Raw genomic sequence first — 71,379 nt, 5'->3', positions numbered from 1 at the left:
AAATACAATATCACGTCTTTCACCTAACATATCCACATAAAATTTACTTCTACACTACTATCATGCATTACCATTCATGCAACAACTTTCTAACATGTACTATATGTTTTCATTACAAATATATTTAACATGTTTCAGCTGTATACTAGATATGCAAACAATTGGCGACAAACATAAAATTACTTTGACAACACAACTTTTGTATAACATATGTCAGCCATTTCATAAATACAGTATCACACATTTCACCTAACATATACACATCAAATTTACTTCTACACTACTATAATGCATTACCATTCATGCATCCATTTTTTAACATGTGTCATAACAAATACATGTAACATACTACAATTGTACACTACTACTATAATGACCTGGATTTTTCGAATAAATTTTTTCCGTTGTCTTTTCCTTTCTGAGTTTGGTTTCTTGTCGATTAGTGTCATCTCAAGTACTCTGGAGTGATTTCCGAGACTATTTTTTTTGGATTGACAACTTCCTTTGAGGACCGAATTATTTCCACATTTTTTGTTTTTCGACACTATTCACTTTTCGTCCTTTTCCCTATTCCGTCTTTTTCCCTATTTCGTCTTTTCCTCGTTTGGCACTTTGTTTACGTAACCACACTTCTTGTGTTCGGAGTTGGTTTCTGACTTCACGTATCTTCATTCCCAATGATTTCTATGAGATACGTATCTTTACTTTCGTGAGAAAGTACTCTGGTTGCTCCCGGTGAACATAGGGGCATAAATGCAAAGTTCTTTTTAGAGGGGTCATTGTGCAATTAATGAAAGTTATTGTTCAATGCCTTGTTTTGAGCCTGGATCCTCGTAGGGAATTCATTTTCACATTTCGTCGAGTCGTGGACTTTTAGAATTTCCTCCTGGACGATGTTTTCCAGTTTCAGGGTTTCTAGCCCCGGTTTGCGCCAAACTTGTTTTGGGCAAAACTCTCTGCTCGGGACTCAATTTTTGACCTTATTTCTTTCGTTGTTCACATTTTCTAATTTGGAATCTTTTTCATTCACAGAGTTTTTCCATTTGAGCGCGTCTGCGTGAATTTCACTTTTCCAAACCCGGCGTGGCCCGTTCGGGGCACTTTTTGAGTTTTTTTATAAATAGGAGGTCTTAGAAAGAAAAATCAGATTTTTCTCTCTCTCTCCTCTCTCATGGCCGATCCAAGCTCCATCCAGATTTTTCTCTCTCTCTCCTCTCTCATGGCCGGTCTAAGCTCCATCCATGGTTGCCATCTTCTCTCTCCTCTTTTGGACTTCTTCCCTTCATTAAAAAGTGGTGATGCCTTTGTGTTTATTGTTCCCCTCGGCGAGGCCTTCGATTCCAACTGATTGGAATCTCATTTTGGCCATTTCTTGAGTTCGGGTTTGAAGTCAAGTTGTGTGTTTGATGGGGCTTCCTTGGGATTCATGTTCGTGGTGTTGTCCCCGACAAAACCTAGGAGTTTCCTCGGATTCAAAGCCAATTTATTTTGGTGGGGATTTGAGATTTCATCTCAAATGGAGGTAGGGAATGTTTTAGGATTTTATATGTGTTGTATTGTGTGTTTTCCATGTTTACATGGAGTGAGTCTCTTCTCTTCATTGCGTTGTGTACAGTTTTGGGGTTGACTGATCCGTAAGGGTCACCATCATTGTCTTGAGTCATTGGTGAGGATTTGTTGGATTTTGGTCGACTTACTTCCATGTAGGGGGTGAAGTCTTTGGCCTTATTGTCTTTCGTTACAAAGATGGAGTCGTGGAGTTATCCTTTTTAGGACTGGTGGTTCCCTTTCTTTCGTGTCTTCCCATGGGGAGTTTTTGCCATGGTTGTTGACGGCTATGGTACTCAGAGTGAGTTGATTGGTGTGAGATCATTTTGTGGGGACTTGTGTCCATACCATTGAGGATTCGTATGATTCGAGAGGTGAGCTCGATGCTCTTTTGAGAACGTCTTTTGGAGACTTGTTTCAGTTTTGGAAATCTTGATGTTGTTGACTCTTAGGAGGGGTTTTGAAGGATCGCTGTTCGATATGACTGTTTGTGGAGTTTTCTCGTCCTAGCTATGGCTAGGCGTAGTTTTGAGGAATCGTAGTTCCAGTGGTTGTTTATGGATCGATAGAAATTGAAGAATTTTGATTTAGCTTGGTGTTGCCAAGCAGGGTTTTGAGAGATTCATTTTGTGACCTTGGTTGTAGGCATTTTGATGTATGTGCCACTTGGTAGATTTGTATTTTGAGGATTTAGTTATCCATGATAGGGATGAGGATCTGATGTTTGATTTCGGTGTAGTTTTGTAGTTGATCTGTTTCAGGGAGATACGAAGGACTTTCGATGAAATGTCTTATTGTGAGGTTAGTTTTGATTTCTGTAGGCGTTAATTTGCTTGTCAGGTTTTGGATTCCTGATTAATGTTGTTAATAGGGGTATTTTGAGACATTGGAGATGTTAGTTTTGCTATATTGAGGATTTGTGGCCTTAAGCATAGCTGTACCTATAGCATTATTGTCAGAGTTTTGGGATTGGCTAGGATGGTCTGCCAGACATCTTTGGACCATATCTCAACTCTCACAAAATGTTAGTCCCCGTAGTGCTTTTGGCAATGATCATTTTTTTTACATTGATGTCATTTGTATCGAAAGGTTTCTTGGGTAGACCTAGTGGGGGGCAGGTTATGAATTAGGGCCTTATACAGTCATGCTACCGTACAAGTTGTGTGTTGTAGGCGAGTACTAGTTGCCGTCGATGCTACCTTACTAACGAGTAAGTGTGGGCAGGCACTAGATACTGTCATTGCTACCACACATTCGAGTACGTCATGGGCGAGTTCTGATCGCTATTCGTACTGCCACGTTGTGTTTGTTCTGTACCCTAATTTGTTATGTGGTTATCTTGGAGTTCTTTTGGTGGTTGTTTTTGGTTCCTTATGATGGTTTGTCAGGAAGGACGCTTACGGTTGTTGTTTTCCGTTCTTTTGTCTGACCTTGGGTTCTCTGTGTGAGTTCAGACTTGTCGTGTGGCCATGTGGTCACTTTTCCCTTGAGGGGTTGTCTTGTCATGAGCACGCGGGTGCAATTGATAGTGGTTTGTGTGTTCCTTTCAGCTTCGAGGTCGCTGGTGTAGCGCGTTGTGAGGGATACTCGGAGATGTACTCTGTAGTTATCCTGGTTTCGCTTTCAGTTTCGTTGGGCTGGATTTTGGGGACGAAAGCCCTTTAAGGTGGGAAGGTTGTAATGACCCGGATTTTTCGGATAAATTTTTTCCGTTGTCTTTTCCCTTCTGAGTTTGGTTTCTTGTCGATTAGTGTCGTCTCGAGTGCTCTGGAGTGATTTCCGAGACTCTTTTCTTTAGATTGACAACTTCTTTTGAGGGCCGAGTCATTTCCACAAGTTTCATTTTTCGACACTATTCACTTTTCGTCCTTTTCCCTATTCCGTCTTTTTCCCTATTTCGTCTTTTCCTCGTTTGGCACTTTGTTTGCGTAACCACACTTCTTGTGTTCGGAGTTGATTTCTGACTTCACGTATCTTCATTCCCAATGATTTCTATGAGATACGTATCTTTACTTTCGTGATAAAGTACTCTGGTTGCTCCCAGTGTCCATAGGGGTATAAATGCAAAGTTCTTTGGAAACTTTTTCTTTTCTTGGGATGTTTTTCATAAATATCTTTTGAAGATATTTTATTTCAGGGGTATCTAAGAAAATATCTTTTGGAAGATACTTTCATTCTGGGGCAGTTTCGCAGTTTTTACTTTTTGGAAGGGTCATTGTGCAATTAATGAAAGTTATTGCTCAATACCTTGTTTTGAGTCTGGATCCTCGTACGGGATTCATTTTCACATTTCATCGAGTCATGGACTCTTAGAATTTCCTCCTGGACGATGTTTTCCAGTTTCAGGGTTTCTAGCCCCAGTTTGCGCTAAACTTGTTTTAGGCATAACTCTCTGCTCGGGACTCAGTTTTCGACGCCGTTTCTTCCGTTATTCATATTTTCTCATTTGGAATCTTTTTTGTTCACGGAGTTTTGCCATTTGAACGCGTCTGCGTGAATTCCACTTTTTCGGACCCGGCGGGGCCCGTTCGGGACACTTTTTGAGTTTTTCTATAAATAGGAGGTCTTAGAAAGAAAAATCAGATTTTTCTCTCTCTCCTCTCTCATGGCCGGTCCAAGCTCCATCCATGGCTACCATCTTCTCTCTCCTCTTTTGGACTTCTTCCCTTCATTAAAAAGTGGTGATGCCTTTGTGTTTATTGTTCCCCTCGGCGAGGCCTTCGATTCCAACCGATTGAAATCTCGTTTTGGCCATTTCTTGAGTTCGAGTTTGAAGTCAAGTTGTGTTTTTGATGGGGCTTCCTTGGGATTCATGTTCGTGGTGTCGTCCCCGACAAAACTTAGGAGTTTCGTCGGATTCGGAGCCGATTTATTTTGATGGGTCTTTCATCTCAAATGGAGGTAGGGAATGTTTTAGGATTTTATATGTGTTGTACTGTGTGTTTTCCATGTTTATACAACCTATATGCATGCCTTGTATCAAATCTAGGAAATTTGAAATATTTAATTCTTTGTATAAGATTTAATTTTCATGATGATGAGAAACTTGGTTTTGAATTGTGGCATGGTAGAAACTCTTGTTTTACTATGTTGGTTAACATATATTAAATTAGAATTAATTAAATAATAATTGCTCTTTTAATTAATATTTATCTTTTATGAAAGATTAAAGTTCATGGCCGTACCTTGCATGAAATTGAATTGTATTATGCTTCTAAATTGAGTTTTGGCATGTTTGTTAACATACTTTAATTTGAGAGCATTTGGTTGAGTATGAAAATCTAGAAACTTTAATTAAGGGAATTAATTAAAATATATTTTTTTGAGGTTTCATGGGCTTAATTAAGCTTCTGTGTGAATATATGTAATGACCATGATATGTCTATTAACATATATTAAATTGGGGCCAATTGGAAATGATTTGAAATCTAGAGAGTTTAATTATTTTGATGTAATTAAATTCTATCTTGTTTATCCATGGATCTAATCATGTTTTAGAAATTGTTTCTATTTTAAGAGCATGGATTTAGACTTGTGATGTATTCACTAGATTGTGTTATATGCATTGAAGAGTATTGTTGTTAAATTTATATTCATGAGAGTATGTTTCTAATATGAATATATTGTTGGCTTGTGATTTCGTATCATTATGGATATGAAATGCTTATTATACACAATTGAGAGTTATATTGCTAACTTGTTACTATGTAGTAGTAGTATGTATAAGTTATGAACTTATTTGGCTTATTTTGGAATCTTGGAACATTGTTGAGTTGAGATGGCTAGGGTTTGGCTCTATTACGGGGACGTGAGTCCTCTAAGTCATTGAGATAGTGCGCACTTAGGGTGGTCTTCCCTGCGGATTAGTGCCCGGAATAACCATTGAGGTCTCGGCAGAATTCCGAGCGTGATGTCCAAGTTTTCCACTGTTTGTTTTCGCATTCAATTCCAAGTTGACAATCATGTTTACCTTGTTAACTTGTGGTTTTGGCTATTGGCAATTTTGATGTTGTTAAGTACATCCATACTATATTGCTATATTTAGTTGATTTCACACTTTTAGATTTCTAGTTGATAACCTAGAGAATCTATGTCTCGAGGTGTGGTATTAGATATTTTAATTATGCTAAATTGTTATATTTAGTTGATATTGCATTTTAGATTTCAAGTTGATAACCTTAAGAATCTATATGTTGTTGCTTATGTAAGCATGCTCCTATGTTGTTGCTTTGTGTAAGCATGCTCCTATGTTGTTACTTTGTGTAAGCATGAACCTATGTTGGTAAAATTGCATAAATGAGGTGATTGATGCTAGAAATGATCTTAGGTAGCTGGGATGCTCCTTGAATCTCACATTTGACATAGACGTTAGGTGGAATGAACCACAATGATTAAATCATACAAACTTGGAAAACGTAGGTGGATGCATGCTCATTTCCTACGAGTAGCTTTATATTACTCACCCCTACGATACTGGGGCATATTTTAGGTACAAAAAATCAAAGTTGAGGTCTTTATTATGCTTGGATGGTTTGTGGACTTGGAGACTTCCATTTTTGGTGAAGATTGGCTTGGAATACCAATTGTAGTCTTATATGTCAACATGTGTACATTTGATTCCTTATATGTAATGTGTACATAAGTACACTCTTTACGATATATTTGACATGTATGAGATGAGGCCGGAGGCTAATGACATGTAAATTGTATCCTATGTAATTTTTGACTTCATGGAATATTATGAATGTATTGAAAAATATTGAGTTTTTGTTTCACCATGTTTGCATTGGGTGTGGGAATTCCATTTTGATTCTTCCATTAGCATTCATTCACCATGTATGAAGTATGGCCAAGGGCCAAACGGCATTTTGAAACCATCTCATGATTTTAAATTCCAAGTTTTCGTTTCAAACTTCGTTTTTGGCATTTTGGCCGTTGGGGGGTCATATTTTGTATCGGCCATATTTTTGAGCCATGGACTATTGTAGCACATCTTACTAGGTAAGTTACGTTTACGTGCATGGTTGTTTCCGGGCAAAGCTCCTTCGTTGGTGAAATGAGCCTCCTACGGACTCATTTTTTACTTTTGTTGCATGATCTGACGTAAGGGTATTTTGGGAATTTTCTTTGGGAAATAAATTCCATTCTTTACATGGTCACTTAGAAAATGTGATTTTAGGGGGGGTTTCTTCTTCGTGTTTTTCCAGAAAATGCCATCTTGGCATCGGAAATCACATCCGAAGTTCAGCTCTCAGTTCTTAAATTTAGCAGCTTTTTTGACCCTCTGGACCAGTTTTCTTGGGAGGGCAGTTTGGGCATTTTACAATGAGTTTTTCTCAATTTTTCTAAAAATTCATGTAGAAAACTCGATTTTGAGGGGGGTTTCTTCTTTGAGTTTTTCCAGAAAATGTCATATTGGCCCTCAAATTTCCATTTTTCCCGGAAAAACCCCTGCTGCCAAGTTTTTGGGTTGCACTTTACTGCCCTCTTCACATGTAAACGGTTACGAGGGGTTTCGTAACCGGTTACATGTGCATGGGCAGTGTTTTGGTCAAATTTTTTGGCCTCCTAACCGGTTAGGAAGGTTAGGAAGGTCTCCTAACCGGTTAGATGTTCTTGGTTGTCACCTTTTTGACCGTTTTGCCTCTTCTTCTTCCGTTAGCCATATCTTCTTCATCCAGACTCCGAATCAAGTGATTCTTGAGTCTAAATTCATTAATTTTTCGTTGTCTTTCCAATGGTATTTTCGGTGGCACCCACTTTTAAGCTGGAAATGATGATTTTGCCCTTAGGTTCATTCTTGTTTGTTTTTGAAACGTTGCTTCCCCATTTGATTCCTTTGGGTTCCGTGACCTCGTTGAGAGTCATAATGGTGTCTTAGAGCCATGTTGTATCTCTAGAGACCGTTGTTTTGTCTTTTGCTTCCGCATTTCGGATCTGTTATCGGGTCATCTTTCTTTTCATCAATGACGTACTGGGTTAAAAAACTTGGGCCGTCACAACTGTAAAATACATAAATACAATATCACATCTTTCACCTAACATATCCACTGAAAATTTAATTCTACACTACTATAATACATTAACATTGAAACAAGAACTTTGTAACATGTGACATATGTTTCCATAACAAATAAATCTAACACAATTCAAGTGTACACTAGATATGCAAACAATTGGTGACAAATATAATTTTACATTCATAGCACAACCTTTCTATAACATATATCACCAGTTTCATAAGTACAACATCACATATTTAACATAACATATCCACAAAAAATTTAGTTATACACTACTATAATGCATTAACATTCAGCCAAGAACTTTGTAACATATGGTATATGTTGCCATAACAAATAAATCTAACACAATTCAAGTGTACACAATATATGAAAACAATTGGTGGCAAATACAATTTTACATTCACAGCACAACCTTTCTATAACATATGTCACCAGTTTCATAAATACAGCATCACATATTTCACCTAACATATCCACATCAAATCTACTACTACGTTACTAGAATGCATTACCATTCATGCATCCATTTTCTGACAAGTTGCATATGTTGCTAGATCAAATACATATAACAAACTTTAACTGTACATTAGATATCCAAACAATTGGTGTCAAACATAATTTAAGTTTCTTACCACAACTTTTTTACAACATATGTCAACAAGTTCATAAATACAACATCACATATTTAACCTAACATATCCATTAAAAATTTAGTTGCAAACATAATTTGACCTTCACATCACAACTTTTTTATAATATATGCCAACAGTTTCATAAATACAACATCACATCTTTCACCTAATAAATTCACATAAAATTTACTTTTACACTACTATAATGCTTTACCATTCATGCAACCATTTTCTAACATGTGCCATATGTTAACAGATCAAACTCATATAACAAACTTCAACTGTACATTAGATATCAAAACAATTGGTGTCAAACATAATCTGACTTTTTTACCACAACTTTTATATAACATATGTCAATAAGTTCATAAATACAACATCACATATTTCACCTAACATATTCATTAAAAATTTACTTCTACACTATTATAATGAATTACAATTAATGGAACTTTTTTCTAACATGTGACATATGTTACCATAACAAATACATCTAATATAATTCAAGTTTAAATTAGATATGCAAACAATTGGTGGCAAACATAATTTGACCTTCACAACACAACTTTTTTATAACATATGCCAACAGTTTCATAAATACAACATCACATCTTTCACCTAACATATTCACATAAAATTTACTTCTACACTACTATAACACTTTACCATTCATGCAACTATTTTCTAACATGTGCCATATGTTAACAGATTAAATTCATACAACAAACTTCAACTATACATTAGATATCAAAACAATTGGTGTCAAACATAATTTAACTTTCTCACCACAACTTTTATATAACATAGGTCAGCAAGTTTATAAATACAACATCACATATTTCACCTAACATATCCATTAACAATTTACTTCTACACAACTATAATGAATTACAATTAATACAACTTTTTTCTAACATGTGGCATATGTTGCCATAACAAATACATCTAACATAATTCTAGTTTAAATTAGACATGCAAACAATTGGTGGCAAACATAATTTGACCTTCACATCACAACTTTTTTATAACATATGCCAATAGTTTCATAAATATAACATCACATCTTTCACCTAACATATTTACATAAAATTTACTTTTATACTACTATAATGTTTTACCATTCATGCAACCATTTCCTAACATGTGCCATATGTTAACAGATCAAATTCATATAACAAACTTCAACTGTACATTAGATATCAAAACAATTGGTGTCAAACATAATTTGACTTTTTTACCACAACTTTTATATAACATATGTCAACAAGTTCATAAATACAACATCACATATGTGACCTAATATATCCATTAAAAATTTACTTAGACACTACTCTAATGTATTACCATTAATGCAACTTTTTTTTAACATGTGACATATGTTGCTATAACAAATACATCTAACATAATTCAAGTTTAAATTAGATATGCAAATAATTGCTGGCAAACATAATTTTACCTTCACAGCACAACTTTTTTATAACATATGTCAACAGTTTTATAAATACAATATCACATCTTTCACCTAACATATCCACATAAAATTTACTTCTACACTACTATAATGTTTTACCATTCATGCAACCATTTCCTAACATGTGCCATATGTTAACAGATGAAATACATCTCAAATACGGCAACTGTACACTAGATATTAACACAATTGGTGGCAAACCTAACATATGCACATATAATTGAATTCTACACTACTATATGCATTACTATTAATGCAACCATTTTATAACATATAGCATATGTTGGTAGATCAAATACATCTAACATACTTCAACTGTACACTTCATATGAAAACAATTGGTACAATACATATTTTGACCTTCACAGCACAACTTTTCTATAACATATGTAAACAATTTTATAAATACAACATCACATCTTTCGATATTCGGGATATACAAAAACTATTCTACAATTATATTCAAATTGCAAAAGAAATAAAGTTTAGGATTGAATAAGGCTAAAATAGATAAATATGGATATAACATTGGCACAAGAACAAGCTTAAAAATGGTATATGCATATACAATCCTAAACTTTTATTATAACTGATGACTAATAGAGTTCATTCACAAATAAAGTTATTTCACGAACGCTAAAACAGATAAATATGGACATATCATAGGCACAAGAACAAGATTCAAAATCTGGTATATGCATATACAATCGTAAAAATTTTTTGTTCACTGATGACTAATAGGGTTCATTCAGAAATAGAGAACAAGGTTAAAACAGATAAATAACGTACAAGAACAAGCTTTCCAATTCTCGGGTGTAATACCCCTAATTTTAAAAGAATAGTTTCGACATTTTAATTATTATTTTATTGCATTTTTGTTTGATTATTTGCTTAATTGTTTAATTATTTTAGTATTTATTTGATTTAATTGTTTAGTTGTGTATTTAATTGCATTATTTGGTTAATTGGTTATTTAATTGAATTAATTGGTAAATTATTTTATTTAATTGATTATTTAATTTATTTGATTTATTTACATTTATGCTTAGGTGGATTTTAAACATGAATTTAACGTAATGAATAGATTAGGGTTTTATTCTTTTATGAAATCACGTTGTGGCCGACTAGGATTTAATTAGGTTTTTCGTCTTTAATTATAAATGGACTTAGGCTTTATATTTGCCTATAAATATACTGTTATAAGTCTGCAAAGGGGTTGTAGAACCCTATTCACGTACAGAGATATAGAGAGAAACATAGAGAGAATTGTGAGAAAAATAGAGAGATTTCAGTTAGGGTTTCGGCTGTGGATTAAAGGACAGACCTAGGAGGAGGGAAGGTTGAACAATAGGAGGTTGACAGTGAACGGACGTCGTCAGAAAACTTAGGAAGACGGCGACGAGGTTCTGATTCAAAATCTCACAGGCAAGTTTTATTCTTTCTCTCTCCCCTTGACCTGTGTTTTGTGCATACCTAGATGATCTCTAGGAGTTTAATCGGACAGTAAATGAATCTTGCATGCTTAGTATATGTTAAATTAATCACCTGTATGTGTTTAATGTGATCTGGAATAGTTGTTGCAGATTTGGGTTTCATTGTTTGATCTTAAAGCATAGTAAATCGGTAATTGTTTTAATTGTTCTTTTTAATGCAAACTGCTTGGAATGAATAACTGGGATGATACTGGATATAATTTAGACTCTTAAGTTCAATATTAATGAAGAACAGAAGAGTTGGAAGTGACCAGAGACGAAGCAGAAGGTCATAAACGGTTCAGGGCTCTCAGAGAGGGAGAGAGCCGGCTCCATAGAAGAGGGAGCCGGCTCCCCCAAGTGAAAAGCCAGCTCTGGGGGATTGAGAGCCGGCTCCCACCCCTCTAGAGCCGGCTCCAAGGTGCATGGAGCTGGCTCCATGCTTGATAGAGCCTGCTCTCAAGTTTTGAGAGCAGGCTCTCTTATATCAATGCAATCTAGACTTTTTCTAGGCACGGTTTGGACGAGTTTAGGATTCTGAACTGTTTTGGGAATGTACTGAGGGTTCTAAATACTAGTTTCATGTAGTATTAAAACCTCTTATAGTATAATTTATACTGGTAGGCTAATGGATTGAACAGTATGAAAGTAAACAACTTTGCATGCTGTTAACGGATGGAAGAGATTTAATTGCTTAATTTTAGTTTAGCAATTTAACGGAATATAACATAATTATAAACCTTGTTTTGGATGCACAATAGGATCATTTATTTATCAGACTTGATCTATGCTTACTCTGGATTCTAATTGCTGAGATATTAAACTCTGTTCTGCAATTACATGGATTAATGTTTTGGATTCTAATTGCTGAACTATTAAACTTTGTTCTATCAATTACATGGATTACTGTTTTTGATTTTAATTTCTGAACTATTATATTATGTTCTGTAATTATATGGATGTTATGGATTGTATGCACCGGTATGGGACGGTGGCATACTAGGGATGGATTAGTTCAAAACTCTAAGTCCTACTTTCTTTGGAATAAGGGAATGGATTGTAAAATTGAATCCTACTTATATTTAAGTCAAATCAACTGAGTAAGTTGAGTGACTACCTGGATTAACTATTATTTGTGGTTGAGTCAGATCAACTGAATAAGTTGAGTGACTAACTGGATTAGGAATCTTATGTCAGATCAATGAACAATTGAATGACATACTCTGGCTTTGGACGGACTTTAAATATATGGCTATGGTACCACGGTATGAGCTTAAGTCTCGGGATCGTTGGTTAGGGAGCGTATATGCATTGGGATGCATAGCTGGCTATGACGGTTGAGGTGTACCCTGTTAGGTTTAGGAATTCATGCCCACCTCTAGTGCGTTTTGCATGTTGCCTTCTATTCTGGTTGAGACCCCTTTGTAGTCCAGTGAAAGCCCCTTAGTGTGGATATATATATATATACTTATGGACTAGATAGATATTATTGAGATATTTAGGATGTATCTGCGTATCGGGTCTCTGTTTGGATTGTAATTAGAATAGAACTTGTTCGTGAGCCTGACCCGCTCTTATTTTTCAAGTGTTCGACAATTCCAGCCTTAGAGTTTGATCGTGTTGAGTAGAGACAGTCACTCATTCTTCCGATTACGTAGGATTTCTCTTTATGTTTTAGTTTGGATTTTATTTTCAGTTATTTAGTTCCAGTTAGGATTTTGTTTAGGGGTCCACTAATTGGATTCCCGAGTTGTACTCTTGGAGGTTTTGGAAAGTTTGGATTATATTAATTTTTAACGTTTGAGGATTTTATATTAATAATTCTTTCAGCTTTATTATTTATTTCTTAAAGCTTTTTGTATTCCTGCTTGTTTATATATTAATTGTTTGGTATTCCCTCGGGTTTAGGCTTGGGCCTGATCAACCCATGTTTCGGAGTCGAGAGGTATCATATCAGGTTGCCTGAAAATTAAATGAATTCATGCTCATTAGGACTAATAACCCAGCCTTCAGATTTTTGGATTACCAATAATCACTACTGGATTTGATATATCATTATGAATAAAGTTACAAGAAATTCAAAATAACAACCTAATACTTATAATGATCAGAGCTTCAGCTTTTCGCCTGACTGGTTTATCGGAGCTTCAGCTTCTCAGCGGAATGGATGATCGGACCTTCACCTTCTTGCCGGAATGGATGATCGGACCTTCAGCTTCTTGTTGGAAGGGATGATCGGAACTTCAGTTTTATCACCGGAATGTATGGTGATTTTTCCCAATGGAACTTCTGAAGAGGAACATTCTCTTCAAAAATCTTTATCTTTATGTGTCTAATGTCTTGGTTGCCTTCTTTCTCGGTTTCCCTTTCCTTTGAAGTTCAGTTTGGATGTTTGAGAAGAGAGTTGTCGGTTTACAGAGCAGAGGCATATACCTGTATATATATATCAGTATCAGTTTTTGGGGCAAGCTTAATTTTGGTTTTGGGGGGAATTTAAACTCGAAAATCAAATACAGGTACTTCGTATTATATAAAGAAATGGTACAGAAAGGGAAAGGATACACAAAGGGTAGAAGTATTATAAACAAGTATGTACAGAAATGGTATAAGCAAAACTACAGTAACTATCCATTTTACCACCTTTGCCACATCAGCCAAGGGCCCAACACTAGACAGGTTCCAATGAGATGCGAATGGAGGACGATAATTTTGTCTTTTAAGAAATTTGATATTTTTTGTTAAATTCATAAATGACATTTTTTATTTTTTTAAGATAAAAAGATGATATGGGTCTAATTGAAAGTTAAATTAAAATATTATGTATGTGAAATTTGACTTAAAGAGGTGTTAGTGTAATTTATCTTTTATTTTATTATTATTATTATTTATTTTTATTATTATTATTTTTTATACCCTATATTCATTATTCAATACCGTCCCATGCCAATAAATAAATTAGTGCGATCATCAGGTAAAAGTGTAAAAGTATTTTGTTTTTTCAAAATTCAAGGGATTATTCAGTTTAAACCTCTTAAAAATTTTAGGCTTTCTTCGATCTTTAGAGAACCCCCTTGTTCGATTTGACGTTCAGACAACCCTCTTCGGTCTCATGATTCTCATCCTAGTTTATTTATTTATGCAAATACATGTTTTAGGGTTTAGAAATTGCAAAAGGGACAAATTACAGATCTGGAAAGAGCTATTCGTCTGAGTCTGAATCGCTTGAGGGAAATCACACAGGTTCTCTGAACTCTCATGCATGTCTCTCTTCTTCTTCTTCTTCTTCTTCTTCTTCTTTTTCTTTATTTTTTTTATTTTTTATTTTTTATTTTTATTAGAGAGATATATATATATATATAAACACAAACACACACACACACACACACACACACACACAAACTGTTCGTTTATCCCTCTTTCTTTCCTTCTTCTTCTTCTATTTTTTTTCCCTCTTTGTTAGCCTGATTCTTTATAATGCTGTTTATTTTATTTTTCTATAACAGACCCATTGTTTAACATTTAATTTAGTTTAGTTTATTTTGTTTTATAGAGCCAAGTGACTTAGTTAATTTGTTAGCTAAATTACAGCTTTGATTGTGTTTTTTATTTTATTTTTTATTTTTGATAAGTTACAGCTTTGATTGTATTATCAACTCTGATATGTGTGATCTATGATACTTATCAATGTTAAGCTTATCTGGGTATCTGTTAAATTTATTTTAGTTGTTTGATTTGTTAGTTACCAAATAAAAAGCAAATTCAGATGTAACCTGGAGAAAAAACTTAAAAAAAAAAAAAAAAACATTTCCCAAGAAGTTCTTGACTTATATAGTGTGAAAAATTGAATTTTTCTCTAAAGTAAGATAAGTTTTTTGAAATATCCAAAGCAAATGCTAATTTTACTTGCCAAAAAAAAAAAAATGGTATGAAAAGAGATTGCATACTAATGCACCCAAAAAGGTGTAACATTTAATATGCATTTTCTGATGAATTTATTTATGCACCTGTTAATTATCAAGAAAAATGTTGTCAATTCAATGGATTTGTAAATTTTGTAGAAGCTTAAATGGTTTAGTTGAACCCGTGAAGTGTGAATTTTAAATAATTCTAGCTTGTCGGGCTATTTTTGAGATAAAACTTTCTAATGTAGTAGTAATTGGGTAAATTGTGGCATACGTGTTTTCTCAATCCAAAATATGTGACTTTTTGTATGTTTCTGACTTAAATCTGTAGACCTGCAATGGCTACATCAATGTATTTTTTAGTCATGTTGTAGCTTAAGAAGAGTACTAAACCCTTTAGAAACATGAGTATTTTGTAACAGTTTCGTCATGGACTAATATATTTGCCTGTTAAATATAGAACAAGGTGGTTCTTTTTTTAAAAATATCCGTTAAATTGAATTGTAAGTAGTCAATTGGTATAAGTTGTGATTTTAATGTCTATCTGTTGAAACTAATATATTTATCTGTTAATTATACATAGAAATATACTGCTAGCAATGTTGGTCTATATATGAGTCCTTTATATTTTTTAGGTCACCAGCTTGCCTATGCATTGTATACAATTTTTGATTTTGTTATATTAAGAACCAACAATGTCAATATTTCTGACATTTTTTTATTTTTTTATTTTTTCCTTTGGCTGGGCTGAGATGGCAGTGCTTAAGAATTATTTACAATTCCGGGAAATGCTTTACATTGAAACTAACATAGCCTTAGATAAAAAAACACTTGTAGAGTTAAGGTTTTATTAAATTGATGAGAAGATGTAATATTTGGATTTGTATTTGAATTTATCCAATCTGATCCATGTGTATATCTTGATTTCTACAATGTGTTTTTGTATCGGTTAGGGTTTCTAACGTTGATTTGAATTAGTTCTTGGCATTTGAATTGTGCACCAAACCGTAATTTGGGTTGGATTTTGATCCCATCAACTAGTTTTAGCTTAATTTGTGCATGCTTACATATATTGTTTATCATGGCAACACTAATAAGCAATTCCAATTGCACTGTGATACCATCGAGAATTCATGCGTGTGATGTAGAGTTATTATGTAAATTATATACACGAAATTCATTTTCAGCTGAAGGAATCTATTTAATCCCAACTATTGAGTCTGTGCTAGATGTTGTTTTATAGATATATATATTCTTATTAGTGCCTTTTCGCAGAAAATATAGGGAATCATGTTTCTCACCTCATTTTCTCTGCATGCTTTAGTCCTTTTGGTATTACCAACATAAAATTAAATTGTTGCTCTTGCTCGGGCATTTATTCTCTCTGTTGCACATGACCTATTATTATAGATTCACAATCTGGTCCATACTAGGTATAACCATATAACCTCTATTTCTCGCTTAAGCTTTTTCCTTTTTTATTTTTCCCCTAACATACTCTTGTTTTACCACATAGGAAAGATGGACATTCCTCTAGGAAGTGCCATGGCACTGGCAGTGCCCAACATCGACACGCATGGGGGCATGCCCGAACACGTGTCCGACATGGTTAGAAGTGTTCTAAAGTTTGATTTATTTTTTATTTTTTATTTTTTTCTTGGTTGGACACGGCATAAACATGGCTGGGACATGGCATGACATTTGGGACACTCTTAGGACGCAACAAGTGTAAATTCGCAATTATTTTTAAATAAAGTGTAAAGTATATTATGGGGTGAATAGAAAAGGTAACAAAGTTTTAGAAAACAAAAACAACATTGATCCAACTCGAAGTTTCAAATTAGTGATTACATTCATTCCTACTAAAGTTTCTTACATTTTAAAACTAATTGAATATATATGATATCAGTATGATGTCATTCGTTCATTTTCTCTTGATTGAGTTGCCTGAAGTAACTTATCATGTTTAATCTGAATTCTGGCCTCTTTTTGTTCACGTCAGCTTTATTGTTTTGTATTTGTTTCCTTAATTAACCAATGTTTGACTCTAGTTTATTTAACTTAGGCTTGCACTGTGATTCAGTTCAAACCGTGATCAAAGGTCAACAATTTCTGTCCCGGTTCGAGAAACAGTTGGAACTATAAGTATTGGTTCAGTTCACGGTTCAGGGTTTAAAAAATTGATCCAATCCAAACCGATCCATAAAACTATATATAAGCACGCATGGTTTTATTTTATGGTTCTTTATATTGGTTTCTATGGACGTGCACATAGATTATCATGGTTATATATGAACTCTTTCCACCAATGGGCCAATAGCCCAATGGTATAACCTCCCTACCTTAAAGAGTAGGGGAGGGGTTCGAGCCCCGGTGTGGGCAATGTGTGTGAATATATATATATATATATATATATATATATATATATATAAACTCTTTACACATCATGAATCACCCCAAAAATTCATCAAATTGGCATTTCATGGTTCAATCTTTTTCATATCTTCAATGGTAGCACCCTAAATTTTTACAGAATTATAGAATGTCTGAAAAAGTTATAACAAACTTTTTTCACCTTCTTTCCTTTGCATATCTTTCTCTCCAATAAGCAAATGGCAAGCTTTCTTTTTCTTTTTTCTGTGTTTTTCATCCTTTATTTTTTTTGTCTTTTGAAGGTTTAAGATGTATGCTGTAAGTGCTCAAGAAGGTTATTGCCAATACAATAACACAAATTATTGTTTTTTTTTTTTTTCCTAATTGGTACTCACACACACGTCTCTTTTAAGACTTGAACCTCTGACCTCTCTTTGGGAAATAAGAGACTGATACAGCTAGGCCACTGAGCCGTTGGTAAATTATTGTTTTGACATATAGTCTTCAAATGCAAATAATTATGTAAACCTTTGTGTATACTTATCAGTGCACCGTCTTATATAACAGACTCATTTCTATATTCAGCAGAGTTTTAACCAATGTTTTTGCATTTGATTATTTTAACACCAGTTCTGTGTTCTTTCTTTTTCTTTTTCTTTTTTGTTAACCTTTGTTAGGATCCTAATTATTTATGGATGTACCTTTCAATGCTAGCATGCATAGGCTAATTGATTCCCAAAAAAATCTAGTGAGTGCAATATGGAAAAACCAAACTGTTGATTACAAGGTGAAAAATATTGGATTTCATCTTGATTTGGAATTGTCTAATTATTATTGGGGTGTATCCAGAAGCCAAACTCATGTTACATAGTTTGGCTTGGCTCAGTTTATGCCGTTTCAGTATTATTCCAATTTTCATGGAGCCCTTGAGATAAGGTTTGGTTCTGGTTTAGCATCTTAACGGAAGTTACGGAACAAATTGTACAATGTGCACCCTTAATTTAACTTACTACTCTGCTCTCCACTCTTATGTTATTTGTAAGAAAGACATGTTAATTATTAGGGTAAACTACGATGACCCCTCAGGTTTGGCCTAATTACAAGTAGACCAAAGGTTTGCCATTTTTTTGCAAAAACCCCCTTCTGACATATTTGGATACTTTTTTTGGGTGATTTTACCTTTCTACCCTAATAATTTTGTTATTAAAAATAATAAAATATCTAGCTATCTTAAAATACCATTTTGCCTGGTTACAAAAAAAAAAAAAAAAAGTTTTTTTTTACCTTCTTTCCTTCTCTCTCACTCGTCTCCACCTCCCACCATGGCCCCGCACCATCACCGGCACCCCACCCTTTAACCACCATCACTGCCACCCAATTAGACCCACTAAACTCTTAATCGAACTCACGAACCCATCACGAACCTAGTTGAGAAGGATCCAACGGAGATCAGGAACATATTGCTCAAATAAACTTTGGCATATAGGATGGCAGAGCTTCTCCAGCTCGTCAAGGGAGGCGAAGACGACGGGTTGACGACTTATTGTTCCTTGTTGAGGGGTTTGGAGCAGAGGAATACTTTGTGTTTCTCACGACTTCTGCTATTCACACTTCACAGTGAGCTTTATCAACGTAAATCATCGATCGTTTCCCATCTTCTTCTTATTTCTCTCCCTTATCCTTTCACCTTCTCTCAGTCTTGGATTGTGCGATTTTGTTGTAGAAACCCTAGATGATTGAATCACCACCACCACTACAACTCACATCTGCAGATTACCCATCTATTCCTTTTTCCATTTAAAAATGTAATTTATTTAATTTAAGTATTCTAAACAAAAATTGTCAATTTATTATTAATTTTTTTCGAAAAATAAATGAATGTTGTTTGAATTAAATGTAATTAATAGTCTATTAAATGTATTTTGATTATATTTTAATTACATTTTAATAAACCTATTTGCATATAATGTATGTGTGTGTGTATATATAATGTATGTGTGTGTATATATATGATAAACCTATTTGGATTTGCATTTGAGTTTCATTTGGGTTTAATCTCATGCTCAAGTCTCATTTACATATAAGGGGTAATTTGGTCTATTGATGCATGGTTTTTTTGTTATTTCATGACACTATAATTGTAATAAGGTCTTTTACACTTAGTTGATGGGCAATTTGGTCACTTTAACCAATTTTCTTTTTGACAATAATGACGAAATTATGTACGGAGGGGAGGTCTTTGCAAAATGGGCCAAACCTCAGGGGAACACGCTGCCAAAAAAATGCACAAGTTTCATCTACTTGTAATTAGGTCAAACTTCAGGGGACATCATTGTAGTTTACCCTAATTATTAGTATGTTTTTTTTTTTTCCAGCATTTTGAATATCTGGAAAGATAGATAGCACCATTTCTTACTCATATGAATTTCCTTTCTAAAAGGCCCAAGCTTTCTCTCTCTTTTGTGCTGTATTAGGGCTGTCTGTGGGAGCTTATTTGGGAAGGAGCAAATTTGATTTCAGCATAAAAGCACAAGTTAAAATAGTCCTTTACTTGGTGACACAAATGCCTTCACAAAAGATTGAAAGTGGTCACCACGATGTAGTTCATGATGTGGTGATGGATTACTATGGCAAACGTCTTGCCACATCATCTTCCGACAATACCGTTAAGATAATTGGGGTGAACAATTCAGCCTCTCAGCTTCTTGCAACTTTGAGTGGTCACCAAGGACCCGTTTGGCAAGTAGCTTGGGCTCACCCCAAGTTTGGATCCCTCCTTGCTTCCTGTTCTTATGATGGGCGGGTCATAATTTGGAAGGAAGGTAACCAGAATGAGTGGAGCCAAGCCCATACTTTTGATGAGCACAAATTATCAGTAAACTCCATTGCTTGGGCTCCTCAAGAAGTGGGATTCTGTTTGGCTTGCGGATCCTCGGATGGGAATATTTCAATTTTCACTGCAAGATCTGATGGTGGTTGGGATACATCACGAATTGACCAAGCTCATCCAGTTGGTGTTACTTCTGTGTCATGGGCCCCATCTATGGCTCCTGGTGCTCTTGTTGGTTCTGGCATGCTGGATCCTGTTCAGAAGCTTGCATCTGGTGGTTGTGATAATACTGTTAAAGTGTGGAAGCTTCACAATGGAGTTTGGAAGATGGATTGCTTCCCTGCTCTTCAAATGCATACTGATTGGGTTACAGATGTGGCTTGGGCACCGAACTTGGGACTTCCTAAATCTACAATTGCCAGTGCTTCACAGGACGGAAAAGTTATTATATGGACCGTGGTAAAGGAGGGTGATCAATGGGACGGTAAGGTTTTGAAGGATTTTGAGACCCCTGTTTGGAGGGTCTCATGGTCGCTGACTGGAAACATACTGGCGGTGGCTGATGGGAATAACAATGTAACATTATGGAAAGAAGCAGTAGATGGGGAGTGGCAACAGGTGACAACAGTGGATCCGTAAATTTAAAATTTTTGAACTCACTCGAGATTTTTTCAGTCTTATCTTTTAACATAAGTCAGGACCCTTTTCTTCAAGCACTAAGTTAATACAGTTGAGAACTTGTTTCGAACAATATTTCTTTAACATTAAAACTTATTTCTGATATTTGAACTTTAGCTTCTTAGCAGAGGATTAGTGTTTTGCTAGAGAGTACTACTGTTACGGGAATGTTTGAAGTAAACTCGTCAAAATCTGATTTTGGGTTTTGTGTTTTTTTCCAAATGCTCCAAACATGATTTTGATATTTATGCAGTAATATTGTAGAACTCTTCCCCACGGCAATTATTTGAAATTTTTTTGTTAAATGGACTGAATTTGTGCAATTGTATGTTGGTACTGTTGATGGTAGTGATCCGAGAGTAAGTTTATGTCCTGTATTACCTTAAAGCAGCTAAATGCAATTTGGAGAGAGCGCGGTCTGTTTTCTTTATGCATCATGATCTGTAGGATACGAACAGCATGAATGAAGTTATATATATATTTTTATTGGATATGAATAGAATGAATGAAGTCTGTGTCATGTTGTTTGATTTCTGTGCTGTTATTGTGTTAATGTTTCCTATACAATAAAATATTAGCCGCAAAAAATGTGGTAGACTTGCAGTCAGGATTGTACTCCAGTTGGAATCTGATTTTTGCCTACTGAATATTTGACATACATATATATATATATATGGTATGTCATATCATTGATGGGAACATGAAAATTTACTACAAGGTAACTTTGTGACTTTTGGAAAGTATCTTGCCTGACAAATGATTGAGTGTGTGTATATATATAGATATATATAGTATGTTTGATCATTGATGGGAACATGAAAAGTTACTGCAAGGTAACTTTGTGACTTTTGGAAAATATCTCGCCTGACAAATGATTGAGTGTGTGTGTGTATATACGAAAGCTATGACGTGGCATGAGAATCACCATAATTGTTCTTGATTTTTATCAGTTTAAGGTATGTGGTCTCTTGTTTAGTTTCAGTTCATATATGGTAGGAGTAGAATACATTTAATTCATGCAGAAAATAGTTATGAAGAAGCTTGATTCTCTGCTTCTACAATAATTCTTTTTAAACTTTTGATAAATTATGGCTTCTTTTTTCTTTTTTTGCACTGGTTCTCAGGTATTATATAAGGTGTTAGACACAGCCCCATCTACTGGATCAATATAATATTGTCCTTATTGACCAGTTTCTAAGACAATTTACTGAATCCCAGAATTTTAAACAACAATTAGGACATTGACGAAAAATATTTTTTTTCGGAAAAGTTTTTCCTTTTTTTGGTTAAAATATATATTTTTTATTTTTATATTTTGGCCTTTGGTAAAGGCTAAGTGGAGATTGAGATCGAGTCCATTGACAGAACGTGTAAAAGATTTTTAGAGATTTTCAGAGTTTTGAGATTGTGTGGGTTTTAAAAAAGAGGAACATATGGCACATACGCAAAAGTTGATAATGAATCAATGACACATAAAAGGGAATTAATTTTAATACTACTTAATATGTATTTATTTGTTTGTTTTTTTTTATGACAAATGAGCATTATTAGTACTACTTCATATGTATTTATTTGTTTGTTTTTTTATGACAAATGAGCATTATTAGTACTACTTCATATGTATTTATTTGTTTGTTTTTTTATGACAAATGAGCATTATTAGTAGGTATGTCAAATTTTTAAATTTTTTTTTTTAAGGCAAGGAGTGTTATGAGTTAGATTAGTATATGCACAGAATGTCTAGTACGTCAAAATTTCCGAAGGCACTAACCCTCTGGACTATCGAGAGGTACGTCAATTTAAGCTAATAAGTTTGAATTCTATGTATTTTTGCTCACATTTCTAATTTATGGTGAAATTATACACCAAGATTTTTTTCTTTATTTCTTTTTTTAAATGTAGATAAACTATAAAAGCATTATTTTGCTATGTTTACTCCCTAAGTTAACGAACAATCAACTCAATTATTATCAGTAATTTGACAAGCCCCTCAGTCCATTCTATTTGAGCCCTAAATCTCTAGAGTTGATGAACTCTCAAACAGACTCAGAAAGTTAGGGGAATTGTCCAAGGACTGCAAAATATGCATGGACTAAAAAAACTCGTACAATGTTGTACAACAAGGACAATACAAATTATTCACACTCGTACAATGTTGTACAACAAGGACAATACAAATTATTCACACGGTGCTATTACGTGTGGATGATCTGAACCATCTCTTGTTGTGCAACACGGTGCTATTACAGCAGAGAATCCGCGCTCTAGATCTAGATATGTTAGATCTACCCCCCCACCCCCCAACACACACACACACACACACACACACACAACAAACATTTCACTCACTGTAACATGTAAAGTGCCGTGTTGTTAAGTTATGTGTGCGACATATTTAATAAACAAGCCAATAATAACGGAATTGAACTTAATTTTTTTTTCGATGTATTTGCACCCTAAACTTCTACCTGCATCACACGAATTTGTTTAATTTAATTTGAATAAATCAATCCAAAAAGACTACAGTTTAATTTAGTCTGGGAACTGCTAAAATCAAATTGGTTTTATAATCTTCTAAATTGAACCAAATCAAACCGTGCAAACCCTAACATAAACTTGTGTCAATGAAATTGTGAATCACATCTTCATCACCAAGCCAAGGACAAAATCAAATGGGTCCTATCTGATTCATTTTTAATTTTACATCTTAAACAAAGTAAATAAAATAATCATTCAAACCGTGCAAACCCTAACATAAACTTGTGTCAATGAAATTGTGAATCACATCTTCATCACCAAGCCAAGGACAAAATCAAATGGGTCCTATCTGATTCATTTTTAATTTTGCATCTTAAACAAAGTAAATAAAATAATCATGTAATTTAAACATAACCAAGCCTCGTGTGTGTGTATGGTGGTAATTTCAATGAGTGAAAAAAGACAACACAAAAAACGTAGTTGTGGAAGTCTGTGGCATTGGGCCATTTTTGTCTTTTTCTTTGAGCTTTGCGAAGCAGTGACTCTTAGTCGCATATTACACTTCTAAACCTTATTATATATATATATATATATATATATATATATATATTAACCAGCCTTATTATATTATATCAAAATAAGATTTTTGAGTCATTTTAGCAGCCAAATAAACTATATGTTGCAATGGACCTAAAATGAAAAAATATAATTTACTAGGATCAATTAAAATGACAATTCGGACACGAGACTCTTGTCATTTTTTAATTTTTTTTTTATTGGAATTTTTTTTTTTTTTTTTACACACACTCACTTTGTTCCGTTAGAGAATCGAACTCTCACCATCCACTTTGATAGGTAGAAAAAATATCACTAAGACACAAGTCTTTAGTTGAGACTCATGTGTTCACGAAAGGTTGTTTCTTTATTTGAATTCATGATTTACATATCATTTCTTTATTTGAATATATGATTTACAGATTATAAAAGAATTTATAGTTCCGCTAAACTGGACTTTCATAAAAATAAAAATGATAATTTAAGGAGTTAATTACAAATAATATATATATATATATTTTGCATATATTCCTATACTCTCTCTCCTCTCAAGTGCAGATATAATTTTGGAGAGAGAGATATATATATATTTTGCATATATTCCTATACTCTCTCTCCTCTCAAGTGCAGATATAATTTTGGAGAGAGAGAAACCTGGTTTATTGTCAATTAGTCATTCATAAAGGTGTACTAGGTCGGAGATTTCTATGCCACAGTTTCACACTAGCACAATGTCTATTTTACAAGATTGATTTTTACAATGCTGATGACATCTTGAAGAGATTTAAAATAAGTAACAAATATAAGAAACCTAATTAATATTACAATTAAAGTAAATTCAAGTTTTGTTCAATCACTCCTCGGAACATAGCCATGGTGAAAGATTTTGAAAATAAATTACCACAAAGATGTGTTCCGATATAGGACTTGGTGGAGAAATTGTACATAACAAGAAGTAGTGGAAAAATTGGTGTAAGATAATAAATTAAGATTAATTCACAGTTATTCTATAATTATAAGAAATATCTTATGAAAATAGATAATAAGCTACTTCACAATTTTTTATTAATTAAATACATATAGAGGTAGAGATTATAGAGAAATTTAGTTAGAATGAGCAATGATACACATTATGACATCCGACTTATCGAGTGTCTCACATAGTGGTGGGCCATCATTATTTCTGCGAGTCACTGGCATTCGGGTGTCGCAACGTCTTGCATTGTCTGATATAATTTTGCACAAATTTATTGCTCCTAAACTCAAACTTGTATTCCCACACTTGTTAAAGCGTTGGTATTAACTAGTATTAACTTTGAAAATACTTTTACAAATTCACTCAAATCATGGTTCGTCATATCGTCCGATATGCAACCTGTATCGGTCAGTTTACATTAACTTTGTCAGAATTTGTTATACCACTACCGCGACCGTAACTGATATTGCGAAGCATGACTCAAATAACCAAAGGCATAACCAAATCTGACTTAGATGAAAAGAAAATTAAACTTGGTATTCTTGGATTCTCTTCATCCCATAAAAGAAAATCAACCATATTTGGTTAGTGGCATAGCCGAACCATAGAAAGAACAAAGAGGCAGCAACAAGTACTAAAACACACATTCTTTACTCCTCTCATTTGGCATCATTTTCCCAACTTGTGAACACACATTCTTATATAAATCCACAAAATTTGACACATACTTATACAAGCATTAGTAGTTCTTTTCATATCATTAGCTTCACCTAATTGAACTTTGCTATACAGTGTAAGAATGGTGAGGAAAAGAAAGGCAAGTGATAGGGAAGAAGAGAATGGAAACATGGGGTGTCATGATCATGGGATGAATGAGGCTGCATCCATGGCACTGCACGGTGGAGCGCGACGAGCACGTAAACGCTACGTAGGGGTACGCCAACGCCCATCTGGGAGATGGGTGGCGGAGATAAAAGACACCATACAGAAGATAAGAGTGTGGCTAGGCACATTCGACACTGCAGAGGAAGCAGCCAGGGCTTACGACGAGGCAGCTTGCATACTCCGCGGAAGCAACACTCGTACCAATTTCTGGCCCTGTCTGCCGTCTCCTAACTCAACCCCGGCCCTCCCTCCGAAAATTGCCAACCTTCTCCTCCACAGGCTTAAACACAGACACAATGCTTGTGCTAAGCAACAGGTTCAAGAAACAATAGAAGTACTACATGACACACAATATGAGCACTTTCTTGACATGCCTAACAATATCACCACTAATGAAACTAGTGATGGCACTACTAATATCAATGCCATTACATGTAATAGTGATTACATCAATGCAAGTAGTGAGTCTAGTATCATGAGAGAATTTGAATTGGACAGTAAGTTTGCTAGTGTTGATCAGTTGTTGAATATTGGCGAGGGAGAGTGTAAAATAGATTTAGAAGAAGGATACGATTTGGGGACTATTGATTTCCAATTTGTGGATGATATTGGAACTTCTTGTTACTTCTCTCCATTTGAGATTGCAGAGGAGATGGCAGAGCCAATGGAGAAGGAGAGTTACGATGACGAGCCCTCAATGCTCATGGAAGCCATGGAACTCATGAAGTATGAACGCAAGTTCTCAGCTTCTCTTTATGCCTTCAATGGCGTATCAGAGTGTCTAAGGCTGAAACTTGAGTCGGCAAATAATGGTAGGGAAAATGGGAGGTTTGAGGAGCTATCTGACTTCAGTAATAGCTGTAATGAGAGTCGAGAAGAAACGAAAAGGGAAGAAAATGAAGTAGATGTTAAAGTGTTGGTGGAAGAACAATTTGGGAGCCAATTGATCCAACAGACTTCAACAGAAACAGGGTCATCTTCTTCTTCGTCGTCGTCTTATTTTTCTTCTTCGAGCAAGGAAGGCGGTGAATTGGCTCTTTGGAGCTCTCTTGATCTCCCTCCTATCACTATGTTACTTAGTGGATAAAAGGGTCTTGAATTGTTTTCTTCCTGGGATTGAATTTGTTAGTCATCAACAATTTTTTCGACATCTTAGTTAGGATTTATAGTTTTGCATCAAAAAACACAAATGAAATGTTATTGTAGTTAATTTTCTCACTGAACTACACCTCTCTGATTCATGGTTCATGACTGCACCATTGCACACTAATAAAATGTACCATCTGGTTCCAAGGACAAGAAATGGCCCTATTCAAAACCCTTCGAAATTACTTCCCGGAAAAAAAAAGAATTTTTTTTTTTTTGAATAATTATACTTGCCTACTCAAAGGACACCATTCCTAAAGATTGTGATGAATACCATTTGACTTGAACAAAGAAGTAGTCCTTCAAATCTAAGAATGGCCCTTCTCTTTCGAACCCGGTTGGTCCTACTGCAACAAGAACTGTTTCAATGTGACCTCCATTTTTATAAACTGTACTATACTATTCCCTATGACAGTGAACTATTGAAGGTTTACACGTTACGAAAAAGTTTCTTCTCACTCTGTCGCGCTTCAAGCGCCTTATGTTTTACACAAACAGATATGAAGTTCATTACTCGAATTTGAATTCCAAGTTCTCAATGTTCTGACAACTGTTATGGCAATGGTGAGCGACAATTTTATCAGTCAAACGAAACAAATAACATTGTCCCAAAACATATCTATCAAATTCAAGAGAAGCAATATCTATAGAGCTAATGTGTAAACCACTACCAAAGCATATCATTTGATGTCCCCTTGTGACCATAATCTTCGTTGTTTTTTTAAATCCGATTTTATAAATTAGTCAAGATACTTGTTGTGTCCCTTTACAACCATAATCCTCGGTTTTTTCAAAATGGGATTCTGTGAATTTAGTCCAGATACATTCAAGATTCTTTAATCATCTAGGATATCCTTAATTTTGACCGGGAATTCGTCCAATGTCCGTATGACCTACTATCGAAAAACAAAAAACTTTTCAATTCGAAAATGATTTTCACATGTTTCTTTCTCATCAAGGTGCAGATTGTCAAAAGTTCATTCAATTCCATCTACCTTAATCATGAAAATGGAATGATCTTCTTTACTACTTTATCTAGGGAGGGCGAGCCGCCAATATTTTAGGCTTTTTTCGAATACTTTTTTCATCTTAGAACATGCTTTTGTTGAGTGCTGCTGATGATCTTTGCATTTAGTTTAAATCGATATCTATGAACATGATCAACCAGTTAAATTTTCCTATAGTTATATAGAACTTGAGGTTTGTCACAACCATTAACAATAGAAAAAGAAAGAAAGTGAAAATAATGAGAGACACACTTGAGTCAATGTTTTTACACACAATCATCATCCCCACTGAATTTAACTATCTTGGAATTATCATGAATGAACTTTACTAAACAAACTTCATTTTCATGAATGCCAAACACATCACCAACAACAGAATAATTTTATTATCTCAATGTCCATCTTGGTTGTATAAAAGAATGGCAGGAAAATCAAATTCACTTCAAAGTTGAAGTAAAAAAATGTTTCCCTCCTAATCAGGGTAGTATTTTTAGGTTCTATTTTAACCACATTAACAATGGATATTGAATTTTTTTTAAACCCTATTTTCTTATCTGCTTCAAGTATAGCCATTAACAATGATAAAAATAATAATAATAATAATAATAATAAATTAATTAATTAAAAAAAAAACCTTAATGACCAACAAAAAATATAGAAATTTGTATTGTAACTTGGGACTTCGAGACACTCACCAGGTAAAATTTGGCAGGCACAAACTCCTTGACCAGATTGATTCCCAATGTCATTTTGTTTGTTTATTCCTTGATACAATTGAAATTTAAGGATTAGGCATGAAGGGCATACTTAAAGTTGTAGAAAATAGTATGTAGATTGGAAAAAGAGTATTTATGTGACCAACCCTGTTTGTACGAAATAAAGATAAGAATGATGACGATGGGAGTATTTTAGTCATACATTCAAGTGATCTAGGTTTTCTTCCATTGTTAATGTGGAAGGCTTGGTTAGTGTTCTTATTTTGTTCTCATCTATTGATTTATCTTTATGCACACATTAGGGTTCCATCACAAAGCCTCACCCTTGAGCCCCAAGTGACTTACTAGCTACTACAAACTAATCACTAAATTTTTTTCCTAAAAAATAAGAGAAAAACTTTGCTAGTTGGATTAGAAGTAAAGAAGAACATACATATATGTATGCATGTAATGTGTGTGTGTGTTGTATATATTTTTTAGATTAACCTCGAGTGTAAGAGACTTCGTCCCGATTAATTCCTAAGGATCCAGGAAGGGCGTCTCCCCATTCAAGTGATCAAGGTTGTCTTCCATTGTTAATGTGGAAGGCTTGGTTAGTGTTCTTATTTTGTTCTCATCTATTGATTTATCTTTATGCACACATTAGGGTTCCATCACAAAGCCTCACCCTTGAGCCCCAAGTGACTTACTAGCTACTACAAACTAATCACTAAATTTTTTTCCTAAAAAATAAGAGAAAAACTTTGCTAGTTGAAATTTTTTTCCTAAAAAATAAGAGAAAAACTTTGCTAGTTGGACTAGAAGTAAAGAAGAACATACATATATGCATGCATGTAATGTGTGTGTGTGTCGTATATTTTTTTAGATTAACCTCGAGTATAAGAGGCTTCGTCCCAATTAATCCCTAAGGATCCAGGAAGGGCGTCTCCCCATTTTAAGTTGGGTAAGTTGTGAAGTATGACTGTGGAGGCGTAGCCTCAAAAGAAATTTATTCGCACTCAGTGAGAGTTGAATTACCAGGCGAAGTTTGTCACTGGCCAACCCATTGGGATCATTCGTGCTGAACATTGTTTGACCTAAGAAGTTTATTTTGGCAAAATGCAATCAAGCACATGGTGTGTGTGTGTGTGTGTGTGTGTATTGCAACATAAGAAGAAAGTAAAAGCAAGAAAGGGGTAACACCATCATCACAACTTTAAAGGTTGGCTGGTGATTGAGAAGTCTAGAAAGTTTATTCCCAAGTGAGGATTAAACTAACAGCTGCCTAATTTCAATTAGTTCGGTAAACATTTATAGTCTTCCATGGCAGAAGATAAGTTTTAATCTCAAATCTAGGGCACATAGCATCATAATGGTGTCACACGACTCAGTATTCCAGAAATAGACAACTAACACGTTTTGACTAATCTCAAGTTTTTGTCCTTATATGCTGAGAATTAATCCATAAACAAAGATTATTATAAAATGGTTTTATGATGCGGTCCATCAAATGAGTTCAAAACCCTAGGCTTCTTACTAATTGCAATGTCCCGTCACCACATTCCAACAATGTCTTGATGTAAGAAATTATTAGATAGCTCCCAACTAGAAAAATTGAAACAAGATAGAAAATTTCATTTGGTCGTATTCGGGAACTGAGTGGAGTCATAGAGGATTACGACCCTCCCAGCATGGTGGGTCCCACTTGTTCAAATAGAAGAACTCTACAAAAATATAAACATTAATTTGGATTGAATTGAATGATCAAATAGCCTATGATACAAGACCATCTAATAATTTATTTTTCGTAATAATATATAATTCAAAGAAGATAGGGTTGGGATGGATGAAAATAACTTTCAGTGAAATAGTGTGCTATTTACTCTATTTTGAAATGAGTGATTCAGAATTAGCCACGTTATCCATGTTTGAAATGCATAATAAGAAAATATTGAGATGCACAGTAAAAAAATGTTGAGATATACTTTTACTTATAAAAATAGAGGAAATAAATCATTGTGTAATTGGAGGTGATCCTTGTCCGAGTTGGGAGCCCCACCATCGAGAACAATTTTCCAAAATTAAAAAGACCCACCTTCTCAAGTGCATGCACGGGCCACCTTATCCCACTACCATTGATGACATGCCGAGAAAAGATGAGGCAAAAGGGAGGCTAAAAGTGGGAATGGAATATATGGATGTGGGAGGAGATAGGATAGCCGAGGGACAATAAAGAATAGTTTGTGTTTTTTGAGGATGATTGTGATGATATGAAAATAAAAAACTTTGATGAGTTTTAAATATTAGTGTCCTTGTTTTTACGGAAGGATTTTGCTATGATCTTTAATTTCACTCTCATATCATACGCGATGTATTAATTAGTTCGTAATTATTTTTTAAAGGTTCGATATAATTGTACATTTCTATAAATAAACCATTCGGTCTGTTTAGATATTATCCATTCTAAACACTCTCCTATGAATACTCATAATTTTTTTCAAAACACATTCACACAACTAAAAAATGTCTACACATATAATTCTCTACAACTTCTCTCCTCAGGTGAAGTCGAATGTCAAAATGAAGCAGTTCTTAAACTTGTTTCTATCTTCAATTTCAAAACATCAAAATACTGAATTGAAAACTCGGCTGGAGTGGTCTTGGAGTCTAAATTAATTTTTTAATTACTAGAACTATGTGGGTGTCATTAAGCTCAAGCATGTTATTCTCTACACTATATAACTAATACTACTTTGACAATAACTAACACTGTTTTGAGTCTTGACAAACAGTACTTAAACATTATTATTAATAGCTCTCTAATCTATACAAGTTCAGTCCTATCCTTTCATAGCTGGCAACAAATGTGGGCCAACCCCATTTAGGTTCTCTCAAGGCTGACTTATTTTTAATCTGTAAATTGTTGCTTACATTCAAACTTCTATTGACCACCTCATTAACAAATAATTTGAAGTCTAATTTGGTCCCAGTGATGTGCATAAACTATAGATATATATACATATATAATAAACTTACATAGGGATCTTTAATCATTGATGATGACAATGACGATGAACACGATGATTATGCATATTTGATATAAAATAGGAAGAAGAAAAAAACGTTCATAGATCCAATCACTATCAACAAACTTGTAGAGTAATTTGGGGGAAAAAATAATAATACTAAAAATGACTAGTCCATGACTTTTATTATTAAGGTTATAAATGAATCTAATTGTTTATAAATAATTCGGACTCGACTCGTTCAAGACTCATTCGATAAGTAAAGAGTCGAGTTCGAGTTCGTTTTTTAAGTTTTTTTAATAAACGAATCGATTCCAAACAGTATTGAACTCATCTCGTGCAGACTCGTTTATGATACTAAACAAAAATTCTTATAGAGTTCATATATAGTCATGAATTGTAGGCTCGGCCTTGTTTATATTTGTTTTTATTTTTTAATTTTTATGTAATGATTTATTAAACGGGCTTAGCGAGTTTGAAAACAAATTGAACCGTTTTCGAACATTAGTTTAATTTTTTTTTCTTTTTTTTTAAATGACCCGAGCTAGAACTTTTTAAAATTGTGATGAGCCTGAGCAGAACTCATCTTTTTTCGTTCGTCACAATCTCGAGCTGGGCCTATAATAAAAGAGTATGAGCAACCTAAAACTCGGCTTGTTTTTGACCGTGCTGTCACTACAAGGCCCGAAAAGAATTTGATGTATATAACCTTATTTTTGCATTTGGAGAATGGAGGTCCCCAATGGAATTTGGAAGCCTAAAGAATTAAGATGAAAAGAAAAAAGAAAAAAGAAAAAAGAAAAAAGAAAAAAAGAAACTGAAGTCTTTCCCACCTCATTTGACTTTAAAGGACACTCAATGAAAAGAAAGGAAAAGGCTAGGATAGCTTTCTATAACAGAGAGTCAATGGGACATAAAGAGTATTAAAAAAAACCCCCAACACATACTCTCTTGTACACACAGATTGCATAACTCCAAATGGAACATAACATACCCTCATTCAATGAGTGTAGCTTTTCCTTTGGCTCTCTTCTAAGGTAACCCAGGCCCCCACTTTTTCCCCTTTGAATATTTCCACCACCATCAAAACCTCCTCCCTTCATAAAACCCAAACCCTCCCCCTCTCTCTCTCTGCAATAACTAGAGTTTCCACTGATATCAGAAACAGAAAACACTCTCTATCTCTCTCTCTCATGCACACACACACACACACACGCACGCACGCACACACATCTTTTTACTCTCACACTACTGTGTTTCTCTTTCAATTAAGTGATGGAAGATACACAAGAGTCCAATACTAACAGGAAATGCACTCCAAAGACGAGGAGTTTCAGAGAGAGAGCCAACCCTCCTCACAACTATCAATATCACCACCAACTATTGCACTACTCAAATGGGATTGGGTTTTTTAACCACCAAAACCAATACCAAGCTTACCCAGCTCTCCTTCCTCTGCCTCCAATCATTCCTCTCCAACTCACTGTGACTCCACCCCTCCCTCAAAACCAGACCTTCAGGCCAAAAACCAATTTGCAGAAACCTCCATGGAAGCACACAAACCCTCCTCTTGCCACCTCTTCGGATATTCAGCTCCCAAATCCAGCAGTTTTACCAGGTAACATACTCTATTGAAACCCATTTCTTTTCTTTGCTATTTTTCACATATTTATTTGTGTGTGTGTGTGTGTGTTTTTTTTCCGTGTAAGTGCGTTTATTCAAGTTTATATTAGGGATTGGACAGATTGCTTGTTTTATATTCATTGTGCCCACCTATCAAAGTTTGAATCTTTGAAGTGAAGTAGAGACTTGAGCTTTTTAGGATCGTCACAATGAAGTTTTATTTATTGATTATATATTTATTTCCTTTAATTTCTTACTCTTTTTTGGGGGGTAAAAAAATGACTTTTTTGATGTCTAGTGTTATAGTAGATCTCAAGTGAGAGTTGATGATTTCCAATATTGAACTCTTGCTAATACCCTTTTTAAGAATATCAAGATTTTTTTTTTTTTTTAATAAGAATCTCAAGATTGTTATGTTCTTGCTTCTGTAGATGTTAGGCATTATACCACTTTTAGTTCATTAGAACTACATTAGCATCCTAAGCTAGGTGGAGATAAATTTTTGTTACTTATTCTGTTTCAATATCTAATGATTTCTCATATTGTACTCTTGCTAATACCATTTTTAAGAATCTCAAATTTGTTATGTTCTTGCTTCTGTAGAAGTATTATTATTATTATTTGGGTAAACTGCTTCTGTACCACTTTTAGTTCATTAGAACTAGAATCCTAAGCTAGGTGGAGATCAAATGAATTGTTGGTGACTTATTCTGTTTCAATATCTAAGCAGCTTCAGAGAGGATTCAATTGAAAACCAACCCTCCCTTAAGGGGAAAAGATGAAAGGAGGGTCACAAGTGCCACACCACCATCAATATTAGTGGTGGCAAGAAGGCCAGATTGTGGCGGCGTGGAAGGACCAGTTATCGCTCTCCTTGCCAATCATTTTCTAGTCCAATTTGATCCGTCCCAGCGAATTTTCCATTATGATGTTGAAATCTCTCCACATCCTTCCAAGGAAATTGCTCGAACAATTAAGCAAAAACTGTTGGAGAGCAACTTGGTTGAGCTTTCCGGTGCTCTTCCAGCCTACGATGGCCGGAAGAATCTTTATAGCCCTGTTGAATTCCAAAATGATAGGCTCGAAATCTTTATTAGCCTCCCAATCCAATCTAGCAAGCCAGTATTACCATCCGGAGACACCATCCACTCGGAAGAAAAGCCTCAACAACTTAAGCTCTTTCGGGTAAACATCAAACTTGTATCGAAGTTTGATGGGAAGGAATTAAGTAGCTATTTGAGTAAGGAGGTGGATGATGGGATACCCCTTCCTCAGGACTATCTCCATGCTTTGGATGTTGTTTTGCGCGAGAGCCCCACAGAGAAGTGCATACCAGTGGGGCGATCACTATATTCGAGCTCAATGGGAGGGACTAAAGATATTGGAGGTGGAGCTATTGGTTTGAGAGGGTTTTTTCAAAGTCTTAGACCAACTCAACAAGGTCTTGCTCTCAATGTGGATTTCTCTGTGACCGCGTTCCATGAGAGCATTGGTGTTATCCACTACTTGCAAAAGCGTCTTGAGTTTTTGCGCGATCTTTCCCAAAAGAAAACAAGAGGTTTGACAGGTGATGAAAAGAGGGAAGTGGAGAGGGCGTTGAAGAACATCAGGGTCTTTGTTTGCCATAGAGAAACTGTCCAGAGATATCGAGTTTATAGCTTAACTGATGAAGCTACAGATGATCTCTGGTTTCCGGACAGAGATGGAAAGAATTTGAGGCTGGTGAACTACTTCAGGGATCACTATAATTATGATATACAATTCAGGAACTTGCCATGCTTGCAGATTAGTAGGAGCAAACCATGCTACCTTCCTATGGAGCTTTGTGTGATTTGTGAAGGACAGAAGTTTCTTGGGAAGCTCTCAGATGATCAGACAGCGAGGATACTAAAGATGGGTTGCCAAAGACCAAGAGAGCGAAAGGCGATTATTGATGAAGTCATGACCGGACCAGTTGGACCAACAAGGTAGTCACTGAATTTACAAAATACTTGAACTCACTAATATTGCTTGAGCTTCCCTTTTTAAATGTTTCCAAGTGTTTGAAGTTTTCCCCATTTACAGTGGCATTCAGGAAAGAGAATTCAACCTCCATGTTTCAAAGGAAATGACGCGATTAAATGGGAGAATTCTTCAACCGCCAAAGCTTAAGCTTGGCAATGGTGGGCATGTAAGAAATCTAACTCCTTCCCGTCAAGACCGCCAATGGAACCTTCTGGACAGCCATGTCTTTGAAGGGACTCGAATTGAGAGATGGGCACTAATAAGTTTTGGCGGCACCATTGACCAGAAGTCTGACATTCCAAGATTCATAAAGCAGCTATCTCAAAGGTGCCAGCAGTTGGGCATTTTTCTCAACAATAACACGATTATTAGCCCCCAGTTTGAACCAATGCAGGTGCTCAACAATGCAACTCTTTTGGAATCAAAGCTGAAGAAAATCCACAGAGCTGCATTCAACAAACTCCAACTGATTATATGTGTAATGGAGAGGAAACACAAAGGGTATGCGGATTTGAAGCGAATTGCTGAGACAAGTGTTGGGGTTGTCAGCCAATGCTGTTTGTACCAAAATCTTGGCAAACTGAGCTCACAATTTCTTGCAAATTTGGCACTCAAAATCAATGCCAAAGTTGGTGGATGCACGGTTGCTTTATACAATTCGTTACCTGCTCAAATCCCACGCCTCTTTCGACATGATGAACCAGTGATCTTTATGGGAGCTGATGTAACCCATCCTCACCCACTAGATGATTTTAGCCCCTCTGTTGCTGCCGTGGTGGGAAGTGTAAATTGGCCAGCTGCAAACAAGTACGTTTCGAGAATGAGGTCCCAAACGCATAGGCAAGAGATCATTCATGATCTTAGTGCAATGGTGGGTGAAATTTTGGATGATTTCTATCTTGAGCAATCCAAACTCCCCAAGAGAATAATATTTTTCCGAGATGGGGTGAGTGAAACACAGTTCTACAAAGTGCTTCAAGAGGAGTTGCAAGCCATTAGGGTGGCTTGTTCAAGATTTCCAAATTACAAGCCTCCCATTACTTTTGCAGTAGTTCAGAAGAGGCACCACACAAGGTTGTTTGCAAACGAAAATGATCCATCTTCAAATCAGAACCAACTCTTCAACGAGAATGTACCACCAGGAACGGTTGTGGACACCGTGATCACTCACCCGAGGGAATTTGACTTCTATCTTTGCAGCCACTGGGGTGTGAAGGGAACAAGCCGGCCCACGCACTATCATGTTTTGTGGGATGAAAACCAGTTCACTTCTGATGAATTGCAGAAGCTGGTTTACAATCTCTGCTACACTTTCGTAAGGTGCACCAAGCCGGTTTCTTTGGTTCCACCGGCTTACTATGCCCACCTTGCTGCATACAGAGGCAGACTTTACCTCGAGAGATCAGATTCCACTTTTACAAGAAGTGCTCCTGCATTCTCCCGCGCAGCCCCTCCAAAGGCAACGCCTCTGCCAAAACTAAGTGAGAATGTTAAGAAGCTCATGTTTTACTGCTGATTTTTTCATGGAATTGCTCTTGTATATTCTTCCCCTCATCATAGATGTAGTCAAAGATCACTCATTTTGCAGAGCTAGCTATATATGCAGTTTCTTACCATCATATCCTCATTGACTAATAATAGATTGAATTGCTAATTGGTTCTGGCCATAATAGCTCATGCAAGTGTCTTTGAATGTAACAAGGAAATGACAATTAGTGCTAAACTTTTTATTGATGTCCATGTACTTCTTTTGAATGTTCCAACCAGATTCTGGAGCATCATCAGTATTAGGTATTGTTCCTCCAAGGATCGTAGTCCCAAGTAATTCCTGGCGAGCTCGAATATGACCAGATTTATAACTAAGTATCTCTTGTAAAATATAAGCAACACCTCCTCCAAAGAGGGCGGTTGAGAGTTTGAGGACCATTAGGAACATATTGTGGATATCGGGTAACTTGACAACTTCTCCGAGTAAAAGAACAATTTTGTTTTCAATACACCAATAGCAACCTTGATCAAACAACATGAAAGACCAAGTGTTGGAGGTGAAGAGTGAAGAGTGAAGAGTGAAGAGTGAAAGATGTGTCAAACTTTTGAATTAGTGTACAAAGTGACTTGTGTTGAGACTAAGTTATGCACAAGAGTAATTAAATCCTTTTAACCTAAAAGTAATCATCCCTACAAAAGTTCCAGACTTGGTACGCGTAGTTTATTTTTTCTCATTTTTCTTTGCTGAGATGAGAACCTTAGGCCTATCCTAATCCAATATCATATTGTCTTGTCATTTCGTGTTGGATGGATGAACAATCAACTTTTTCACGTAAGCTATGTTCGGTCACAATCCTCAACCGCTAAATAATGTGAGTTGACATAGTTTTTTTTTTGTCAAATGTTAAGTCATAATTATCCATCGTTAAAACATGTGAGCTCACATAGTGGAGTACTTAACATTCTTCTAAACTCAAAATGAGATGAACTAGCATAACAACATTTGTCTAGATGGCCGTGTAACACAGACATCACTAATATATTAGCACACACTTATTACTTTGTAATGATAAATTCATAATATTAACATGAGAGAATTAATGATATGAAGTTTGATGATCAGACTAATTTCATTGATATCAGTAGCAGGATTGACATTATCACGACGTTAACGGCCACTTATACAAAAGTTCTAGACTTGTTACACATAGTTTATATAAAATTAGTTGGAGTTATGCGACTCTCGGACTCAGTAAATATGCAAGTGTAAATATATAATTAATTACACATTTTTCTTAAGTTTCACGATCTTTTTTAACGGGTGTCGCTCTTATGGTTCGAGCGCGCTCTCATTTTCAGAATCCGCGCACGTTCTGACTTAAATTCTCACTATTTATAATTTAATTTTGTTGCTTTCACGCTCTCGCTTTTGAATTCACTTCTTCTTTCATTTTTATTTTATGTGATTTGCACGTACCTTGTATTATATATTAGTTTATTAAATATTTCCAGGCATGCAAAAGAGCATAAAGAATACAGTGTTCCACAGGGAAAAGGAAGGATATACTGTAAAGTGGTTTGAGGTACCCACAAAAGGGATGGTACACGAAGTCAGTGGCAGTGCCAGCACAATTGATCAATAACATATGGAGAGAGAAAGAGAGAGAGAGACTGAGAGCCAGGGAGATTAAATAAGAGCCAAGAAAAGGATGGGATTTGAGAGAGAAAGAGATTAAACGAGAGCCAAGAAAAGAGATGGGATTTGAAGTAGAGCCACTGAATTCTGACTTTCGTCTTCCCCTTTTGTCTCTTCAGCTTTCCCCATTCAGCTTTCTCTCTCCTTTCCTTTCCACTGTCCATCCCCACACTCTCTTCCTTCCACTACCCTTTTTAAGACACACTATTCTTCCATCCCTCTCCTCTCTCTCTTCTTCACTCTCCCTCTCTCTCTTCTCTCTCTCTCTCCTCCACAGGCTTTATCAAGACTATACATTTCTCTCTCTCATACTTTTTCTGTGCACCACCTTTAAGTACTGCACGGCTTGGGAAGGAACAGTAGGAGGTAGGGACCAGATGAGATTGGGACCCACCTCAGGAGGATGTAGCCCATCTGGAGACTCACATCTCTCCCAATTGTTCATTACACGTGTCAACAGCTCATAAGACATAGACCCACTGATCCACACGTGTCAGCCTCATGTCAACACTGATCCACACGTGTCAGCCTCATGTCAAATCCAATTCAATTCTAGTTCAGTAAAACAGCATTTGACAGTTTTTTGTGTTTACTAGCAACCAGGATCTCCTCCTCTGCAGAGAGATCTGGTTACATCACTAAATATAACACCATTAAAATAATAATATTATTAAATTCGATTTTTGTTACATAAGTGATAAATTTATAACATAAATTATATAATTTTTTACATTAGCCATGTAAAAGGATAGGACAGATACAGTCACACTGGTTGAAGACGACCATAATTTATTTACGCACTTCAAAAAACATCGTGATTCGCTTATCCTAGAGACCCTTGCCGAGGGCTTCCAAAAAAATTGATCATTGCCACTTTTTTATAGGATTATTTATTTATCGTGAATGTTATAAAATTTTAATTTCTAAATCCAAATACATCCATCCAAATTCAACTAATGATTTCTCAAGTACGCCGGTTCTTTCTAGATGAGAGATCTCATTTTAACTTTCTTTAAGCAATTAAGTTTACGTATTAAGTATAATTGATATATATTCCTAAATTTTTTTTTTTTTATTGACAAAAAAAACATAATTTCTCAAAACTATAATTTTCTTTTTAGATGAGAGATCTCATTCTAACTTTATTTAAGTTTACTTAATAGATATTAAGTATAATTGATCTATATTCGTGGAGATTAGTTTTTATTATCATTATTCTTTCATTTGTAATAAACACACGTATATCATTCACATACTCACTTTAACTCTTACCATCTATTTTTGAAGGTATCTTGCTCTTGATCATAATAATTAGTTATTATTGAATATATTTGTTTGTTGTCAAAAGAAAATTACAATATTCCTCAAAAAATTTAAAATTTTCAAAATACTGAATAATAAATTTATGGTAGATGTCTCGATAACCTAGTGGGTTAGTCTCTTCGGTAAATTTTGGAGTGCAGGTTTCGACTATCTGTATCTACTAATCTAACTTTTAATATTTCTGTCTTGAAAAAATAATAATAAATTTGTGTAAAATTTACCAGCACCATATGTGTGAGTGGTGACTAAGCGAACTTGATATTTTGACATTATCACCGTAAAAAAAAATGATTAAGAAAAGATTAAATTAGAGATTAAGAAATTTCAGACCTCCTATTACATATATTGTGCAAGTAGTATTGGGGTGTTTCTGCTTAAATTGTACAAGGTGAAATTCTCAAATACAATTCTCAGAGAGAAATCCCACTACTTATCACCAGCAGAACAAATACCCGGATTTGAATTAGAAAAAAAAAAAAAAAATTTGCAGTCCCCCGCCTTACCACTCGGTCATGCCGTCGACAGGGTGCCGACCATCACATGACATCCCCCATCACTTCACTTACAAAAATAAAATTCGATAACTAATTAATTCTACTCACAAATCATTATTCCTATTTGTGTAATATATATTAAAAAAAATCACAAGTCCATCTGTTAGTAAGGCCCATCAAAGTGGGAGATAGATCATATTTTTGTTGTATCTGATGTCCCATCCGTGTCCAGTCCAGCCCACTTTGTCTGGCTCATTCTGAGGGAGAATATATATTCACTGTATGTATTGTGGCATCATGATCACATTGGATATTGAACATCCCAACGAATTGACGGTGCCAAACCATTGGACCACCAAATACTGTACCGTCTGATCAGAGCTCAGGTGATGGAATGTGATGAAAATACCGTACACATGCGAGCATGAGATTCCAATGCCTCTGTGTCCCATCTCTCACTTCCCCCACTGAAGCTGACCTGTGAAGCATCATGTCATTTGTTGGACATTTTGTCCATCTTGATGCCATTAATGGGGACCATAAGTAGTAACATCACACACACCTTTGTTACATTTTACTCCCTCACTCGCAAAGTACTTTTTTAGTATATTAATAAGATTGAAATTTTAAATTTATTTTTATTAAAAAATAAAATAATATTTCGTAATTAATATAGTTATTTAGTTAAAATGATAGTTTAAAAATATTATAAAAAATAGTACATTCAATTTTAAAAATAATACATTTGATTTTAAAATGAGACTTTTGAAACATTCGAAAATAAAAAATAAACAAATATTTTAGAATGAAGGGAGTACATTTTTGTTTTGCATCAAAACAAATAAAAATTACTCAATTTTCATTAGAAAGTATTTTCAAAGTATAAATGTTACATTTTCTTCAATAATAATGTTACATTCAACCTAAGTCATATAAAGGGCGAGAGTGAGAACGACATAATTAAGTTATAAAATAGTGAAAATTTGAGTAAAAACGCACGAAACGTGAGAGCAAAAGCGCACTTAGAGTGTAAAAGTAACGCCTACTGAGAAAAATTGTGTAACTTAGCATTTAACACGATATTGTTTTAATGCACAGCAAATATGTACAAATATGTACTTGTGAATTTCTCTTTATAAACTATTCTCGATATCCCGAGGTAGGTTTAAATGTGGATTGCATTAAATATTTTGTATGTTGTGAAAACATAAAGTAAATTTAGTATTAATAAAATTTTACTAAAAATACTGCTCTTAAAGGATAACAAAACCAACTCAACAAGTTTTATGGGTTGGACAGATAGGAAAGAAAAAATTTAAATGGAAAGGACCCGAAAAAAAAAAAAGAGGGGATTGATGAGATGGAAAAAATTATGTATTTCTTTCTTTTTATTCGATTGGATAAAAAAGAAGAGAAAAGAAGAACTTAAAATTTGTTGTTTTGCTTAGAAGATAAGAAAAGATAAAATTTTAATTATTTTTGCCATTACATCCAATAATATTTATAATATTATAATTTATAGAGGATGGTAGTGTAATTTAAAATAGTATTTAATTTAAAACTTCTAAAATAGTCCACTTGTATTCTCTCCTTTTTTTACCATTTTTGGATAGATAAAAATTTATAAAGAAAGGATGGGTCATCTCTAACCAAACAAAAAAAATTCGTTCTTTCCTACCAACACAGTATTAATGTATCCATCCAAGTCCTTTCTTTTCCTTTAAAATTTTATCCCAAACAAAATAAATAAATAAATAATAAAATAAAATCATATTCCTTCATTTCCTTTCTTTTCTTACCCTTCCCTCTCTTTCCAACAAACTGGGGCATTAAGGTATGAGATTGGCTATTCCACTTTCCATTAAAAACCATGTGGTACCATCCCTTCTAGTTGGACTCAAGACGAGGACCCCACCACTTCCTGCACACTCTCCTGTGCCAAGTAATAGCGGTAGTAGATCCGATAACCACCTAAGCCCATATTCATTTTATGGGCCCAAGTTGAGAAATATAGGTCCAGTTCAGAACCAATAATAAGCAATTGAACTGAACCCAATTTTACCAGCCCAATCATTATACGGACAGGAGCAGGCCCAGCATGATGACTCGGGTGATCGAATAATCTTGATGTTAATTAGATATTGACTTGTAAAAATTGAATCTATTTCACTTGAGCTGCTGAAAATAGCAAAGAGACTCCATGAACTTCAGTTTGCAAAGCTTTTCTCTCTAAAACAGAAAATTTATACATCCATAACAAGCCTAATCTCTGGCTCTTGCTCTCCTCTCTTTTTTCGAAATTCGGATGCAAGTAAAGCAAGACAGATGATTGAAGCATGCATTTGAATAACAAATTCTGAAGAAAGGACCTGTTTCCGGTGCACGAACCATTTTCAAGTTGCTGGAAATTGGAGCAATTCCCGTATTCCTTCCAAAACCTGCATGCAATCAACGAAATGATCGTTTATAGGCAATCTTAACGCTAGTATAGGACCATCATATATTTTGGGAGCATGGGGAAAGATATCAAAACAGCAACTCGAAACAGTTTGATGACTAGATTTATAGATTCATTTCAGGAATTTCAATTTCAAGATTTATAGATTCGTTTTAGGAATTTCAATTTCACTCCTCTTCAAAAAAGTTAATCTTGAGTTGAGAGTATATAGGATCAAGTCAAGAAACGCCACTTCAAGGACTTGATGGAAGAACCCTGCAAGGACAGTCAATTCAACTCTGAAACGGATGTTCAGAAAGAGAAAAGGAGATGAGGGACCCCCGGGGGGCCATGGCGGGAGAGAGGACAAAACATAAGTAAAAGGACTTGATGGAAGAACCCTGTAAGGGCAGTCAATTCAACTCTGAAACAGTATGTTCAGAAAGAGATAAAAAGAGGGGCATGGCCGTGAAGGAGGACAAAACAAAAACTAAATATTAAATTTAATAGAAAATAAAAACCACCACAACTCAGTATACCATCTTGATCTGGGCTTTGATTGATGCAATTAGATGAGTATACTCCTCTATTTGCCTGCAGATTAATAACCAGTAATAAAATCAACTTACATCTAACCACAGAAAGTGAAAGAAATAGTAGTAATATTAAAAAAGAAATGACCTTTTTCAGGAAGAAAAAAGAAGAAGAAATAGGATTATAAAATAAATGGACGAAGTGTTCTTCCCAACATCAATGCAGGCAAATTGCCAACCAATCAATATTCTGCTAATCCAATTTATATCATTCTTCTGGAGAGTCGAGGACAAGCCCAGGTTCACGTTCCTTAACGGGAAAAGTTCTAAACGACAGTTCCAAGAAAACTACAATGAATTTTCCTACACGTGGAACCTAAATTCTAGGTGATAAGATTAATTAGCATCAAATCTTTCTGCAAATGAAATGAACACATTGATTAAGACAAAAGACCCCCACCCAGCACAAATAGCAACAGCAATGAAAAAGAACAGTTATTATACTCACATGCCATTTGAGCAGCATTTCACTTTATTATGATTGGTAACTTAATACTGACATCATCATAATACTAAATTTTCAACATAAAAATGTCAAGACAAATGAAACAAATGGTCAACCTCATCATCATAATACTACTGCTCAAAACCCGGAAAATGCTTTGAATCAATTTTCTACAATTTCAGGTCTTGAAGTGAGCCCAGAAAACGGTACTATTTTCTTCTCCAAGTCAGTAAAAAGAAGAAAAAGTTTGATGGACTTGTTCCAGCGTAAAGCATGTGTTTTCCCCATAAATTACCTTGGTTTACCTCTGCTTCATACTGGTTTGAAGAAGACTCGCTGCACAAATCTGATTGACTAGTTTGCAGCTATGATCAACACATGGAATGGTCTCTGTCTTTCACTTGCAGGGAGATTGGAGCTAGTGAGAACTGTCCTTACCTCCTTTGTTTATTATTGGTGCTCTGTGTTCACACTTCCCAGATCAGTAATTAAGTACTTAGAGAAGAATACGAGAGATTCCCTATGGGGTTCAACAACCACCAACAGGAAGTTGCATGCTCTTAATTGGAAAATGGTAACTGCTCCTAAAGATGAAGCTGGTTTTGGGATCAGAAAGATTGATGATAAAAACACGGTTTCTACCTGCAAAACAGTGTGGAAATTTCTACAATCTAAGGACTGCTTGTGGGTGGCTTGGTTCAGAAGGAAATACACTAGACTAGTGTCCTACCGGAACTACTTCACCAAGGCAAGGATTCATTAATCTGGAGACATATGTTAGAGGTCCGAAACTCTGTTCTCAGGAACAGTGAGTTCCATATAAAAGATGGCTCCACTATCTCTCTGTTCACTGATCCATGGTGCCAAGGGAAAACTGTTTTATCCAGATTTAGTGATCGATTTTCCAGAGAGCTTGGCATCCCAAAGCAGGCCCTTCTATCCACCATTATTCATGAGGGATAGTGGCAACTTCCTAACTCTGCCTCTGATATGGTGCATCAATTCAGAATATATGCCTTATCTATTGACTTGGAGCAGGACAGAGACTCAATTATATGGAAGCATGGGACATTCTCTCTCAAAAGTGCATGGGACAACTGCAGGAATCAACACACAAAGGTTCATTGGTCTGATATATGTTGGAGTGGATGTAGGCCAAGAGCTTCTATTGTTTGCTGCCTGGCAATCCAAAACAAATTACTATTTTTTGAAAACTTGAAGAGAAGAGGCATACACCTAGTGGCTATCTGTCACAACTGTAAGCTGGCCTCGGATGATGTTGACCATTTGTTTGTCACATGCTCCCTTGCAACACAGGTGTGGCAATGGCTCTCCACATTGCTAGGATGGAATATGAAATTTGACAGATTAAATCAGTTGGTTGATAGGTTTATAAACATTTAACATAAGGCTCAAAAGAGGAGTTGTGCCACTGTCACTTGGCAGCTGTGGTGTGAGAGGAATATGAGACTACACCATGACACGTGTAGGTCTGCTGAAGAAATTGCCAGAGGAATTTGGTGGGAAGTCATGATCCTAGCTGACGTGGATATGGGGGAGCTTCACCCCCATAAGCTAGGCCGATGTACTTTTCTTTTATATTTTGTTGTCAGTTTTGACACTGTCCATGTTTGCAGTTTTATTGTTTGCTGACAGTCTTTATTCTCCAAGGGGATGCCCTTGATGCTATGTGTACTCTATTTTATATTTATAAAAAAAAAAAAAAAAAAAAAAAAAAAAAAAAAAAATTCCACTTACCCAGGAAAAAAAAAAAAAAAGAATAGTCTGCCCTCATTTTCTTATAAACAAACAGGGCAAGCTTTAAATATGCAGACAAGGTAAACAATTTTGACATCCCCAGCTGACCGCTTTCCCTACCAGTACTAAAGATGCACCAGATATGATTATGACTCAATAACACTATCCCCTTGTGGTAGTAATGGGCACACAAAAAATAATTGAAAGCTTTACAGAGATACAAATACAGAATCTACAAGGTTTCACAGCTAAAATTAAGCATTCTATGGCTCAGATGTTGACTAAATGAAGTGAACTAAACACCAACAAGCCAGTGGCCTAGCGGTACCAGACCCCTACTTCCCAAAGGGAGGTCAGGGGTTCAAGCCTCAACGGAGGCATGTGTGTGTGAGCACCAACTAAGAAAAAAAAAAAAAAACAGAAAAAAAAAAAAAGAAGTGAACTAAACTTGACAGCGGTTACAGTGACCTGATATATGTGGATGTGACACTGCAAAAAGCTTGATGTTGTTCTTAAAACTGATATCAAGGTATGTCTATCTGGGTTCTAAACGTTGTACTTCCTAAAACTTTTAACAGTGTCTTCATGGATCAGGATAAGCAACATATAAAGGAAAATACCTGGCTAACCTTTCCTCCCTTGCTGTTATATAGTTTAGAGCTTCAGACCAGGTGAACTCCACATGGAATCCAAGTCCAATATCTACAAATATGTGTCGCGTATCTGGCCTGCAAACATGCAGAAGCCCCCAAAAGAGGATTAAGGCAAAACAGAACAAAACAAAAATGCCCCCATTAAGGTACTCATGGATTAGATACTTTGCCATTAAAAAAATTCATTATACAATTCCCTGTAAGATGGTGACATGGAATTGGAAATGTAAAACTTGAAAGATAAACCTTTTATTATAAATTCTATGTGAATTTTTTTAAGTTAATCACTTGAGATTATTGCAGAATGTTAAGACTCACCAGTTAAGCATAGCATATGTCATACACATAACATATACGTGCTTCAAGATCAAGTTCCATGATAGTGGTAATAGTTCCACAGTAGTTATAAAAGAACTAATTGCTGAATAAAAAAATTTAAAAAAAAAAAAAAAAAAGGAAGCCCAACATAATGAATAAGATATGATACCACTATACATATTTTTCAGGTTTTTTCTTTAAAAACGTAGACAGAAATTGTATATGCAAAAAGAAAGCTACATGATGTGTGTATGCTGCATACACCTCGAGTACAAATGTGTGTACACACGAGTCAAAATAGCTGCCTGAGGCAACAGAAAACGATGTGATACGAAAGACATACACTTCAGCTTGCATGTATACTTCTGATCCAAGATTGACCATTGTCCTGAGACTGGTCACACTATTCTTCTCCATGTTCTCTATGTTCCTCCTCAAATCTGAGCTATAAAGTACACATGGTTAAGCAAAAGCAGGTATAAAAAGGATTGCCAATGCAGGTGCAAAAATAAAGTAGAGGAATCTCAATGACAAAGCAAAATTACTATATACAGATAATAAATTTATCAGAAATTGAAAGAACCAAGCCATATATCCTCATATGAGATGAACGAGAAAAAGAGAAGGATACAAAGTTTTCTGTTGTTCGAAGATCTTGTCCCTGCAAAATATACTAAATGCAGTCAGGTGGCATTGTTATTGCTTAAAACTAAGCCTTTTACTTCTCAAGTCTAAACTCAAAAAACAGAGATAAGATCATCCATATTTCTGTTATTGCTGCTTCTTAACTTATCCACTTCCACATAAGTTTATAGGACAATATGTTAAACTTGTGCTGGATTTGCTGCCCCTTGAGTTACCAGAGTCTCTCGCAAGGACGAAAGTAATTCTTTACACAATATATATATATATATATATATATATATATATATATATATATATATATCACCCATTGCCCTACCAATTGCTTGTATAATGCCCACTCAACTGACAACTATCAGCACTTTGAAACAAGCAATGATTATCAGGTCACAAGCATTGCCAAAAATGGTTTGTGATGCCAATCTTCAACCCAATAAAGAATAACATGCTAAAGAAATTAAAAATCAACATAAAATGTTGCTATAGTCCTCAACAGTGCAAGTGAGCATTGCCAATACGAACACCAATATAGGTTTTGCCAAGGATTGCATATTTCCAGATACAGCACCCTGAATCATGAGCATGAAAAAATGTTTAAAAACAATAATATATGGCATTCTGGCAACTTTAGTCAGCCTATAACATTTGTTTTGATCTCATTAATGAATTGGTTATACGTAGACTGAACTGAATTCAACATCCCTCCCCCCTCTTGTCTTTCTCGAGAAAGAAAGACTAGAGAAAGGAAATGAGTGGTTGTGCAATGAAAACCATAAAAGTGAGATCTGAGACACTAAACAGCAGCCCAAAATGAATTGGGTATGCCTGATGAGTAATGAGAATCGTGTAAGGCAATACATTTGATGATATCCATCTTACAGATTCTACCAGAAGCATGTTCATATATATACAAAGAATTAAATCGTTTAACATGTGAGCTTACACTTGGGATTTTAGCAGCCAAGTAGCCACGTAAACCTGTGATGGGACATTTTATAATTTCAACTAACAGCAAGAAAAATTCACAATTTTCACTGATAAGAAAACAATACAAAGTATAGGTGTTTGATGTCATAAAATCACCATGCCATTTGTGCTAAAACCAACTTTATAGTAGGTCTACAGATTGACCAAATGTTCAACTCATAGGATCAGAATGTTCCACATACAATAAAATCATGCAAGAACTTCCTTTCTAACAAAGCAAAATCTCTCGGACAATTCGGAAACTACAAAAAGAAAACATCTATGACATCTCTTTCGTGGTACAAGAGAGGATTGGAGTTGGGTGTGTGTTATTTGTATAAACGAAACAAGGAAAAAAGAGTTGAATATGTACATTTCACCACCAAGGGCTATATAGCCTAGTTGTTTCTCTTCTACCTCTCAAAGTAGTCTATGAGGGTTCAAGTCCCTATATGGGCAAATGGGTGTGCGGGTTTCTTGGCAAGGAAAAAAAAATATACCTTTGAGCAATAGCCTTAACAAGATCTGGCTTTAAGCGACGATCAACAAATTCCTCAAATCTCTGTACCTTTTCCTGTCGGATTCTGTCCATTTTTTGTCCTGTCACGAAATGAAATCAAATTAGAAATCATGACTCTCGAGAATCCTTTCATTATATATTCCGAGCTTTAAGGTTGAGTACCATAGCATCATATAAAAATAATAATAATGATAACCATCTTTGTTATTATCATCAAAACAGAGTGATAATTGAATTAAAAGATTTCAATGTTTAAGCAGTAGTCCTCCAATAAGTTGTCTATCTCTGTCTTCACAACAAATGTCTATTTGTCTTCACAACAAACACCAATAAGTCATCTATCTGTCTTCACAACAAACACACAGAGAAAAGATTGTATGCAAGTATATATGTAGTGAAACTAAACCCATGTTGTCTACTCAATGATGTTAGCACTACAAATTCAATCTTTGAAACACATAGTAATCATAACAATTGGAGCAACCAACGGGCCAGTGACTTAGCGGTATCAACCTCTTACTTCCCAAAGGGAGGTCAGGGATTCAAGTCTCAGAAGAGACGTGTGTGTGAGTACCAACCAGGAAAAAAAAAAAAAAAAACAATTGGAGCAAATGCTAAAAATTTGAATCCCAAATACAAGTTGACCAATACTTAGTTTAAGCCCGGGATTGATCACACAGAAAAGTAAAGTAAATGGACCCAAATAAAAGATAGAAATCACATCAACATATTCCTCAAATCTCTATCAGGTATTTTATCAAACATCTGGGGTACATGAAAAAGTATAACGCGTGTTTTGCTTTTCTTTTTTCATGTAAGCACAAAAAAAATAAAGGTTTCCATAGTGGGGTGATACATATTAATTTGATAATCAGTAAAACGATGAAGCTCACCGGATTTGAGTGTTTTTTTCTTGAACTATGGAGATGCTAAAGAGAGAGAGATGTAGAGCCAAATTAGTTTATAAATTATATGTATGTGTGTGTGTGTGTATATATATATACACACGCACTTGAATCCTCAATCAAGAATAAAAGAGAAGAGGAAATATGTCTGAGTTACGAGCATTGGTGGTCAGAACCAAATTGGTTTATTAGCTCAAAAACAGTGACAAATTTGGGAAAATAAAGAATTTGGGTATGCAATTCTTATCGAAAAAATACTTATCAAAAAAAAAAATTCTTATCAAAAAAAAGAATATTGGTATGCAGTTAGGGTTTTGAAGTAGAGAAAGAGTAAAGAAATGGCTGTGAAGTACATTGAAGGGAAAAAAGCAGCCAAATCTTATCCAGGTTTGAGCTGAGGTTCTGGTACTGTGCTTTGTGTATTGTTCTGGACTTTCTCTAGGGTTTGTTGGATGAATCCAATTAATGGGTATTTGTTTTTATATTTCTAGGGTTTGAGAGCAGAACCAGTGAAGTGAGATGGGTGAGGGTCAGTCGGCTTGGAGGTTGTGAAAATCAAATAGTACCTTTTGTTCTTTTCTGCAATACAATGATTGTGTTTGCTGACTGATGAGGGAATATTTAGAAGCTAAAACCTTCTTGGAAAGTTTTGCACGTAAAAGGAAATTCTGTAGGGAACACATGGTGCTTCGGAGAGTTTTTCGGCTCCTACGTCTAAGCTATGAAGCATGGACATGGACACGGGTATGACACAGAAAATTTCAAAAAAATAGGACATGGACACAGAGGGAATAAGCCGATGAAATTATATATATATATATATATATAGATATTCAAAATCCACAATACCATAAATCTAACCTCCCCAAAAAAAATGCTACATCACACAAATACTTCAATTCATCATTTAAGCAATTAAAAACCAAACAAAGTTATAAACAAAAATAGAGAAATAGGTTAAAGTAAATTTCCAATATTCTTCATTCGTCACCTAAGTTCAACATTCTTCATTCATCACCTAAAACTCATAAGTTCAATAACCAAAAATCTACATCATGTGCATCTTTCATCATTGACCACATAAGTTCAAACAACATAACACACAAGAGAAAGCCAAAAAAGGGCCACATGTGGGTGCTTCCATATCTCTACAGTTTACACACATCCACAAATATAGCTGTTCTTATTTCTCTCTGCTTTTCTTGCTAGGATCTAAATTTTGATTTAATTTTAGTACCATGTCAATGAAACAATGTAACTGTGTCAATGAGAATAATCGCACATTATAATGAGACCGAACACTGCCCTTGCTTAGGTTAACTAAGACGAATTAATCAGTTCAAAGGTAAACAGAACAGAATCAGAAAATTCAGAAAACGTAGAAGTTGAGAATCTCAGTTAGACAAAAGACCAATTTCATTAATTTCATCTCTGTTACAAGAAAAAGATAGACAACTGTGCTCTTGACAAAACAGAAAACAAATGCGAAATACAGTTGATCCAAACGAAGATGTGCAGAAGACATAGCCATGGTGGGTTAAATATGTACATGAATAAACATATACACTTTCTAAGGGCATCACAAAGTCTAGTTCCAGTACTTAGCGCTTTGTTTCAAACAGTGGGTTAGTTAAAAATGTAGAGAGATAGTTGAAGAAGACGAGAGAGGAAGTGAGAGAAAAGAATTTAGTTTGCAAAACAAGAATTACAGACCTTGATTGGTTGATTTAGAAAAAAAAATTAAAGCAAAACCCATACATACAAGTTAGCAGTTGCAGAGAGAGAGAGGGAGGCAAGCTTGCGAGTCGAGAGACAGCGGCAGAAGCTTGCGAACGGCGAACCCGAACTGGAACAGCGGGCAATGGAAACTGAAAGATATGGATTTTGATTTTTTGAACAATCTGAAATGATATGCCGATATGGGTTTTAATATAGGTAATAAATAGGTTTTGAACTTTTGATTCTTGCAGACAGATAGATAAACTGAAATATATGCGTTTTGAACTTCTGATTCTTGTAGATTTTGTAGTTTGCAGTTGCACAGAGAGAGAGAGAGAGAGAGAGAGAGAGAGGGCAAGTTCAGAGTTGAGAAAGAGTACAGATATGGAGGCGATTGGGGAGGCTAAAATGATTTGCCCTAAAAATATTATTTTTATATTAAAGAGTTAAATTTATATATTTATCTTTTAAAATATAAAAAAGTATAATAGTAAATTTATTAAAATAGTGTCGATTCTTTTCTTTTTTTTTTAAATAAAATTATTGTTATTTATTTTTTTTATTATTAATTAACTAAACATGATAATAGGTTAAAATTATTCTTCTCTTTCTTTTCTTTCATAACTAATATTATTATCTCTCTCATTTTTCACCCTACCAAATATAACCTTAGCCTCCGTTTGGTTTAACACAAAAATTAAAGAAAATTGTAAAAAAATACTTATTTTGAATAGCAAAGTGAAAGTAAAAAGAATTGGACATATCAAACTTATCTTTATAATTTTAAATGTTAAAAAATAAATAAATTTGTATTTAATTATGTTTATTTTTAGTAAAGTAATAATAAAATGATAGAATTATTAAATTTGTAATATAATTATTTATATTTTATTTTTATTTAAAACAAACTTTATAATATATTTTTTTTTAGGTAGACGTGGAACTACAGTAATTATTAATTTAAGATAAACAAAACTTTAGAAAAAAAACAAAAACAAAACAAAACAAAAACAATGGAGATGATGGTAAATACTAAATTTTGAGAGAGATTGATTGTGTGTTGTTGTTGCAAATTATATATGAACTTGTAGAAGAATAAAGAATGTTTTGCTAAGAACTTCTAAAATTACATTCTTTAATTACATTGTTTTGCTGGAAAAACAAACAATGTTTTGAAACTCACTAAAAAATTTGCACGATTAAGTTAATGGAAAAATAGGAATGTCAAAAAAAAAAAACAAGACACTCATTTCACACTTACGGGGAAATCAAATTTTCCATTACATTTCCTTTTCCATCTATCCTAACAGTATTTTGCTTTTTAAATTTTTTTTCAAAATTTTACTTTTAAACTTTTAAAATTACATTAGGTATCCCATTTTTCAAAAAAAAAAAAAAAAATTACAAAATATACTCCGCGTCCAATCCGTGTCCCATGTCTAATAAAAAAATAATTTCAGAACACTTCGTATAAGTATCGAACATGTGTCTCACAGTGCTTCATTCAATAGGTCTAAAGGAATAGAGGGGGACTTAGAGAGGCGACCAAAGGATTTTACACGAGTTTTTCGGATTACTTGAATCTTCTTTATTTTTAATAGATAAATATTTTTAAAAATTGTGTTAAAGTATATAACAATATACATTTAATATGAAATAAAAATTGTTTTTGGACTTTGGGTGATTTAAACTTGTGAGTCTTAATAATGTTCATTCCAATTAGAATTTGGAATGAACTCAATATGTTATATTGTTTATTATTTTGTTTATTCTATTTTTTTTTTTTTTACTTTAAAATTCTAAAGCAAACATGTAAAAATTGGGTTAATACTCCCTACCAAAAACATATATATATATATATATTGAATTATGTCCGAATTTGCAAATATCATCCCAAACTATCACATTTTGTGCACAATATCCCCAAACTATCACATTTTGTTGTAAAATGCCCACATACCTGTTATTAAAATAAAAAAATAAAAATCATACTAATTTGATGACATATTTCTCCATTAAATTTGGATAAATTTACATTTAATTCTTGAAATTAATTGTTTAAATAAAAATCTTTAGTAGAAAAAAGCAATTTAAAAAAATGTTTTTTTTTACAGTACAATTTTTAAAATTTAGTATCACAAGTTTTTATTATAAATAGTAAAGATAATTGCTTTATGTGAGTAAATACTCTACTTATATAAATAGAGTCGATATTCGACCTTCGCTGTACCCAACTCATATAAAAATTTGTGACTCTTCCAATAACTAGAGAGAATTATCATTTAATTTTTAGCAGTCCCTTCATACTACTACAATGTGAATCATCTCAAAGGGCTGCAAAAGGTGTTGGATTATGGTGCTTTCTGAAAAAGCCTCAGGTTGGAAGATCTCTGCAAGCTACTGGCTGTGGTATGTTCTTACCAGCATCCCCTGTTAAGAACTCTCTCTCTGTCTCTCTCACAATTAACACCATATTAATATGTGTACTCATCTTATACAACCATGTTTAGAGTCCAATTAAGCATGCACTGTGCATTTAAAATTTTGAATTTACCTATAATTGGATTTGAGGAAGAAGGCTGTAGAATGTAGCCAGAATAACTAGTGCCCCTGCTTTGTTTACAGACTGCATTCAACTCCATGTATGAACTTCAAAACTGACCGGCTCGGCTCGCCTTTTAACCTGTTGGCTTATGGCTTAAGTTGCAAACCCTAGGTCAAGGGTTCGAGGCTGGCGGAGGAAGAAGAGAGAGATCTTGATGCAGCTTTATCAAGAGAGGACAAACATTGTCAAAGAAGCAAAAGAATGCTAGAACTAGGAGAAGAACAATAGTTGCTGCAATTTTCTATTCAGAATGAAACTGATCCCCATCTCTCCAATACCCTAGCCACTCTCTTTATATAGAATCTCCCGGCAATCCTAGCCATTATTGTTTATAACAATATAGTAAAGTTACTAATAATCTGAAAAACACATAAACGAGGAAATATCCAAAAATCATAATATGAAAAGTTTTCAAAAATCACAAAGTTGAACTGATGTAGAACACATAAGTAGTAGAACTGGATGAGATACCGGATAGTGAGTGCATGTCAATAAGTATGAAATGCATTCTAATTCATTGCAAAATATGCCAAGACTGCGAAGGAAGAAATGTTGCCTTACGTCGACAAAGATCCCACTCTCTGGCCAAGAGTGTGGTATATAAGTAATAAAAAAAAAAAAATCTGTACTAACTATGATTGACAACAAAAAATACAGGGCATTGAATGTCCAAAAAATTTCCCACAAGCAATACAACTCAGTCATCAATGCTGCAATTACCGAGCTTTGAGATGGTTTCGCTCAGCTCCCATGTTTGTAGATTACTGAAGAAGCACTGCACTTTTATAATCCTATATTAACCAAAGAGTTGAGAGACCGTCTGCCATAAACACTGCACTTTTATGATCCTATGTTAACCAAAGAGTTGAGAGACCGTCTGCCAAAAATGCTTCTCGGGGAAGGTTCAGTTACACAAATAACCTTTTACACATCCTTCATCCATCAGGGGAGCAAGAACACAGGATGGGCTACAATATCCTGACTTCCCAATAACAGCTCCCACCTTCTTGTTTTCACCTCAACAAAACCACTCAGATCATACATCATGTTATAACATGATGTCATTGGCCATCCATTGTTCTAGGGGAAATGGTCATGGCTTCTAAAACTGATCGACATTCTCCATTTGAGGTTTCCATACTATAAGATCGACAACTGAAATAGTAAACCGCGCTCATCATGGAATCAATAAGCACTACAAATGAATACATAAGCACCAAAAGAGGCCCTTCCCATATCCTTGACGACCCATCTCCATAGCTTAGCGTCTTCACTCTGTGCTCAAACAAACCCTCCACAAACGCCATCCCAATCGTGGATCCAAGAAATATCAAAAGACCCACCTGAGTCTGGCCCCTAATCAACACACCAGACCGCAGCAATGCCTGCGGCCCTGAAACATCCTCCAATACAGAGATTACAATAGCAATATTGCATACAATGATGACATTTGCAAAAGTGATCGAGAAGATGAGCCCAACCACAATCGCAGGATAAACAATTACATCAGAAGGAAACCCAATTATGGAAAATAAGCTGCCCACAAGTACAATGAGGAGAAGAAACAATGTGAGGCAACCTACAACCACCATACACACCCACAAATACGTCGAAACAACCCGCCTCCAAATCTTGGTAACAATCACAAAGAACTTGGATGCATTGAACTTTTTTCTCGAATAAGTACAATCCACCGAGTAAACAACAGCAGCTTTTGACAACAATGACAATGTGATATACAAAGGGAAGCACATTGCAGTTGAAATGGCCATCTCCGAAAACTTTTGGCACGACTGTTTGATAAAAGGCCTAAGAGGGAGACCACTGGACTTTACCACTAACAAGAGCCTTACAGTCACTCTCTTCACAATGGATTGATCAACCAATACATTGGTTAAAAGAACAGCCGATACAGGGCATACAAGCAATGCTGCAATGGCCATGAAACCCATCAAATTGTACCGAAGAATTCGAACAGTTTCTCTCAAAATCTCCAACGCATTCATCGAACGAAATTGTTGATCCGATCGAATACTATGATCCGACCGTTCCAATTCAAAATTTTGAGGATCTGGTTCCTCATATCTCCCCTTGTTTTCACTAGAAGTTTCCATTTTTTCTTCGAAATTCAACAAAATGAATGATTTTACAAAATGGGTTTGAACAAATTGAAACCCTAAATCATTCCATTAGCTCGAATTAACAAGATAACACTAGAAATTCTATAGATCCGACATTGATTACATCTCTACAAATAATTCCGTAACTGAAGATCTGAATTGCGATTTACATGGGCGTTAAAGGCGACATATATAGATATATAAACAGATATATATGAATACATATATGTGTGTGTGTGTGTGCGCGCGCGCGCGTGTGTGTAGACGACGCTGATCAGAAAATGTGAAGGGTCAGGCGTTTCACGAAGTGAACAGAGTACAAATGGTACCTGAAACGTCTGAATCGAGAGTGAGAAGCTCGTGGCATTGGAGGCTGAGTCGCGTGAGAAGGGAAGATTATTGTTCGAGACACCTCTCGATATGGAGGGGAGGGAGAGGGAGAGGGAGAGGGAGAGAGAGAGAGCTGTCGATGGATTGAAGTGTGAGGAAGGAAAGGAATTTATGCGAGGCGTGTCCTATGTTTGAGTGTGGACTTTTGGCGTGATTGGTTGTATTTATATTAATAGTGTCGGTAAATTAATCAAATTGTTCAAAAATTATTTGGGTAATGATAAACTTACTCATTAATGTATTTAATATACTTTTTTCTAATTTTAGATAAAAATAATACCACTTGGTCCACTTTGATAATAAAATATTAGTGATTTAGAGGCCGAATTCGATAATTACTGAATTCAATTTAAGTGAAAGGGATGATAAGTCTCGTCCTAAAGTCACTCAGAACGAAAACACCACGCATGTTTACCTGTTTATTATTATGTGTGTATAAAATAAAATAATATATTTAAACTATAAGTAATCTTATTTATTTTATATTAGGAGATATATAATATTAATATTAATTAAAAAATCAAAATTATAGTATATATTTTTAAAAAAAGAAATTGCGACCTGAGAAATTCATATTTATATTCTAAATTCTTAAAAAGAGACCATTTAAATCATACATGAAATGATTACTTTAATGAATTGTAAAATAATAAACATCTTAACTAATAAAAGTAAAATTAAAAGTGTCTATATATTTTATTTACAAATATATATGTGACTGTTTAACTGTTTATGCAACGTGTACACACATTCCATGCACATAAGTCGATCCTTGAATCATTACTCATAAAAGGTACCCATACTTCCATATTAGTGGCCTTTCTATTTTATGATCTACCAAATTAATTATTTCCTTAACAAAAGTCAAATTTAATAGATATTAACTTTCTATCATTGTCAAATTTTAAAAAAAAAATTAACGTGATAATATACATATTTAAACTACAAAGGACGAGTAGATAACAAGTCTCTATAGGTAAATTATAAAGTCGAAATATATATTCGAAATTTGCAAATTATTTGAGAGTTCAAAACGACTAGTGGGTTGGGATTGATTCTTCATTAATAAAAAATTAAAAACAAAAATTGAAAATTAAAGATTATAATTTGAATAATTCAAAGTTTTATTTGATAAAACTCAATAAATTTTAAAGTAAACTCGCATCGAACACCTGCACTGAATTGTCTAACCGAATAATTTTTAATTTGCTATTTATACCGAATACAATTAAGTAGAGGGCTCCACTTCCTTATTTGTTATACAATTGATCAATTAAAAGAATAGATTTAACAATTCACTGCAGTTATTCGGTGCAAGAATTATTTTCCTAATTTTATGTTTTTAACCCAATGGGTGTGAATATTTTGTGGCCAAAAAGAAGATGGCTTTGATTGAGGGCAATTTCTTGGATTAAAATGAATGGGACGAGGAGTGTCTCCATTCCAAATATAAATAATCTGAAATAAAAGCAAGATTCAACTAATTAATGTACAATCTAACAAAATCAATGAAATTTGATTTAAATAAAATAAAATGGACAATTTATTAAACCAAGACACATTTACAATCTAACATTACTGCACTTCTTTTGCATAATAGGTAAAGAAAGAACGTGAGAAAAGTTATCATATGCCAAGTTTGGCATTTTCTTTATCTTTTACAATTTTTTATCGACTCCCCTTTCATCTCTATGTTTCTTAATCATCTATCTAGATTTCTTAATCATTTTCAACAACAAAAGGTCGTATATAATTTATTATTCGCTTATGTCATTTGTTGTACAAAAATGGAAGTTCAATAATTAATATCACTTGTCAATCATTTCTTTGAGCTTGATTTATTGAATCTACTTTCTTGCTTGAAAAAAAAAAAAAAAAATGCAAGCTCACACTCCTATAAAGATCCAGTAACAAACAATAATATATCAATCAAGAATGCTATTTTTATCATGATTCATTGGCAATTGAAAAAAAGGAAAACCCAAGTAGATTGACAAGAATAATCCCCAAATATGTGTGTGTGTATGTGTGTGTATTGTAAAGGATTACAAAGGTAAAAAATTTCTAACCACCAATCTGACAGTGGTACCCTCTGGTGCATATATAGGCTAACTTAAAACTTGCATCCTTGTACACTCTTAAGAGTACCGCTTGGGCACTTATCTGCTCACCCAAACAGACCATTAGTAATCTAAACATGCCAAAGATCATTCAGAAACAGTAGACAAAACATCCTTAAATATCTCTACATTTGACACAAAGTTTAACAAAAAAGAAGAGAAGAGAAGAAGAAATTAAGGATAAATGTATGTTGTTAACACCACTGTCCAGAAAACTGAAAGAACCAAATTAATGCCTGAAGAAACGAGAGACCACGAAGAGAAATTACATAGACAAGGAGAATATGGTTTTTCTGTAGATATGTTCAGAAACTCAAAAAGATGCCAGTTTAACCAAAACCCACATAGTAAGGATAATAAAGTTTTCTTCAAACAATTCAGAAGCAATCCCACCTTCTATCAGTCAATGGCTAGAACCAATTTATCAAGGCTGCCACGAAGCTCGAGCCAAAATCAAAGTATGTTCGTCTCAGTAAAAACTTCAGCCCTTATCATATGTCCACTCCAAGCAACCTTGGTTCGACGTTTTCAAAGCCACATAACACAATGCAATCAGACCAAGCTAAGGATATGGTAAATTGCTCTTTGGACAACCTCGGCCAAAAAATGAAAACTTGTCCCTTCAATAAGATTAAAGTAACCCAAATTCCATGAACTCCATCTGTTCAAAGCATCCTATTGCTAGCCTGGCCACTTGAAGATGATGCATTCAATCTAGAAATATTCTCATTCTGATCAGAGCTGAAAAGAAGGTTACTCCAGTTTGTTGACCTATGTGTAGTCCTGGAAGGAACTCGGTCACTATCTTCCCCACCGGACGCATCATAACCGTCACTTGTAGACCTTGACAATGGGATTCCCTTCTGATCAGCTGCACCAGCAATTGAGAGACAGGTGAGTCGTCTCGACTCTTCAGCGCCTGACGAGGAAACCCTAAATGGGTGGGGATCGGGGGAATCCAAACTGCTCTCTGGAGAGGAGGAAACAATACCAGTCGAGCTGGAAATAGCTAGGCTTGTTCGGAAAGCTCTCCGGGCTTCAATCTGTAGAGGGGCCAAACTGGTTGATGTCTCAGGGATCAAATCATCTCCATTGCCACTGGCAGCTTTAGCTGAAATCTTTGTGAAGGGTTCAAGAGGTAGATCTGCTGGGAGTCGGATACGCTTGCTTGCTCGCCTTCTATTATTATTGTCAGGCCTTGGGATCATTTGGCGGCCACTGCTGCCAAAGCTGCTGTCTGTTTCTAGCCCCAAAGGAGCATCCTTTCTCACCACAGGCTGCAGGATTTTGGACTTCTTTCTCGCCTCCGCAGCAACCTTTGAGACCTCTTCAGCATTCAAGCGTGCTAATGTCCATGGACTGATCTTTACCGCTGCAGGGTTCTTTTTCTTGATTGGCTCCTCTCCTACCGTCTTTTTGCTTAATGAGCTAACAGATGCAGTGTCTGGAGGAACTACGTCAAACTGGAATATAACCAGATATTGTACCAACATCAAAACAAAACCAACACATTAAAGTTCATCATCTACAAAAGTTGATACCAGAAATGGAAAGTGCTAAAGTTAATCTACAATTTGTCATTTCAATGAGCAGTGAAATGTCTGTCCCCAAACAAAATTGCTGCAGAGTAGTACATACACAGCTGTCATTTTGCCAAACATGAGGTATCTAGTAACTCACCTGTTTCACTTCAGTGATGAAGTGACTACAGAGTTCTTGATATCCTTTCCGATTGGCAAAATGGCAACTGGCTCACAATTGCAGGGGAGCCAAACACAATTTTATGACCTCTATTCCTGAAGGGTAAGGGGACTTTAGACGGTCACAAAAACGTGGTGATCCCTTCCCAATTTAAGTTTTTGAAAGCTATTTGGATTGAAAATATTTTTCTTGAATCATTTAAAATATAAACTCAGTGGCTATCAAAGAAAAAAAAAATCCCTTTTTCTCTCGAAAACAACAGAAAGATAATAGTACTACTGTTAATTTATTGTCACCGGTGATTGGAGCAAATTGGCACAGGAAAATTGGAGTTCAAATTATATCGAAATCTCATTGAATAATTCCACTAACATATGCTTTCTAACACTTTAAGGATGTGGCAGTAGATAAGTCCCACTAACATATCTTGCACACCAGCGTTAAGATGATTAGACGGCTGTAACCAGTGCAAACTATTTATGTCAAAGACAGTCAAACGATAAATGTGGAGTAAACAGAGTGCTGAACTATAGAGCCCACTATTTGTTTAATGTTTGACCTGTAATCTTAGCCGACAAATCAAAAGAATTGTCTTGGAGTAAGCACCGAACGAAAGATATCTATGATTCAAAGAGTTAATCAAATCTTTCCTATAGGAAGAATGCAGTCAATCATACCTGCTCCTCAAGAAAGAGGCGTGGGGGTGTGCACCATGCACCTCGGTGGAAAGTATTAAAAGAGCTTGCGCTGCTTAACCCAGTAAGGGAGCTAGCAGGAGACATCTGGGAACTTTGCTGACCTCCAACTCCTTGTTGCTCTTGCTCCCTCAATGCTATGATATAATCATATGTGCTGATTCCCTGCACAGAAAAACATTCATGTTATTGTCTTATTGACTGCTTAACATATTTATAACTTTTTTCCTGATGGGTTTACCAACCTCAAGTACGGTATCCTAAAGAAAATAAATAAATAAATATTGGAAAAGAAGTAAAAATGCAAAAGCATCATTGAGTCATTGACACAATCCACACGATTAGGAGCAAAAAGCTATTTCCAAGGTTACCTTTTTTATGAGAAGTATGTGAAAGAAGAAAAGCTGAGCAAGTGGCAGGGTAGCGATCATGGCTAAAATGGTGCACACTGCCTGTCATAATGCAAAAGTTACATTTTGTTAGTTACAACTAGGAGCAGAATGGGGAAACCTCTCAACAGATAATAACAACTCAATTTGAAAGAAAAGGAAAAGAATATAGAACGCACCACCACTATAACAAAGGGCACTACAGAGAAACTGCTTCCTAACTTGGAGGCGATGTCCACAGAGAATCTCTTGTGCTCAAGAAAGCAGCAGATCAGTACAAGGATTCCAGTTGACCACTGAAGCACAAGCTGCAATCTCAAGTCCAAGATGCACAAACCATGTATATACCTGTCAATAATCAATTAAAATGAAAAATGACTTGAAAATAAATTGCTTACTCGTTGAGATGGCCTTCAGGTTCTGCAATGTCATTGGAGGGTAGCAAATGCAGGTTAAGAAAATTTGACATAAAGGATAGTTGAAGAGTGTTTGGGAGCTAATCAAGAACCTATTGTGAGGACAGATAATGAAAGAGACGTTAAGGAAATTGAATGGCAGGTTGTGGCTACCTCAACTCGCCAAAGATTTTTTCCCTCTTTTACATGAATCCTAATTTTTCATTATGCAAGTTGGGCTACCTATCTTGGGAAAAACAATAAGTAGGTAAATAAATCTTGTTTTTTTTATTATAGTGGATGGCGGCAGGATACCAGTGCATGCGTGGGAAAAATGAAAATATCTATGTAATCACCCTGGAGCTATAAGATTTTGGAGAGTTCCAAAAAATTGTAATCGATAAATTATATAAGTAAGAATAATAAATAAACTAACTTAATAGGCTGCACTCTGTTCAGAATTCTAAATAACGAGCTTAGAATTTGTCTTAATGAGAGATTAAAGTTGTTTGTGCAAAGACAAGAGAGTTAGGATAGCGTGGATTCTGGAATTTGGGTAAGCTAAGACACTGTTGGACAGAAATACATACAAGGACTGGCAACCCACTACAAAGTCCGTGACAACCAGGCAAAGGATGGAGGACTATGCTTACCAAGAGAAGGGAAAAAACCATGAGGGTGAAAAACTGCCGATAGTTCTTTTTGCCTATACAATTGTTGAGCCACTACAAAACAAAAGATGAAAAAGGCATCAGAAGTATTGTCAAAGGATGAGGAAAATTCCCACCAAACCAAAGATCTAGAAGTACCCTGCAGTGATGATCAAAACGGTCAACGCATTTGTCACAAACTCTACAATGCTTGCTGTACTTGAAAACCTGCAAAAGAATAATCATTTAAACCACATAATCCACTAACCTCATCATATGAAAACCCATAAATAAATATTAGGGTGGCAACTAGATAAATGTGTAATCAAGTGAGTTTGAAGACAATAACTAAATGATCATGTGAAATGAAGGAATATCTTTGGTGGAACCTATAAAATGGCACAACCAGCTTTTAAAGATGACAATAATATGTCCAATCTTCATTTACAACCTGGTCTTAAAGAAGAATTCCAATATAGATATATGTAAATATAAGTACTTAGTCTTCCATAAGATGAAACAAGAACTAACATTTCAATAACATTTTTTAAAAAACATAAACATCACTCTTGATGGGAGATGCATCACACACCTCTACTTCACATAGACTACAGTAGAACATGCCTTCTTCGCTCATTTGTTGCTCAGAAGATTCTTCGTGAGGAATTGAGCAGTTGCACATAAAGGCACAAGGAAATAATGCTAAAACAGCCATAAAACAAGATGAACGATGAGTTGATGCATTCTTCTTTTCAATTTCAGTGGTATAATCTTCCGTTGTCGTATCCATGTCCTTCGTGCCTCTGTCCAGATGTTTCCCTCCAATTGTTGGAGCATTTGCATCTTGTATTGATGAAGTTGATTCCCCACCAAATTTATGTTTCTTGAATTGAGTATGCTTTTTGGTATCCGGGATGTTAAGATACTTTTTGGACTTGAAGACTCCTGTATCTGCAGGATCAGCTGCCGCACACCAAATATATAGACTGAAGACACATATTATCTGCGAAGAGAACATGTGGAAGTTCCACTAAGATAAGACAACATATTCATAATGGAAGAAAATTCAAGTAATACAGAAAGGAAAAAGGGAGTGTTGCGCGTTCATATTCATCACAAAATCTGAACGGTATTATGTGACATGCAAAGAAGACTAAACCTGACCTATCTAGTATTGTACATAGATATAGATTTCAGATATCACATATCCTCACTAGGGTATCTAAAATATTAATATATGTGTGTGTCATTAAAACATAAGTTAATCATTCTTTTAAAAAAAAAAAAACCCATAGAGAGATTAAATATATACCCATTTTGCCATTAATTTTATATCTTCAATCAAAATTATTACAAGGAGAAATTCACAGACAACATATATTTGGGACCTATACGAAATAGGCAACTGTCTGTTTGATTTCTGCAGGCCAGGGAAATTTTGTTGCCAAAAGAAATATAATCAGAGAAATTCTCTACTGTAATTGTTACCACGCAACTAGAATAACACATTCATATATCAAAATTCACAAAAAGTAAACCCCAATAAAGTGAAAGATAACAACTAGTTTAGCAAGGAAACCTGAAATAAACATAAATAAGCTACCCACTTACCCGCATCCCTACAAATATAGATGATATAAAGGCAAAAGCAGCATAATAACTTCTACCAATTAGCATCAAAAGCAAACAACTTTCAGTTTTAAAAATTTTGTTACCTCATGGTAGAATTCCAAAAATTAAGTTGCAGTCACATACACCTAAGAGAGAGATTTTCAACGAATTACTCTACTCGCTAGTGACTTAGGAGTTGCAACAAGAGAAAATAATTAGGACCACATGATAGACAATTTAAAGTAAAGATGTTTATATTCAAAAGAAGGAATCAAGTGCAGTTAGAAAGGTTATCCCCATACAGCGCGCATGTTTTGATCGAAAAAAATATATATACATATGGTGAAATGAACAAGCGTCACTATAGTATTGCATTCCCTCTGTGTATGTGATATATTTAATTTAAAAATAAGTTAAGTGTTAAAGATACAACAGGGAACTTCACTATATTTTTTTTATCTGTTTCAATGAATTGACAAGCATTTTCTATTTCAGTTAGTAATAGTTTGTGCATGTTACAGAAACAAATGATGATTTATCATCCATGACACCACTATAACTCTTCTAGATTCTAGAGATGTAACTGCGCACCTCAAATATTATATTCTAGATCTATTACAACTGAAAAACTAAACAAGCAATAGAGATTCAATATGTAGTTAATGCCTGCATCAAGGCAGAATTCAGTTCAAGTTTCTCTTCGTCTCGCAATGTTGCAAGGATTTTTCTATTTTCCTTCAAAGAGTAGGCTTTTTATACTGGTATGACACAATTTTTCGATTAATAAGTTGTTCAAATCGTGTCACATTTTGCAAATCCCAAAACATAAACAATAGAACAGTAAGGAACACCTTCGACTGGTGTGAAGATATAGCATTAAACAGTGATTTGACAAGCTTTTGGAATTAGCATAAACAAAAAAGTAAAGCCAAGCTCTTCTATTCATTCAACCCAATACCTATCTAATTGGTCAGCACAACAATTTTTTCACCAAGCCATAAGATCTTTAACGAGATTTGGCTAAATTCATACATCCACAGAATGAGATTATTCATGTCTGTAAAGGTTTGCGGCGATGATAACAGATATTACAGATAATTCCAACGTCTTGACAGTGGACACAGAATCAGGATGTAGTAATAGAAAAGACTTAAAAGAGCAAAGCTTAATATTTTGCCAGAAAAGCAGCACAAAATCTAATCTTTCAAAGGATCAAATTGAAGTGGAGTGTGTGCCAAATTAGTGGGTTGAAGGGTTATGGAACAAAATGCCAAAAGACAAGTAACCCATTTGCCTTCACCGGCCAAAAGGACTAGCTGCTGAAACGGAAAGGCAAAAGAACCCATTTTAGATAAGAAGATCAAATGTACAGAAGCCACAGATAGGAACAAGCAGAGAAAATATAGATCTCATTACTTAACCCAAAAAAAAAAAAAAAATTAATAATAATAAAAGATATCATATATAAGGCGGTAAATGATGAGGAAAAAATAATGAGTAATGACTCACAAGAGGAGTGTAGAGCCCCATCACAATATACTGAATAAATTTTTTCCCAACAAAAGGGGCAAAGAAAACATAGAAAGCAAACCCCAATGCCAGAAATACAGCAACAGCTACCACCTGCACAGATGGGTATAAACACCCAAATCCAGTATAAAAAATTTAAAATCTAGCTAGGAAAAAAAAATTAAAATCTTATATAGTGTGTGAATAAACATATGCAGATGTTTCCAGAGAGAGAAAAAAATATACCTGAAGAGGATGGTGGGGAAGCTGCCATCCATGCTTTCTCATTTTCTGATTGAGTGTTGCAGCAAGAGGGAAAAACAAATTGCAACAATATGTATGGGGCAAGAAGGGTGGGAATGCCTTGGTCTACTTTCTCTATTCTTCTTGGATTTGTTATTTTGCTTCGCTTTCCCTCATTTTCAGGGAAAATTTGGGATCACTAATCCACTGTTGAATCAAGCCCAATCGAGGTCGCTCATCCACTTTCCATGAGTCCTATCAGTGAGGGAAAATGTAGAGGAAAAAGGAGAAAAGGCATAAAAAAAGAGCTAAAGGAGGTGAGAGAAGATATGAGTGATGTTGGGTAGTGGAAGATGAGGGATGGACAATTCTTACAACTTACAAGCTTTGTCTGCTTCACTCAATCATAAGCCCACTAGGTCGCGGAAGGTCACAAGAGAGAAAATAATGGATTTTGGTTGAAAACGTGAAATGGGTTTTTGGTTTTTCTCTAATTTCTTGCAAGCAAAAGCCATTTACATGGACAAAGATCTGTAATCTAGAGAGAGAGAGGTCTGGTTACTGTTTGGACTGGTTTTACTTTTGGAGTCTATAATTACCTTCCAACCCAGCTTTTACTTTTTTCTTGTTTCTAGGGTTTTTACCTTTTTCCATGGCCAAATCATATGTCACGGGCCAGAGAAACTGAACAGCCAGTTGTTTCGTTCTACTTTCTGTAATTTTCTAACCACCCTCTTTAAAGCTTTTTTAAACTTCTACCCTTCTGTCATGTCTCTCTCATCTCTATATTGTGCCTTTTCCAATAGCTACAGAGCTATATCATCGTCCAAAGGTGGGTTTAATTTGTTGTGTAGATAGGAAAAACACAGTGAGGAGGAACATTTTGAACGTATGGACCCCAAACTCCACATGGTGTTCAAGGTCAATTTTTTGTTTTCCTTTTAAGCTTTAACGTCCACCATATGAGGATGGCATGTTTGTAGTAAACACGTGGTAGATTCATCATGTAATTTTTATAGATAGGTTGCATAACCCTTTTAGTAAGATGGTCTAATTAAGTCACCTTGTTTGTCAATCATTTTCAAATTAAAATCCAATTCTCTTGTCCCTTGCTTGAAATGCTACCCTTATTGAAATGGGTAGTTGATGCCTATAAGGTGATGAAGTTGGGGTTTAGTAGGTATGCCATGTGCCTAGAGACAATGCCTATATAACCTCTGAATGGGTTTTAAGCTTCTTCTTTTTTATTTTTTAAATATTTTTCAAGAAGAACAATGTAACTATGTATTTTAAATAGAGTGATGTTCATCAATGGCTGCTAATGAATCTACTCGAACTTAGTTAAACTTTAGTCAATTTGGGATTTACTCGAAATAGAAAAGCTAAAACTCGTTATTATTTTGAAAAATTCAAACTCAATTTATTTAATAATAGAAATAGTTGGTTCAGAACTCTAATAACCAATTAATAATAAATTAAAACGGAAAGACTTCATTGTTTTCTTTCACCATCCAAAGGTTAAACCATGATTTGAGAGGCTCTCGATCGATCAAGTATCATTCGGGACTTTTCGAGACTCGATCAATCGAGTGCGGAATCAAAAGTCTCAAACTTCTGATCTAAATCGTTTTAATTTGTTCGTAAGTTTATAAGAGTGTACACAAATCCATGTTCATCAATATAAATTCACAATGTTTATAAACATGTTTACCAACGTATATAAGTTTATGTTCATGATCTATTAAGAGTGTATACAAATTTATATTCATGAGTCAAACCTAATATTGTTCAACATGGACTAATTTATGAAACGAAGTATACTTAGAGACTCAGAGTACATGCTATTGCTTGAGTGGCCCAAAAGTATTTCCTTTAATGTATAATGTTTGATATAAAATAATTGAGTAAAGCATTAATGTCACAGAATATACACCTCCTCCATTAAATTTGGAACAATATGGTATTTTCATTTAGTTATTGGTTGAAAAAATATGATAATTTATGAACAGAATGGGTATATTCTTATATTAAATTTTCACTCAATGTTAAAATACGAATTAAAGCCAATTTAATAGTTGAACAAGCAACTAGAATGAAAGTGTTAATAATTGAAAGAAAATTAAATACAAATAAACTAGAGAAAGGAAAGATAGAAATACAAAAGTATAACTCATTTGATAGGTATAATTCAACAACGAAAATTCAAATTTTATTAGAGAGATGTCCATCTAAGGTAGACTAATGTCACGAAATGATTCCTAAGACGCTTGGAGTATAGAAGACACGCATGTTGGTTGGCAAAGAATAGAGTTTGATTGGGAATAGTTCCAGGGAAGGGGTGTGCAGAAGCACAGGATGGTATCTCTTCAGAATTCAGACAGGTCGACTCAGTTGAGTGCAAGGAGTTTGTCGCTGGTCGTGGACTTGACTATGAAGAAGGGAGTTGGCTATCCCTGCATAAACTGGTCGGGAGCTGGAGCCGTTCCCCTGACGAAGCCAAGGCAGGCCGAAACCAGTCAGCATGTATCCTTAGGAGGGCAAGTTGTGGTGGCTGACCAGGGCGCTTACGCGAGTTGAAGCAACGCCTTGGTGCCGCACGGGCCGTGCCGCTGCGTTAAATCTCTAGGCCCGTGACAAATGGTAACAGAGCAGAACTTGGGGCAAAGCACGGTGAGGTGCCCCTTTGTCGATCCGGGAGGGGTCTGAGAATGAAGACGGTGCACTGAAGTTACGTCGATGAGGATGAATCAATGCAATTAGGGGGAGAGCCTCCATCTCCCCAGGCATCCGTTGAAGTTGCGCACAGGAGGGCCGGAGGGCCACGCGCACCAAAGTTCGTGCAAGCTCCTTGGGTGATGTAAACCATGGAGAAGTGCGGGCATCAAGTCGGCAGGAGGCCCTTGCTTGCTCGGGATGTCGCGGAGGCGACATGACGGAGAAAAGTCATGTCCTTGATAAGTGGACATCCCCTTGGTCCGAGGCCTATCATTGGGCGAGTGCAATGCAGGGAGCTACACAAGGAAGCGATGGTGGGAAGGCGAGCATACCGCTTGGAGGCAGACTTTGGAAGGGAGTGGATGCAGTAGTGAAGTGCCGCACTACGACGAGGGCGTCGCAGGATTTGGGTGGGAGAGTGTCACGAAGTGATTCCTACGACGCTTAGAGTATGGAAGACACACATGCTAGTTGACAAAGAGCAGAGTTTGACTGGGAATGGTTCTAGGGAAGGGGCGTGCAGGAGCACAGGATGGTACCTCTTCAGAGTTCAGGCAGGTCGACTCGGTTGAGTGCAAGAAGCTTGTCGCTGGTCGTGGACTTGACTATAAAGAAGGGAATTAGTCATCCCTGCACAAACTGATCGGGAGCTGGAGCCGTTCCCCTGACGAGGCCAAGGCAGGCCGAAACCAGTCAGCATGTATCCTTGGGAGAGCAGGTCATGGTGGCTAATTAAGGCGCTTGCGCGAGTTAAAGCAACGCCTTAGTGCCGCACGGGTTGTGCCGCTGCGCCAAATCTCTAGGCCCGTGACACTAAGCTTCTTACTAGATCTCAACTCCTTGATTGGTTTTTTTAAAATTTACCTTTGTCATGTTTAAAGATTTGATAAAGAGTGTTTAATAACTATATTTTTTTATAACAGAAAACATTTTGATAAACATTTACCTACCAAGTGACGAGTTTGATGATTAATCACTATCTATTTATAGACAAACATGTTAAATAAACGACTATGATTCATTTTAATAATACAACTAAAATGAACTCTCTAAAATGATCCTACAAAATATTTAGAAATTTTAAACTCCATAATAATCTAAAACATTGCCAAAAGAAAATAATAATAATCTAAAAAAATCTATCATAATATATTAAATACTCCACAAATATGTTACATATTTTAGAAAATTTCATTATCCCCTAATTATCTCTACACAGTTACAAAAATCTATAAACTAATAGAATCGACAATTCCATTTAGACACCAGGTAACTATTCAGATACATGTGACACACTTTTATGGCATAGTACGAAATGTTGACCATAATATACCTTTTGCAATAAAAAAAAACGACCTTTCGTTTTGCTTTTTCTGGTTTAGAAATGATTCAAAGAACCATGTTGCCTTTTTCTTCTAAATGACATGCTAGTACATAAGTAAACATTTGCGATGTCACAATATATATACACACACACACACTCATGTATTGATAGATATGAAGTCTATTTAAGTATGATTAAATGACCTTTGGTGATTGTATAGTACATTGATAAAGTGATAACATTACTATACGTTCTATACCACAAACAGATTGATTTGTATCTCTTTGGATTGGTCAAGTTGTGCTTTTTTTTAATTTAAAAAATAAAAAGGTAAAGTCAGTCAAACACTAATATAAAAAAAATTAATCCACTCACTAGTTACCATGTACAAAAGAACAAATGAAGCACATATTACAAGAGGAAAAAGACAAGAAGTTACATAGAGGAGAGTGACAAAACATTGAAGATCGGCTGGGGATTTTGGGTGTATGTTTTGTAACATGTAGAGACAGAGACTCGATTTTGGGGTTGCATTGCTGTTTTCTCATACGCTGTGAAGATGCATCTTTGGCATCTTCTTGTCAGTCATACATGGTGGATTTCGAGTTGTGTTACCCTACTAGTATATAAAATTCAAACATCCACCAATTCACATGCATAGCGTTCGGAACAAAAAATTATTACGTAATTTAAAATTATATCCTGATTAATTACAATTCGACGTATAATTAAAAATTTAAATATAATTAATACGTAATATATTTATTGCATTTCGAAAGTTGTGTGGGGTTTGATGAGAACATTATTATCATAAACCATGTAAATTTATTATCCAAGTCACTATCACTTCTTATTCTTATTTATTATGACCTTTGATACTTTTTTGAAATCCAACAACTGCCTATCTCTGTATTGTTCATTCATAGATATAGAGTATAAGGTAAGAATGATTACCGTTTTGACTTGCAATTTGTCAGTTGTCAAATTGATATGCCAGTCAATTATTTTAAATTGTTATCTTTTATTTGAAAAATTATTAGAAAGTCATAAACTAGAGTGCTAGACCAATTAAGTCACCTTTTCATTACCCTAATCGATTTAATCATAAATTTTCAATTTAAAAAAATTTCGTTCAAATTTGATAAGATATTACCAATATATATACATATATATCTGAACCTTAGCTTTAATTGAACTGATCACCATACATGATTGAAGGATATTTAATAGGTCACTTGTCAAAGAGGTAGTACAGCGTATGTTTATGGGCAGGATGTTATTCTTATCCACATGCTACACATGAATATATTGTTTTTAATTCTATCTTTGGCAATGTAATTACGAGCAAACATTTTGATGCTTCATGTAGGGTGATAAATTATGACATGATTGTCAATACGACTCTAATATGATACAAAATAAATGAATTTGGATTGATCTTAAATAAGTTCGGGTTATAAACGGATTGACACGATTAACCCGTTTACTTAACCGTGTCGGGTTATGATTGAAAAATTCAACCCGTGTAACTCGTTTATAACCGTTTAACTCAACATGTTATAATTATGAATATAACATATATAAACGCTTTGGGTTAATTGTGACAAACTTTTTTATTATTTAATATT

At 35.1% G+C, this 71,379-nt stretch overlaps 7 protein-coding genes across 15 annotated transcripts in view; 3 read left to right on the top strand and 4 right to left on the bottom strand.

Moving 5' to 3' along the window:
- Nucleotides 1-16,658, bottom strand: part of LOC132304762 (protein FAR1-RELATED SEQUENCE 5-like) — a 17,243-nt gene extending 585 nt beyond the window's left edge. The window contains exon 1 of the mRNA XM_059802483.1: nucleotides 16,561-16,658. Within this exon, the coding sequence (XP_059658466.1) occupies nucleotides 16,561-16,658 (98 nt within the window). The remainder of the gene's footprint in view (nucleotides 1-16,560) is intronic.
- Nucleotides 13,923-21,214, top strand: LOC132302832 (protein transport protein SEC13 homolog B-like). Of its 3 annotated transcripts, none has more exons than XM_059799813.1 (3): nucleotides 13,923-14,389; nucleotides 16,573-16,659; nucleotides 19,899-21,214. In XM_059799813.1, exon 3 carries the CDS (start codon nucleotides 19,988-19,990, stop codon nucleotides 20,891-20,893), a length of 906 nt encoding a protein of 301 aa, XP_059655796.1. In that variant the 5' UTR covers nucleotides 13,923-14,389; nucleotides 16,573-16,659; nucleotides 19,899-19,987; the 3' UTR covers nucleotides 20,894-21,214. The 3 variants fall into 3 exon arrangements, with proteins under 3 accessions (XP_059655796.1, XP_059655792.1, XP_059655795.1); XM_059799809.1 differs by having other exon boundaries at nucleotides 16,568-16,659; XM_059799812.1 differs by lacking the exon at nucleotides 16,573-16,659 and having other exon boundaries at nucleotides 13,924-14,389.
- Nucleotides 21,215-25,740: 4,526 nt separating this feature from the next.
- LOC132304761 (ethylene-responsive transcription factor ERN1-like) lies at nucleotides 25,741-26,913 on the top strand. The gene has a single exon (XM_059802482.1). It carries the CDS (start codon nucleotides 25,741-25,743, stop codon nucleotides 26,911-26,913), a length of 1,173 nt encoding a protein of 390 aa, XP_059658465.1.
- A 5,177-nt stretch (nucleotides 26,914-32,090) lies between these two features.
- Nucleotides 32,091-37,108, top strand: LOC132302831 (protein argonaute 7). The gene is made up of 3 exons (XM_059799808.1): nucleotides 32,091-33,318; nucleotides 34,054-35,290; nucleotides 35,388-37,108. Exons 1-3 carry the CDS (start codon nucleotides 32,976-32,978, stop codon nucleotides 36,841-36,843), a joined length of 3,036 nt encoding a protein of 1,011 aa, XP_059655791.1. The 5' UTR covers nucleotides 32,091-32,975; the 3' UTR covers nucleotides 36,844-37,108.
- A 5,366-nt stretch (nucleotides 37,109-42,474) lies between these two features.
- On the bottom strand, nucleotides 42,475-51,725 carry LOC132302830 (uncharacterized). Of its 7 annotated transcripts, none has more exons than XM_059799807.1 (7): nucleotides 51,328-51,703; nucleotides 48,641-48,740; nucleotides 47,164-47,193; nucleotides 46,876-46,977; nucleotides 46,191-46,289; nucleotides 43,305-43,359; nucleotides 42,585-42,766 (listed from the first exon to the last, which is right to left on the bottom strand). In XM_059799807.1, exons 2-7 carry the CDS (start codon nucleotides 48,730-48,732, stop codon nucleotides 42,722-42,724), a joined length of 423 nt encoding a protein of 140 aa, XP_059655790.1. In that variant the 5' UTR covers nucleotides 48,733-48,740; nucleotides 51,328-51,703; the 3' UTR covers nucleotides 42,585-42,721. The 7 variants fall into 7 exon arrangements, 6 of the variants coding, with proteins under 6 accessions (XP_059655786.1, XP_059655787.1, XP_059655785.1 ...); XM_059799806.1 differs by having other exon boundaries at nucleotides 46,182-46,289; nucleotides 51,328-51,702; XR_009480939.1 differs by lacking the exon at nucleotides 42,585-42,766 and adding an exon at nucleotides 44,099-44,264 and having other exon boundaries at nucleotides 46,182-46,289; nucleotides 51,328-51,704.
- A 2,639-nt stretch (nucleotides 51,726-54,364) lies between these two features.
- On the bottom strand, nucleotides 54,365-56,529 carry LOC132302829 (uncharacterized). The gene has a single exon (XM_059799800.1). It carries the CDS (start codon nucleotides 56,001-56,003, stop codon nucleotides 54,951-54,953), a length of 1,053 nt encoding a protein of 350 aa, XP_059655783.1. The 5' UTR covers nucleotides 56,004-56,529; the 3' UTR covers nucleotides 54,365-54,950.
- Nucleotides 56,530-58,661: 2,132 nt separating this feature from the next.
- LOC132302828 (probable protein S-acyltransferase 22) lies at nucleotides 58,662-66,417 on the bottom strand. Its single transcript, XM_059799799.1, has 9 exons — nucleotides 65,716-66,417; nucleotides 65,470-65,583; nucleotides 62,942-63,352; nucleotides 62,509-62,577; nucleotides 62,353-62,424; nucleotides 61,484-61,612; nucleotides 61,287-61,367; nucleotides 60,898-61,080; nucleotides 58,662-59,982 (listed from the first exon to the last, which is right to left on the bottom strand). Exons 1-9 carry the CDS (start codon nucleotides 65,755-65,757, stop codon nucleotides 59,185-59,187), a joined length of 1,899 nt encoding a protein of 632 aa, XP_059655782.1. The 5' UTR covers nucleotides 65,758-66,417; the 3' UTR covers nucleotides 58,662-59,184.
- Nucleotides 66,418-71,379: the final 4,962 nt, after the last annotated feature.

The sequence above is a fragment of the Cornus florida genome, unplaced genomic scaffold, assembly GCF_030987335.1.
Source record: "Cornus florida cultivar Cherokee Brave unplaced genomic scaffold, ASM3098733v1 CherokeeBrave_3.0.0_Hap2_Chr04, whole genome shotgun sequence".
Taxonomy (NCBI): Eukaryota; Viridiplantae; Streptophyta; class Magnoliopsida; order Cornales; family Cornaceae; genus Cornus; species Cornus florida.
This window is presented reverse-complemented; position numbering and strand designations above follow the sequence as displayed.

What these genes read in the sequence shown, in the direction of transcription:
- LOC132302828 (XM_059799799.1), bottom strand. Translation starts at nt 65,757, where the DNA reads ATGAGAAAGCATGGATGGCAGCTTCCCCACCATCCTCTTCAG. An exon ending in TTCCCCACCATCCTCTTCAG is followed by an intron (nt 65,584 to 65,715) that starts GTATATTTTTTT and finishes CCATCTGTGCAG; the next exon opens with GTGGTAGCTGTTGCTGTATT. An exon ending in TGGGGCTCTACACTCCTCTT is followed by an intron (nt 63,353 to 65,469) that starts GTGAGTCATTAC and finishes TTCTCTTCGCAG; the next exon opens with ATAATATGTGTCTTCAGTCT.
- LOC132302832 (XM_059799813.1), top strand. Translation starts at nt 19,988, where the DNA reads ATGCCTTCACAAAAGATTGAAAGTGGTCACCACGATGTAGTTCATGAT.
- LOC132304761 (XM_059802482.1), top strand. Translation starts at nt 25,741, where the DNA reads ATGGTGAGGAAAAGAAAGGCAAGTGATAGGGAAGAAGAGAATGGAAAC.
- LOC132302831 (XM_059799808.1), top strand. Translation starts at nt 32,976, where the DNA reads ATGGAAGATACACAAGAGTCCAATACTAACAGGAAATGCACTCCAAAG. An exon ending in AAATCCAGCAGTTTTACCAG is followed by an intron (nt 33,319 to 34,053) that starts GTAACATACTCT and finishes ATATCTAAGCAG; the next exon opens with CTTCAGAGAGGATTCAATTG. An exon ending in GGACCAGTTGGACCAACAAG is followed by an intron (nt 35,291 to 35,387) that starts GTAGTCACTGAA and finishes CCCCATTTACAG; the next exon opens with TGGCATTCAGGAAAGAGAAT.
- LOC132302829 (XM_059799800.1), bottom strand. Translation starts at nt 56,003, where the DNA reads ATGGAAACTTCTAGTGAAAACAAGGGGAGATATGAGGAACCAGATCCT.
- LOC132302830 (XM_059799803.1), bottom strand. Translation starts at nt 48,732, where the DNA reads ATGGACAGAATCCGACAGGAAAAGGTACAGAGATTTGAGGAATTTGTT. An exon ending in TTCGAACAACAGAAAACTTT is followed by an intron (nt 46,978 to 47,163) that starts GTATCCTTCTCT and finishes TGTACTTTATAG; the next exon opens with CTCAGATTTGAGGAGGAACA. An exon ending in GTATACATGCAAGCTGAAGT is followed by an intron (nt 46,290 to 46,875) that starts GTATGTCTTTCG and finishes GCATGTTTGCAG; the next exon opens with GCCAGATACGCGACACATAT.